Raw genomic sequence first — 68,555 nt, forward strand, 5'->3', positions numbered from 1 at the left:
CCTTTTCTTTTAATCTCTAGATTTCTAAAATGTACTGTTTTTTTTTTCTTTTTAATCATCCCATTTCACAGAGGCCGAGACTGAAAGTCAGAGATGTGGCAAACTTGCCTGAGGCTTAGTAGCTAGTAAGTGACAGTACCAGAGTTGAAACCAAGCCTGTCCGTCTTTACTGATATTTGCTTATATTATGTTGCTGCCCCTGCACTGACCCCACTTTTATTTTCACTCTCTCTGTTTAGTCTTCTGCATTTCTTGCCTAATTACTCTAAAAGGTCTGCAGACCCTCATACGCTCATTTTGAAAGCTTGCACTTTAAAATATAGACACTTGGGGACTCAGACATCCTGCAGAAGTGATATCACTCCCCTCCAACAATAAATTACAGAATGAAGGAAAAAAAATATTTCTTTCTTCCTTGGTTGTTTATGTGATTTAAGCTAGCAGTCTGCCAAGGATATTCACAGCTACAAAGATCAACTGCTGTCAGTGCTATCCTGGTGCCTTCTTAATCCTCCTCTCCGCTCTGGGTGTGTACAAAGTTTCCCCCACACTGTGGGAAGACTAATATTTAAGCCTTACCTCTCGCCCCTCATTTAGGGCTTACGTTGCTTAGCAATGCACAATGCATGGATGTTTTTATAGTATACAGATTTTTCTCACAGCAGAAAGATGTTTCCTAATTTTTTCTGAGCTTTTGGAATTTAATATCACTGTGTGGTTGTATTTTAGATTGGAGAATTAATTTATGTTGTGGAAGGAAAAGGTACGATCCCATTGCCTTCCAACTTCCACCCAACGGATTCCTCAACTCCACTTGGCTACAGCAGTTCTCCAGAGGAAGGTAGAGTATACGTGTGTTTTATTTCATTTAAAATGTCAAGGGATGGGACTGTTCCTCATATAGTCATCCAAGCATACTCCTAGCAAGTTTTTCCAGAAATAATTAGGTTTTAAAAGGATCCCTTTTAACTTTATTATGTCAACATCCATGGAATAGAGCACCAGTTTAACAATGAATGTCAGTGGTGATTTTTTTTAAATCCTTATTTTTTCATTCTTTGGATAAATATTGAAATTTGGCATTCGAAGTATTTACTCACCAAATTTTCAGTTTCCTGAATAGTTTGGAAATCACTGTACTCCCAAATTGTATATATTGTAATATATTACCTGAACTTGCACCCTGAATTTGTACCCTCCATTCTAAAGTGTAAGGTTGTTAGTGGAAGAAAAAGACAGTTTTTGCCAGTCTCTGACAGATGTCTTTACATTTATTTCTACTTCCCTTAGCTTCTAATCACTGATAGCACAATGATCGCTTCATGTTTGAACATGCTGGTATTTCTATGAAAGAACCCTTTGAGTTCTTTTGAGCATTCTTTTTAGAGATACCAGCAAAATATCTTTGATTCCTGAAGACTTACTCTTGAATTACTGAATTAGGACTACTCAAAATGAGTTACCTGTGTTACTCTACTCTTCATTAACTAATGAAGGTCACACCTGCAGTTTTATATTTCCAGCCTTCCAAGTCCATCCTGAATAGCATGGTCAAGAGCATAAGTGATCATTGAAGCCTTACATGTTTTTGCTTCCCCTAGTGTTAAGTAAGGACAATCCTGTTCTGTATTTGAAATGTGAGCTCCGTCAGGTCTTGGATGTGGACCTTAAGTTGCCACTGACTAATGAAGCCAAGGAGAAGGCCTTGGCTTTTGCAGCACAGCAGCAGATGTCGGATATAGAGTATGAGCGACGGTTGATCACAGGCACTCTGGAGAGCAGTAGTGTTCGCGTGGCCATCGCCCTCCTGGGGCTGACGAAGATTGAGGTGAGAATGGAGGACAGGTGATGCACTTTTTTCTCCTTTTAAAAATATACAGAGTTGTTAATCATAACATTTTGACATAGAGAAATGATGAATGCTGGTTTTCCCCAGAAGGATGGCTCGGTAGCTTTTTTTTTTTTTTTTTACCACATTAAATAAATCTGAAACAAAGCGTTCTATTAATGTTAGCATGAGTGCTAATTTTAATAGTAATAACTAGATTACTGGTGACTTCGCATACTAGTAATTTTAGGCATTGCGGTGTAATCGCTTCATTCCCAGTTGTCCTCTGTTCTGACTACACATTAGAATGCCCTGAAGAACTTAAAGTAAGGGAAGGCAGGGTGGGGAGAAACATGTTCTGCAAGTTGTCCAGGATATTCTGTGCATCCAGAGAGGGTCATCCCTGCGGTCAGACTACCAGGCTGAGAATCCAGACTCTGACACTGTCTACCTGTGTAACTGTGGGCTGATTCCTTAAAAATCATCAATCTTCAATTTTTGTACTTTTAATCTGAAGATAGTGGTAATTGACGGAAGCTAAGTGAGATAATCACGTAAAATGCTTACCACATTACCTATTATATAAAGTGCTCTATGTATGGCATTGTTGTTCTTGTTATTATTACTGTTACTGTGGAATCTGTTATTATATCTTGAACTCTATTTATAAATGGAGTTCGGTACAGTCGAACCTCCACAGAGGCAACAAAGCGATTCTTTAAAATGTAAACCCGGTCACATTGTTCTGCTGCACCTATTCCTCTGTTGGCTCTCCAACTCATTCAGAATAATACCCAACATCCTTAGCATGGTCCTCAAGACCCTCCCGGACAGTCCCGCCTCTTCCCTGATCTCACCTCTACTGGAGCCCATTCATTCATGTCACTCCCTCAGCATAGGCCTCCTTGCTGATGTTCAAATGTCCAAGGCATGCTCCCCATGCCCCCTGCACTTCTGAGGTTTATTTTCCCTAGACATTACAGGCTACTTCCCTCAATTACTTCAGGCCTGCTAGAATTATGCTTGTATTATGAGATTATGCTTGTATTTTTTAAAAAATTATTTTGTATTTTTTAAAAAGTATTGCTTACATCGACCAGGCACTTTCCAAATACCACACTTCCTTCAGTTTTCTCTATAGATAGCATTTATCACCTGACAGTAATATATTTATTTGTTTACTCATTGTCTATCTCCAGCAAGGGAATTTGTGCAAAGACATTTGTTTAGTTAACTCTCATATCATCAGTGCCTCAAAAAGTGTGCTGTGCCAAAGGTAGTCACTAAATCTTCCATCAGTGAAGGAATAAATGGTAAATGTTTTCATCCTTGCTTGAGAATTACCTTCATTTGCATATATTACAACAAAATACTTGGCATTGTAGGATTTCTTTTTTTATTTGTCAGAATGCTAGAATCAGTACGGCATAAGCACAGATCTCCAACATTTACTGATGGTATTTTAGGGTTGACCTGAACTTTTAAGTTCTGATTAGCTCAAAAATATCAAGGCCTGAGGTTCTCACACCCTCTGGACTGACCCATTTACGGACTCCATTCACGAAGCTGTTGGCTCTATTTAGCTCATACCAACATGCTTACTTCTGTGAAAGAGCAGTGAATTTGGGAAGGTTTTGTTCAACTTGCAGTACAGTATTACAACAGAAATGCTTGATATGTGGCCATTTCAAATTTTAACCCTATCACAGTGTGTTCTCTCACTCTCTCTTTCCTTTTAAATTTATTTTCAGCATTCTTACCTCTTAACAAAACATTTTATTTAAATGAGAAATGCTGGAGGGAGATGGATTTTGTCGGTGGATCCCCTTTCTATTATTTATGCATGTATATAGTTTCTATTTTTCTCCCTCTTCTTTTAGTCATCTCTGTAATCCAGACGTTTTGTGTTTATTATTGTATTTATCAAATTATGTTTTGTATAGTATATATTTTTATATTTACCTGTTTCTCTAGGATTGTGGATTCCTAGAAATCTAAAAATCGTTATGTTGTGTTTTTATTTACCCCTAATTGTCGTGTGCATGAGACGTGCTCTGCCATTGTTGAATTGAATTGAATATGTGCTTGAACAAACAAATAACGTTTTAAACCTGAGGTTTTCATATCTATCCAGGTTGCCTCATAGACTGATTTTTCACAGTCCGAGCCATCTTGTGTACTTACCCTTGTCTACTTACCACATTTGCAGGATAGGCATCTGTGTGTGTGTACGTCTCCCAATTGGTTGCTGGAAATAACAACAACATAATGATAATTTATGAAAAACCCTTGCCTTTTTTAAAATTAAAATTGAAATGTTTTAAATAGCCTCTAAATTTAAAAATTAAAAGTTTTTTTTTTACCTGAAGATTACTATTTTCTTTGAATTCTGTGAATATCACACATCTTTGATTTCAGCCAAAACTTACCAGATGCACAAAATAAGTAGAGAAGGGTTGAATGTGCCAGTTTAAGAAAACCAGCTGCAGCAAATCGGAACTCACAGATGCATCTTATTCTGTTCATCCACATCTAATCATAAAGGGTTCTTTTCAAGTGCAATTATCAGTGCACTCTTGAACCATAATAATGCTAATAATTTTTACAGCGGAACAGTAAACAAGATTAATTTTAAAAAGACTCTCTCCTTATATAGTGTTTCACACCTTTTTTCCAACATGCTTTTATGTGCACTTTGCAAATTATTTCAGTGACCCCATGGAGAAACATAAAGGAGGTAGAGTTCCTCTTGTAATACAAAAAAAGAAATGACTGAGGCATAAACAAAAAACAACAAAAAAAAAAGACTTATGTTGCCCTCACCGACAGGATGGCAATTACAGCCCAGATCATGGTAGAGACGTTGTATTTTAAAGCTGAGAAAAGGAATCAAGACACTCAGAGACACATAGTCCAACCTCTTACAGACCTGCAAACCAAGCATCTGAAGTAGTAAGATGGTAACCTAAGGTCACACCACTGATTTGTGACGGAATAGAAATGAACCCATGTTTTTACCCCCAGTCCATTACTCTTTTCCTTCCCCTGTATAGTGTCCAAATGATATATTCACTTCATTAGTCAATGAAATTGGCTAATGAAATAAAAGTCTAGAATGCGCTGTTATAGCATAAAATAACCGCATAACAAAATCTAAAATCAATCTTGGTATAAATCTGTTTAGAACTAAATCTAATTGAATAAATGTAATTCCTTTTCTACCAAAGAAAAGTGGCATATCTAATTTTTTTTTGTATAGAACCATGTGGAATTTGAATTTTTGAAATATTTATAGAGTAATAGCAAATTGATATATCTACTTTATATACTGTGAGAGACAGGATCTTTTGTCAGGACCATGAATTTCTGCCACTTCACCACTTAGCATTCGTTTATTGAATTCATATTCTATTGGTCATTACTAAATCAACTCTAATGATATATTCAGAGACACTGGAAAGAAAACTTACAGGGTAGTTTCCTTGTATTTTCTCAAGTTCATGTTTTAAAAGCCATGCCATATACCCTGGGATAAATGGTAGAAAAAAATCATTGAAATTTAGAATTTAATAATATGTTTAAAAAAGGAAATCTGGGTGCCTAGGTGGCTCAGTCAGTTGAGTGTCTGACTCTTGATTTCAGTTCAGGTCATGATCTCATGCTTCATGGGATTGAGCCCCATGTCAGGCTCTGTGGAGCCTGCTTGGAATTCTTTCTCTCTCTCTCTCTCTCTTTCTCTCTCTCTCTCTCTCTCTCTCTCTGCCCCTTCCCCGCTTGTGTGCTCTCTCTCTTTCTGTTTCTCTCCCTCTGTCTCAAAATAAATAAGCATTTAAAAAAAAAGGAAATCTAAAAGATCTGCTTGGTGAGAATTCAGAAAGGTAAAGGCAATGGTTTTTGTATTTGTATAATTTAAGTGCACTATAATCATGAAGTAATCCTATTGATACTGTCAACGATAAACAAAGCTAGATACCAGTTACAGCAGTAAGGAGAGACTTTATTCATTAACTGTTGAAACAGGGAGAAGGATCCAGCATGAACTGAACTTAAATCTGCACAGAAGAAACTGAGAGTTTTAAAGGGAGGGTGAGAAACTAACGAAGGAAGCTGGGAACTTAATAATAATGAGCAGAGTCAGGGAAGTGGACATTTATAAGTGGGAGGGTGTTGGTCACTGTGATCTGGATTTGTTCATTGATGCTTATCTGCAGGAGAAATGAACTTCTAGGATCTTTATAACTGGAGACAGTGGTACAAATTAGAATGAGGTACCTACCTGGCTGTGATTACTGTTTCCTTGATTCTGAGGACCTTGAAAAGACAGTTCTAGGTGGTAGAAAACTTATCTCAAAAAGGAGAGAGAAAAATGGAGACAGTGCAATGGGTGGAGGAGGAAGAAAGGATTTATAATAGCAAGCTTTTTAAAGTAACTGTTCTAAGAGGGGGTTCGGGGTGTATCTACCTATCACCAGGTTTTGACTGGAACAAACAGTATATTCTGGTGGCAGCATTGAACTCCTTCAGGTAGGCAGTGTTTTTTTTTAATTTTATTTTTTTAATGTTTATTTATTTTTGAGACAGAGAGAGACAGAGCATGAACAGGGGAGGGTCAGAGAGAGAGGGAGACACAGAATCTGAAGCGGGCTCCAGGCTCTGAGCTGTCAGCACAGAGCCCAATGCGGGGCTCGAACTCATGGACCGTGAGATCATGACCTGAGCCGAAGTCGGACGCTTAACCAACTGAGCCACCCAGGTGCCCGAGGTAGGCAGTTTAAGGGGAAGTGGGATCATCCAAGGGTTATGTATGGCCTTGAATTGTTAGAAACTATGTCAGTGCTTGTTCAAGTCTACGTGTGTGTGTGTGTGCACGCACATGTGGGAGGGAAGGGGATAGGCAGAAAAAAATCATTTGTACTGAAAATCTGCAGTTATTGTAGGCCAAGGTTGAGGCCTACTGAGTAAAGGGCTTGGAGGACTCTGACTAGAGTTTGGCCAAGAAGAGAGTCTATGTTAATATACCATGACTCAATGACTTAAAGATATAGAAGGCAGATGATATACATTTAGATTAAAGAGCTAATTGCTGATGTGAATAGATAATTTGTTCACAGTGACTCGAAAAATGAACCAAACACCAACAATGATAAATGTAAATGAATTAATTTGGTTTTTAATTGACGTGATTTTAGTTTCCAAAATAAAGTAATTGAAAAATGTCACTTTGTAGAAAAAAAAAATTCCTGTGGAGTTTATAGATAACAAACCCGGTGAATGAAGAAGATTGCTGATGGCACTAACATTTATTTTTGTTGAGTAATGATACTCTGACCAGGATCATGATAATGATGATGACAGTGATGCTACTAATAGCGAACATTTACTAAGTACTCAAAATATGTTCCAAGGACCTGGATTTTGTTTTCATTTTAAATATTCACACCAGGGATAGGCAGTGTGTACTTTTATTGCCCATATTTTACAAATGAAGGCTTTGTGGCTTTGGTTATAGCCTGACCAAACTTATTTAGAGTTGGGTTATAAATGCAGGTTACTCTGCCTTTAAGCGTGCTTGGTCTAACCATTGGGTTGTGCTATGTTAGCAGTAGAGCATCCAAATAAAAATAAATGATCACCTACCTCTGTGCTTTGCATTGCTTGGTTCACACCTAGAGAGCCAGCTTTCTCTTCAGTGTTCCATTTTAGGAAGGACAGTATTGAACTAGATTGTGTTTTGAGGATCATATGCATGATGGTGAGTTGTTGTCACCCCCATTATATAAGTAGTGGCTGAAGGGACTAAAAATATCAAACCTGTGTAAAATGTATGTTTGGAATGGGAGAGGGAGAAAGAAAAAAAGGTGGGTTTGGGTGTCTATGGAGGGGCAGGACCTAATATACATATATGTATAGGTACATGCACATATACTTACAAAATTGTCATTAGCAAAAGAGAGGGGATCATGTTTTTTTTTCTTTCTTTTTTTTTTCTTGAGAGAGAGAGAGAGAGAGAATGAGCAGGGGAGGGGCAGAAGGAATGGGAGAGGGAGAACCCCAAGCAGGCCCCACACCCAGCAGGGAGCCCAACAGGGGTCAGGATCTCACAACCATGAGCCAGAATCAAGAGTCAGACCCTCAACCAACTGAGTCACCCAGGCACCCCTAACTGTAGTTCTCATAAGAACTAGAACTGATGGGTTAGATTTTAAGCAGCACAGGGATCAACTCAAGGAAGAAAGTACTTTTTCAATGCCATTCACCAGTGGAATTGGTTTTTCCCTGTAGCAACGAATTCAATACGGAAAGGATTACAGCAAGGGGCATTGAGCATGTCTTAATAAAGGATAATTCCATTGATTGTATAAAACATGTTAGTGTTCTCTTCCACCATTTAAATAATACTGTGTCTAAAGAAATGAACTAATTAATCCGTTGGTGGATTTTTTTCACAAATAAGGGGTCTAAGTATAAAATGCTTTTTTGTGTGTGTTTTGGAGGTAAAGGCTAAGAGAATTACATTCCAATGATTGTTTATTTGCAGACTTGTGCTCTCTTTACTACCTCAAAGTTGAAGAAGCCTAAGTCCATTTCATACACAGCAGAACTGAGCCTTCCAGAATATTTTGATATCCCCAAGAAAATCTACATTCCTCAGATTCCGGAAACTCAAACTAAATTGACTCAGCCTCAAGGAATTCAACCTGCAAATAAAACAGGTAATCAGTACCATGGGGACTGCAATATTTTGTTCTGTCCCAGGAGCTGTGAAAGACTAAAATTTAGAGATTATCTCTACTAATAGGATGTTCATAATATAATTGAAGAGATGGTTCATTGTATATATATGTTATTGAATATTTTGCATTATAACCAACATACTCTAATACAGTAATCTAAGTTATGTACTGAATTTAAGTGCTAAATTGCTGATACTGAAATTTGTAGACCTGTTGTTACTCTTTGTTAAGGAGTGGTTGTCCGATACAGATAGTAAGTACACTTGGAGAAAGGTGAGCTCTTGCTTTGACAGTGTACTAGGTTGTAGCAGTTGTGCTGGAGTCAAGGCTCAGGTTAGCTTTTAAGAATAGGAGAGATATTGGTGGCAAAGGCATATCAGAGGAGAACAGGTGTTATTTATGAGTAATTTATCTTTGATCTGGACTAGGACCTTTAGTAGTTGAATACTTACTCTTGGTCTCCTGATCCCCTTTTATTCTGTTATTCTAATTATGAAGGACCAACCCAGATTTAATAGACTATTAATAAATTTACATTATTAAATACAAGCAATAAGATGTAAACAGTGTGACTAAGCAACTTAAACTATCCAAAATTAGGTTTCTTTTCACTTCTTTCCAAGCTGGTAGATAATAATAGGATTATAATTTCTTTACTAGGGCTATTCCTACAATGTATCATAACTCCAGTGTCATGGATTCTACTTTATATTGTTGCTAACTTACTTAGGTTTTGTTAAATTTTCCTTTTTTCTTTTCCTGTGGCTTTTTTTTAAAGTTTACTTATTTATTTAGAGAGAGAGAGTGCACGCAGATGGGGCAGGGGCAGAGAGAGAGAGAGAGAGAGAGAGAGAGAGAGAGAGAGAGAGAGAATCCCAAGTAGGCTCCTCACTGTCAGTGCAGAGCCCAATGCGGGGCTCGAACCCACGAACCATGAGATCATGACCTGAGCCAAAGTCAGACACTTAAACAACTGAGCCACCCAGGCACCCCTCCTGTGGCTTTGTGTTAACTATAAAATGTTTCTAAATCCAAAAGGTGGTTACACATCATAACGTCACAAGATCATCTGTTCATTTTGCCTTCCTAGGAGATCTAAGATCCCAGATTCAAATGCTAAGTGGCCAAGCAGATAACAAGGATTTATTAATTAGGTCTTGTCTCAGACAAGAGGGATGATGGAGCCTACCATAGACTGGAGAGTATGTGCCCTGTCTAAACATTCAAAATAATAAAAAATAAACCGAAAAGCTTGAGTTTATGCAATAACTGTGAGGGCATGTTTGACTTATTAGCTGTCAAGCTGGTGACAGCTCTTAAGTGAAATTTTTGTCTTTTTAATCTTTTCAATGTACTATTAAATATTTTTAAGTGCTCATTTATTTTTAGAGAGAGAGAGAGAGAGAGAGAGAGAGAGGTAGAGAGCGAGAATCCCAAGCACGCTCTGTGTTGTCAGTGCAGAGCCTGATGTGGATCTCGAACTCACTAACCTTGAGATCATGACCTGAACTGAAATCAAGAATCAGACGCTTAACCAAATGAGCCACCCAGGTGCCCCTGTGCTATTAAATTTTTAAGTGGAGAATTTATTAGGATAATTTTTTACCCCTTTGAGATAACTGGATAAAACTGTGTATTATAAGCCCAGCTAGGATTCCCAGCCCAAACAATTCACTTATTCAGCCATTCACTCAACACTGTTGAGCATCAATTCCTTTGGGAAAAATGATGAAATTTGGCATATTAAAATGCTCTTTAATTATAAATAAGTATGAAGTTATCTATATTTAAAAATCTTTCACTTAGATAATTTTCAAAGGCTAATATTTTTCTCTCATATAATTGTTAACTGCGTATTTGAGTAAGAAGATATTGTGAGAATTAAGAAAAATAGAACTGTAAATTTTTTAAAAGATCATGCAGAAAAGTTTAAAAATGTGATTTGCATATTGTGGTTCCTGTCTAACTTGATTTTCTAGGCAGTTTGCTTTGTAGAGCTTGTAGCGCAGGTTTCTGTTTCAGCATCCTTCAGCATACATTTAAATAAATTAAGTTTACAAAAACAGAATATTCTAACTCAGGTTAGTAGCAGATTGAATAAAATACATAGCCTGAACAGTGTACATTCTATTGTTAAGCAGTGGACTTGATTAATGAAAAGGAAAAAACAGATGTTTTTTAAGTTTAATAAATAACATTCTATTAGAATTTGGGACAAAGAATAGTAGAGTTAAGCATATAAAAAGCTAATCTTTGGGATATAAGCCACTTTGAAGAAAACAAACCATAAAATTCCTAGTAATAAATACAGTAATATAGAAACACATCTTGTTTTTAAAAATATTTTATTTTTTTAAGTAATCTCTGCACCCAACATGGGGCTTGAACTCACAACCCTGAGATCAAGAGTCACATGCTCTACAGACTGAACCAGCCAGGCACCCCTAAATCTTGTTTTTTATGGGTGGCATGGAGAAAGAAGGAAATGACAAGCATTTATCTGGAGAAGTAGCAATAGCCCAGTGTCCCTGCTAATTGCAGGAAAGAGGTACAAGTAGGGTCCTTTTTATAATCTCTTAAAGTTCTAAAGTCATCAAAAGGAACGAGGTTTTTTTTTTAATGTTTTATGTTTTTTTTGAGAAAGAGAGAGAAACAGAGTATGTGCAGGGGGAGTGTCAGACAGAGAGGGAGACACAGAATCCAAAGCAGGCTGCAGGCTCCGTGCTGTCAGCACAGAGCCTGATGTAGGGCTTGAACTCACGAACTGCGAGATTGCGACATGAGCTGAAGTTGGCCGCTTAACTGACTGAGCCCACCCAGGCACCCCCTGGAACTAGTTTTGAGGTATTAAAAGTGGCTGTCTTCAACCCATTCATATCAATGTTTCCTATCAGTTTTTACCTTTTTGAAATTCCTAATGAAAAGTCCATATTTCCGATTAATAATAGCTATTACTGAAATTATTTAAAATAATCTACTTAAATCCATATTTATTTTAGCTCCATCATTTAGAAAGGTATTATTTTTCCCATCCTACCATTTAACATTATAATGCTTTCAACGGAATGAAAGAAAGCTGTAGAGAAAGTGCATATGCATATAAGTGGGTGAATCCATCTCTACAGATGTACATATATGACAACATTTTCCCATGGAAGGAACATCATGTGTTGTCCCACTTCATAGGTCTCAGAGATCCTGTGACACTTTTGTGTTGGTAGACTGGAGTAGGTCTAGGTCTAGTATTTGTTGAGCACCAACAATATGCAAAGCACTATGACAGTTCGTTTCATAGTTTTTCTCATTTAATCCTCCCAATAGATATTTCTGTCTAGGCATTGATCCTTCTACTTGCATACCCAAGGACTCTAGCATGGCTCACAACAGTCTTTCCACACAGTTTTTAGTCTTCTCAAACATCCTCTTTTCTCCAGTCCTTATCCATCTCCAACCTTCACTGGGCAAATGACTTTGTCACCTCTGTCTTAGAGCAGAAAGGGCTACATGACCACATACTCTTCCTTAACCCCCTTAGCCCATCCCCCTCAGTCTCTAAATAGTAGGATTCTACTCTATCAACCTTGCTGTGTGTAGCAAGACCTTTGTCTTATCCCAGATAACCTGCTCTTGGGCTCTTCTCCATCCTTTATCACAGCTCCTCCTTCTTTGAGAGCAGTTCCTTCACTTTTGACCCTCAAACCTTCTCACGCTTCAGAAACTAAAGAAATTCATACTTTTCCCATGACAAACATACTTTTCAGTAGAGTGATCTGTATTTTCAGTTTGTATTCTTTTTTTTTTTTTAAAGAAAATGATTGAGTAGTAAAGCTATCCTGCGTTTATTTTTTTTTCCAATATATGAAATTTATTGTCAAATTGGTTTCCATACAACACACAGTGCTCATCCCAAAAGGTGCTCTCCTCAATACCCATCCCCCACCCTCCCCTCCCTCCCACCCCCCATCAACCCTCAGTTTGTTCTCAGTTTTTAACAGTCTCTTATGCTTTGGCTCTCTCCCACTCTAACCTCTTTTTTTTTTTTTTTTCCTTCCCCTCCCCCATGGGTTTCTGTTAAGTTTCTCGATCCACATAAGAGTGAAACCATATGGTATCTGTCTTTCTCTGTATGGCTTATTTCACTTAGCATCACACTCTCCAGTTCCATCCACGTTGCTACAAAAGGCCATATTTCATTCTTTCTCATTGCCACATAGTATTCCATTGTGTATATAAACCACAATTTCTTTATCCATTCATCTGTTGATGGACATTTAGGCTCTTTCCATAATTTGGCTATTGTTGAGAGTGCTGCTATAAACATTGGGGTACAAGTGCCCCATGCATCAGTACTCCTGTATCCCTTGGGTAAATTCCTAGCAGTGCTATTGCTGGGTCATAGGGTAGGTCTATTTTTAATTTTGTGAGGAACCTCCACACTGCTTTCCAGAGCGGCTGCACCAATTTGCATTCCCACCAACAGTGCAAGAGGGTTCCCGTTTCTCCACATCCTCTCCAGCATCTATAGTCTCCGATTTGTTCATTTTGGCCACTCTGACTGGCGTGAGGTGATATCTGAGTGTGGTTTTGATTTGTATTTCCCTGATGAGGAGCAACGTTGAGCATCTTTTCATGTGCCTGTTGGCCATCCAGATGTCTTCTTTAGAGAAGTGTCTATTCATGTTTTCTGCCCATTTTTTCACTGGGTTATTTGTTTTTCGGGTGTGGAGTTTGGTGAGCTCTTTATAGATTTTGGATACTAGCCCTTTGTCCGATATGTCATTTGCAAATATCTTTTCCCATTCCGTTGGTTGCCTTTTAGTTTTGTTGGTTGTTTCCTTTGCTGTGCAGAAGCTTTTTATCTTCATAAGGTCCCAGTAATTCATTTTTGCTTTTAATTCCCTTGCCTTTGGGGATGTGTCGAGTAAGAGATTGCTACGGCTGAGGTCAGAGAGGTCTTTTCCTGCTTTCTCCTCTAGGGTTTTGATGGTTTCCTGTCTCACATTCAGGTCCTTTATCCATACATGCAGTTTGTATTCTTGCATGAGTAGTTCTCAACCTCTCAAATCTGGCTTTTGCTCTACCACTGTAGTAAAATGGGCAGTTGCTTTCTAATTACCAAAGCCAATGGACCATTCTCAGTCTACATTTTACTGTATCTCTATTACATTTAACCTGGATGATTAGGCATGTACTCAGAAGTCTAGACATTTGACATAAGTCTTTAACCTTGTTCCCAGCATTTCTTCTCCATCCCCTTGACAAGATTTCTGCTTAGTCTTTTTGTGGGTTCTTCTGTTTACTCCATCAATATGGGAGTCTTCAAGGTCCTACTTGTTCTATTGGGGCTATTGTTACTTTTAATGTATCCTGTAAGGGATTTGGTACACTCCCATAGTTAAAACTACCATTAACATCACTAAAATTTATCTCTATTCCTATCCTTTTCCTTCTGTTTTCAACTCAGATATTCAGAAGCATATGACATGCCTACCTAGATATATGTATGCAAATATATATACAAATAGAGAGATTTGTCCCTCAGATTCAAAATGAATGTATTATTATTCTCCATTGAGTTTGTTCCTTATCATATAATCTTCATCTTTTCATATGATGGGACATATATCCACCCTGTGTTTTATATTAGAAATCTGGCTATCTGCTTGATGCTTCTCTTTTTTGAGGTCATACTGCAATTTATCTTTTAGTTCTCAGTTTTTGCAATTTATTTCCTTCTCTTCTTTCCTTCTTTACTCCCACTGTTCATGACTCAGGTATTCATCAGTACTTCACAAATGGAAAAAGTAATCACATCTATCTCTTCTCGATGAGATGCAGATTTAATGAGATGACATATGTGAAGAATTCAAGTGCTATATGATATACCTAATAAATGCGGCCATTCATTATATTCTAGTCTTGTCACCCTTAAAGTACTTCACCTCTAGGCACCAGAACTATTAAATCTGACCACAAAATATTACTGAAACATTTAGTGATTTCAGAGGCAGATTTACTATGATTCCAAAGACACATAAATTTTACTACTCTTCCTTTTTTGACCCCACTTGTTAGTCCCTGTACCTAGTTTTATATTTGCAATTTTGCATTCTTTCTCTTCTAGAAGGTCCCTAAATTTTCAAAGCCTCAGGCCTCATAAAGCCTAGACTTTTGCCTGGTTGTAGATCTTGATTTAAAATCTCATCTACCTGTGATTCTGGGTATATTGAAATATATGGGCGGGAGGACCCTAAATGGGTAGAGGTAAACAGGAAATCTCCAGTGGATCCAGGAGCACTTACCTCCCCAGTATAGAGGGTCCTATGTGTATTGTGCCACCCATGAAAAATAGGCTCTAGGCTGGTTTTGCTGATCACTTACACAGAGCTCAAAACTCTCATTTCCACGGTTACCTCTTCAGCTTCTAGTATTTTATTTTGACTCAATTTCTTGTTGTCTCTCAAGGGATATATGGCAGGTATATTAGTGCATATTTTAGGAACACTGTTCTCTGTCTATACCTTCTCCCATTTGATTCCAATTTTCTTAATTCTTTAATACTTACTAATAACTAGTGATCTAATAGGTGACAGGTACTCACTAAATCCTTCCGTGACAGCTATTTAATATGTAATGTGATTATAAACTGTACTAGAAATTTATTATTAATAACTTACATTATATGTAGTTCTATCCATTTTATAAGGATTAAATACATTATTGTAATAGCCAAATTATCCTTCAGTATGAAAATAAGACTGAAAAATTGTTGCACTAAAAATTGTTGCTATTTTTCTCAAAATAGCTATAGTTAAATTTGTGGTGATATATTTATTACATTGTTTTTGGTAAAAACTTTTTAAATTTGCACAGGACTTTTGAAATAGAATGTCTTTAATTCACTTAGAAATATAATTCAAATGCATATTTCATATAGGATTGCCACATTTGTAAGCCATCAAGTCCAATTACAGTCTATAAAAGAATGTTATTAAATTCCAAAAGGCAATCAGTGATCCACATACTACATTTAAATCTCCTAAGATCAAAATCTCCTAAGAACAAAAACCATATATTCTATCTACAATCTTTAGGTTTAATATCTAATTACAAATGTAGGGGCGCCTGAGTGGCTCAGTCGGTTGGGCGTTCGGCTCAGGTCATGATCTCGCGGTTTGTGAGTTCGAGCCCCACGTCGGGCTCAGGGCTGACAGCTCAGAGCCTAGAGCCTACTTCGGATTCTGTGTCTCCCTCTCTCTGCCCCTCTGCTGCTTGCACTCTGTCTCTCGCATTGTCTCAAAAATAATAAACATTAAAATAAAAATAAATAAAAATAAAATATAAAATAAATATATAAAATATAAATAAAAAAATAAAATATAAATAAATAAATAATCAGATAAATAAATAAATAAATAATAAAATATAAAATAAAAAATAAATAAACATTAAAAAAATTATAAATGTAATAGTTTACGTTATAGCCTACCTTCTGAGAAGACTTGTAATCATAATCATAAAAGGCAATACCTGTTATGTAAATACTTTATATACATTTGAATTTACATCAAGTGAAAAATAAAAGGATATTTACCTATACTCATCTTAAATTTTATTCTTCTATTAATGTATTTCATTTGTAATAACTTTATTGAGATATTCATATATCATGCAGTTCACCAATTTGAAGTGTATAAATCAGTGGTTTCCAATATATGCCTAAATACATGTAACCATTACCCCAGTCAATTTTAAAACATTTATATCACCTCAAAAAGAAACTCATTACCCTTTAGCTATCAACTCTTTATCATCCACCCTACCCCTCAGTCCTAATTAATCATTAATCTTTGTCTCTACATGGATTTGCCTCTTCTGGAGATTTCATATAAAGGACATCATGTAATATATGGCATTTTATGATTAGCTTCTTCTACCTAGCATAATGTTTTCCTAGTTCACCCACGTTCATGACCATGCAGTATTTTTCCATTTCTTTAGATATCCCTTAATATCTTTCAACAACAGTGTTTTGTAGTTTTAAGAGTATAAGTTTTGTACTTTTTTGTTAAATATATTCCTAAGTATTTTATCCTTTTTCATGATATTACAAATGGATTGTTTTCTTAATTTCATTGGCCTTTCATTGGCCAAATAATACTCCATTGTATGACTATAACACATTTGGGTTATCCATTCATCAGTTGATGAATGTTCGGGTTGCTTCTACCTTTTGCCTAGTATGAATAATGCTGCTATAAACATTTTTTGGGCTGAACATATGTTTCTGTTTTTCCTGGGTGTGTTTATATATATATCTGTAAGTGGAACTGTTGGGTCACATGGTAACCATGTTTAAACATTTGAGGAACTGCCAGACTGTTTTCCAAAGTGGCCATACCATTTTATATTTCCCTAGCAGTGTGTGAGGTTTCCATTGTCTCCACATTATCAACAACACTTGTTATCTGACTTTTTAATTTCAGTGATCCTAGTGGGTAGAAATGGTGTCTATTGTGGTTTTGATTTGCATTTCCCTGCAAATCAGGTGCCTCAGGATGTTGAGTTTCTTTCCATGTCCTTATTGGCTACTTACATATCATTTGCATAAATGTCTATTCAGAACTTTTACCCATTTTTAAGCTGTCTTTTTCTTATTGATTTGCAAGTGTTCCATCTATATTCTAGATACAATACTTTATCAGATATAGGTTTTGCAAATAGTTTCTTCCATTCTGTGGGTTGTCTTTCCACTCTTGATAATATTCTCTGAAGCATAGTTGTTAATTGTAATGGAGTGTAATTTATTTTTGTTGTTGATCTTGTTGCTCTTGTTTTTGATGTCATATTTCAGAATCCATTGCCAAATTTGAAGTCATGAAGATTTAGCTCTATTTTCTTCTAAGAATCTTACAGCTTTAGTCCTTACATTTAGGTCTTTCATCCATTTTGGGTTAATATTTGTATATTGTTTGAGGTAAGGGTCTAACTTCATTCTTTTGAATGTGGCTGTCCCAGTGGTCTTGGAACCATTTGTTGAAACAACCATTCTTTCTGCATTGAATTATCTTGATACCCTTGTTGAAAACCAGTTGACCATAAATACATGGTTTATTTCTGGATTCTCTATTATATCCATAGATCTATATGCCTTTCCTTATGCCAGTACCACACTTTTCTGATTACTTTTGCTTTGTAGTAAGTTTTGAAATCAGAAAGTGTGTGTCCTACTACATTGTCCTTTTTTAGCCAAATTGTTTGGCTGTTCTGGTATTCTCACAATTTCATATGGATTTTAGAATCAGTTTGTCAGTTTCTGCAAGCAAGCCAACTGGCCACCTGATAGGTATTGCATTGAATATATAAATCAATTTGGAGAAGATTGTCATTTTAACAATATTAAGTCTTGTGATTCATGACCATGCAGTATTTTTCCATTTCTTTAGATATCCCTTAATATCTTTCAACAACAGTGTTTTGTAGTTTTAAGAGTATAAGTTTTGTACTTTTTTGTTAAATATATTCCTAAGTATTTTATCCTTTTTCATGATATTACAAATGGAATTGTTTTCTTAATTTCATTTTTAGATTATTCATTGCAAATGTATAGAAATATAATTGATGTTGTATATTAAAATTATATCATGTGACCTTGATGAATTGATTTTTTAATTCTAATATGTTTTACTGGTTTCCTTAGGATTTTCTGTCTACAGTATCATGTTATATGCATATAGAGATCATCTTATATCTTCCCTTCTGAAATGGATTGTTTTTATCTCTTTTTCTTACCTAATTTATCCAGTCAATACTTCAACTACAATGTTAAATAGAAGTGATAAGAGGGCACATTCTTGTCTTCTTCCTGAATTTATGGACAAAGAATCCAGTGTTTAATCATTAAGTATCATGATAGTTGTAGGTAGCTCATAGATACCCTCTATGAGGTTGAGGAACCACCCATCTCTTCCTAGTTTGTTGAGTGTTTTTCTCACGGAAGTGTATTGTATTTTTCTAAATTACTTTTTGCATAATTGAGATGAGCATGTAGGTTTTTTATTTATTTTTTTATATTCTTTTGTTCTATTGATAAAGCATATCATTGATTTTTGGATGTTAAACAAATCTTGCATCCCTGTGATAAATCCCATTTGGTAATTGCCATGATCTGAATGTTTTTGGTCCTTCAGAATTCATATGTTGAAAACCTAATGGCCAAGGTGATACTATTAGGAAGTATGGCCTTTAGAAGGTGATTAGGTCATGAGGACACAGCCCTCATAAATGGGATTAATATCCTCATAAAAGATGCCCCAGGGTGCTAGTTCACCCTATCTCTTATGGGAGGATACAAAGAGAAATCTGAAACCCAGAAGAACATCCTCACCCGACTGCTGATACCTCATTCTTGGACTTTGAGTCTGCAGAATTGTGATAAATGTGTTGTTTATGAGCCACGTAGTCTATGCTATTTTGTTATACCATCCCAAACACATTAAGACAGTAATGCTGATAATTCTTCTATATGTTGCTGAATTCTATTTAATTTTGTTTTTATATTCATAAGAAATTTTGGTCTACAGTTTTTATTATAATGTCTGTGCAATAATACTGGCCTTATGGAAAGAGTTAGGAAGTGTTCCTTCCTCTTATTTCTTTTGGAAGCATTTCAGAGGGATTGGTGTTGATTCTTTAAGTGTTTGGTATATTTCTCCAGTAAAGTCATCTGGTCATGGGCTTTTCTTTGTTGGGGGATTTTTAGTTACTGATTCAATATGTTTACTTGTTATATAGATGTATTTTTTAAAAAAAAAATTTAATGTTTATTTTTTGAGAGAGAGAGAGAGAAAGAGAGAGATAGAGTGTGTGAGCAGGGGCAGAGAGAGAAGGGAGACACAGAGTCTGAAGCAGGCTCCAGGCCCTGAGCTGTCAGCATAGAGCCTGATACAGGGCTGGAACTCACAAACCAGGAGATCATGATCTGAGCTGAAGTCAGACGCTTAACCACTTAGCCAACTGAGCCACCCAGGTGCCTTATATAGATCTATTTAGAATGTCTCTTTCTTTTTTCAATCAGTTTCCATGGTTTGTGTCATTTAAATTATGTAAATTTTGCCATACAATTGTTTATACCATTCTCTTACATTCCATTTTGTTTCTATAAGGCAGAAGTAATGCTCCTAGTTTATTCCAGTAATTTGAATATTTTCTTTTTCTCTTGGTCCATTGAGCTAAATGTTTGTCAATTTTGTGGATCTTTTCAAAGAACTAGCTTTTGGTTTCCGAGATTTCTTTCTGTTGTTTTCTCTATTTCATTAATTTCTCTTTCAATCTTTATTTTTTTCATTCTACTTTCAGTTTAGGTACCTCTTCTTTTTTCTCTGTCTTAAAGTGAAAGTTTAGGTTTTTGATTTCAGATCTCTCTTCTTCTTTATTATAGGCATTTATAGTTTAAAATTCCTTATAGGGATTTACAGCTATAAATTACTAGGTTAGTTGAATCCTATAAGTTTTTGTGTTTTTATCTTCATTTTCATTAATCTGAAAGTATTTCCTAATTTCCCCACATGTTTTTCTTGATGCACTGATTGTTTAAGAGTATATTCACAGTAACAATAGTTGTTTTGGGAGGGAGGTTGAAATATTATAAAACACCCAATATAGGTCCCATGGTGTAATGGTCAGCACTCTGGGCTCTGAAACACCCAATATATAAATTAGGTAAATGGAAAGCTTCTCTGTTCAAAATCAGAGAAGATGCTTCAGAACTAAGTCTGTTTGCCCTCTTCCCACCTATTATTGTATCCCCAGCAGTGGTTCATGAAGCACATTCTCAGAAGGCTGGGGTTCTGATGAATACAATTTGAAAGCTCCTGATTTAGCCCAACTTCCACATTTTATAGGTGAGAAAATTGAAACACACAGAGGGTAAGCACTTCAGCTAGAATCAAGTCGATAGTGGCATAATTCACTCTTTGAACAAAGAAGCTAGATTATGGGATACTTTAGTCAACAAATACTTATTATTGAGAACCTACTGTGTATAAGCAGTGTTAAGGTACCCAAGATATAGCAGTGAACACAATAGAAAAGATCCTAGTCTTTTAGAAATTTGATGTAGATAATCGTCCCTAGTGTTTGCCATCATTGGGGTATGCTTTGAGTGACATTTTCATTATAGGTTGTCACTCTTCTATGGCTCATTCTTTCAGTCTATCTTGTGACTCAGGGTATTACTTCTTTGGATAACTAACTAGTTAGATGTACTGACACTGGTCGCGGCATCAAGAAATATGACTAGCCATATGAGAACTTAACCCAACCTTTGACTTTTATTGTTTGAATAAAAAAGGCCCAACCTCTGGTTTTCAGTTTCAAATGATATACAAATTGTTAGTGACTAGATTGACATATTAAATGTGTATTATTGTCTGCTCTATAACTGCTATAATTGTCTGCTTATAACTTTCAGCCATTTCTATTTTAAATCAGTTGTTTCTATACACATGTTATCTGATTGAAAATAATTACATGGCCTTATCTCCTTGGTTGATCAATTTTTATTCTAATATTTGAAGGTTCTGGTATAATAGCCACTTTTTCTTATTTTTCAGAAAAACAAAATGAAGGTACAGCTTTGTTTTATGAATTTATTTTCTATTTTCATGCATGGGGGTCCAGAAGGGATTTTAATGAAGGTGTATTAAATTTAATACATCGAACTTTAGAATAGTGAAATTCAGAAATCGTGAAAGTAGTTAGTTAAGTGTATGTACATAATTTAGAAAATCTTATGTGTTTGCTTGTCGCTGCTATATCTGTGTGTGTGTTTGTGTGTGTGTGAATAGAGTATAAAACTTCATTTTTTAAAAATAAAAGTCAGTGGAAAAATAGTGTCTGAAATAGAATTTTGTTCTTAAGTTTGTGGGCAACTGTAGTACTCATTTGAACGCAACAAATGCTAACTAGTGGCACATTCCATTGTAATATCACACATATATGTAATAAAACATAATGAAGGTATTTGAAGTCAGTCTCTTTTTGGCATTACGTCTATGATTATTTACCATTCCTACATTTACTAAGTTTCTTTATTTTACCTTTAAGCATAGAATCTGAGAGAATTTTCATTTTGTCCTTTATACTTAAAACATTTTGATCTTTCTCTTTGGTGTTTTAATAAGTATTATGGTGTGATCACCTTCTTGTGGAGGGAAATAATCATCTTGTCTTTTCTCCGAGAGGTGCCTCCTCACCAACTCTGGGATGTGGAGGACTGCCCAGTTGCACCTAACTGTCTGACTTCCTATAGAAACATAGCTGGGATCTAACATTAGGAAAAGGCGGGGGGGGAGGGGGGGAATCCGAAGATGGAGTGAGAGAAGAAATGATGGAAGTTTTAGTGGTCAGCAGGTGACCGGGTACTTAAAAGGTAAACCTATTAATAACCCTATGTACACATTTCAAGGTCTAACCATTGATATTTATATTTTATTGATTATCCTGCTTTCTGTAATATGTTTTATCATAATCTGAGTCATTGAAAGGCATCACCTTTGGAGAATGTGTTCATGAACAGTAACTGAACCTTTTGCTCCTCTTCCCTAATCACACTAGTGGGTGCAGGGATCAGTCCTGTTGATCAAAGTATTGTCCTTAGTTCATAACCCTGCTCACAGATTCCTTGGCTGAGTCAGAAAACTGGGTCATGTGCTCTTATAATCTGGCCTTGGCCCAAGCTGCCTCTGGAATGGACAAATGACCGAGCTGCTGAGACTGTTCACTCCTATCTCTTTCCATTTCAGGGTATGTTTTCATTTATTTTCTTTGTCCCACTTGTGGGTGGTTATAACCTGATTAGAACATTGAGTGTCTCCCTTTTGTATAAACTCCCCTTTAGAAATGTCATTTTTAAAAATTTTATTTCTAGCCAACAACCTTGGTTTTTGTCAGAAAAAGAGATTTTACACTGATTGATTGAAGTACACCTGATGCACGATGTTAACATTATTTTTAGGTGTATAACAGTGATTGGACAAGTCTCTGTGTTATGCTATAGGTCTGTGCTTACCACAAGTGGAGCTTCCGCCACCATACAACACAATTACAATATCATTAATGGTTCCCTGCGCTGTACCTTCCATACCCATGACTTATTCATTCCGCGACTGGAAGCCTAGATCTTCCCACTCCTCTCCGCCCATTTTGCCCATCCCCCCACTCTCTTCCCTCAGGCAACCATCAGTTGGTTCTGGGTATTTGTGGGTCTCTTTCTGGTTTTTTTGTTTGTTCGATTACTTGTTTTGTTTTTTATATTCCACATATAAGTGAGATCATCTCATATTTATCTTTCTCTGAAGAAAGAGAGATTTTATTTATTTATTTCTTAAAGTTGTATTTATTTATTTTGAGAGAGAGAGCAAGCGAGTGGGAGAGAGGAAGAAAGAGAATGCCAAGCAGGTTCCACACTGTCAGCGCAGAGCCCATCACGGGGCTCAATACCACAAACCCATGAGATTGTGACCTGAGCCAAAATCAAGAGTCGAATGCTTAACCAACTTGAGCCACCCAGGTGCCCCAAGAAAGAGAGATTTTAGACTTGCAGTTAACATTGTGATTTTTGAGATGGAAATTATGTAGTAATATGTAAATCTTTATCAGAATATTTGAGCTCTAATTGTGTGATTCCAATAAGTCTTAAGATAATAAGAAGAGAAAAAACTAGAAATGCTTACTGGAAATGTTAGGAAAGAATTTCTGTGGAGGAAAAAAAAAAGAATTTCTGTGGAGGATTGATAGCTTGGATTTTTTTTTCTGGGCATAGTGCATGTTTTCTCACATATAAAAATGATTTAAGAAAATAAAAATGATTTAATTATATATGCATATCCATATCTAAACTATGCTGCATTTCATTTAATTATTTGTCCTAAAAATGTATAGTTTAACTGTAACATTTATGCCTCTTCCATTCTTCATTTGTTTTGTTACTTTTTAAAATCTGTTTTTGTGAGAAACTTCATTATATTTTATCAAAAATTTAGGAGACTTTCATTCATTCATCTGGATTTGTTTTAAAGGGGTTCAAATGATGAAGAAATCATACTAAATTCTTGTCCTCAGGAAGCTTATAAACTAGTGGAAATGACAGTAATTGGGCACATGATAACTCTGATACACAGTTCAAGCTGGTCACTGCTTGTCTACTTAGCTTGCTAGTCATTGGAGTGTTTATTCACCTGGCTACAGAAATTATTTCAGGATTTGAGTTGGTTTAGAGAGACTTGGGATCTTTGCTGGAATTTTGGAAAAGGAATATATATTTTTTAAATTTTCTTTAACTTTTTTTTGAGAGGGAGAGATTGAGAGAGAGAGACAAAGCACAAGTAGGGGAGGGGCAGAGAGAAAGGGAGATACAGAATCCAAAGCAGGCTCTAGGCTCTGAGGTGTCAGCACAGAGCCCGATATGGGGCTCGAACCCACGAATGCAAGATGATGACTGGAGCCAAAGTTGGACATTCAAATGACTGAGCCACCCAGGTGCCCTGGAAAAGGGATATTTTTCCCCAGGTCTGCCAAGCTGGGAGGATAGAAGTCTGGTGTAAGTGGGTAGAGTCTCCAAGAATGAGGTCCACGTAGAGAAAGATGGATGACATCTTATGATTTCAGGTGCATCTCTGGATGCTGTCACTGTAAAGGTGGTCATTCCCTTTGGGCATGCCACTTACTGGGTCAACACATTACCTCTGTGGTTCCTGCTAGTTTTAGCTGAGCTTCTGACAAATGAAAGTGATTTGAGAGGTGCAGTGTCCAAAGCCTGCGTTCTTTCCATGTTGCTGATAGTTGCCAACTCTGGCTGTACAGTGGCACCTGGGGACCTTTTACAAAATACACCTTCAAGGGCCAACTCTAGACCTACTGAATCACTCCCAGGTCGGAAGAGGTTTAGGAACCTGTATTTTAAAAGTCTCTTTCAAGGGGCGCCTGTGTGGCTGAGTCGGTTAAGCATCTGACTCATCTGATTCTCGACCCTGCTCAGGTCATGATCTCACGATTTGTGAGGTCGAGCCCCGCATTGGGTTCTGCGCTGACAATGCAAAACCTGCTTGGGATTCTCTGTCTCCCTGTCTCTCTGCCCATCCTCTGTGCTCTTGCTCTCTCTCATAATAAATAAATGTTTAAAAATAAAATAAAAGCCTCCTTCTGGATCACCATCATAGTTAATCCACATATTAGAGTTGGGGAACCATTGCTGTACAGAATAATGCCACCACTTTACGTCTCCATTTTGCAAATGGAGAAAGTCAATCCCAGAAAATTAAAATCCCTTTCAGAGGCCATGTAAGAGGTCACATCAAGTCTTTTGAGTAAGCACTCAAATCTAAAGTCTTTGTTGATTTTTCCTTTTTGCAATGCTGCATTAAAAAGTCACACTGCTCTTTATTCTTAGGTTGGTGATTGTCTTAGTTTGAGTCCCCTAGAAAACGAAGCCCAAAGCAAGAATCATATATTGATGCTTTACTTGGGAGTTGCAAACTCAGGGCAATGAGAGTGAGAAAAAAGAGAAACAAGAAAGGGAAGGATGGAAAGTGAAACAGTGAATGATGCTTGAGCTGCTATCTCAGTGTCTGCTAGCTATCTCCATGAATAGATGCAACAGGTCGCTCACTATCTCCATGAATAGATGCAACAGGTCGCTCAGCAAGTGTCACTTTTGCAAAACAGTGTGAAAAGTGCCTCTGAGCCATCCTCGTGGGAGAGGGAGGAAAGGAATTCTGTGTATATGTTAACCTCCTGTCTCCTGTACCTATTGGCCAGATTTTACTCCATGGGAGTTAATGGGGCTAGGCTTTGAGATGGCCTTCCCTGGCCCCACAGAATGCCAGGTTCCATGTGCTACCATGGCAAGAGGAGCCAGAAATTCTGAGCATGGGACTGATCTACCTGTCCATGACACAGAAGCTGAGGGGTTGGCTCCATTAGTTCTGGAGGAAGTTGCAGGTGGAGGAACCAAGGGAATCTCAGGAAGCACATGAAATATATCCCACACAGCAATGGTGTCTTACTGTTCATATTTTAGTCTTTTTAAGCCTATTTATTTATTTTGAGAGAGAGAGAGAGAGAGACAGAGAATGTGTGTGTGTGCGCAGGGGAGGAGCAGAGAGAGGGGGAGAGAACAAATCTGATGAGGGGCTCAATCTCATGAACCTTGAGATTGTGACCTGAGCCAAAATCAAGAGTCGGGTGCTTAACCTACTGAGCCACGCAGGCAACCCCAACTGTTAATATTTAAAAAAATTTTTTTTAATGTTTATTTTTGACAGAGAGAGAGAGACAGAGCATGAGCGAGGGAAGGGCAGAGTGAGAGAGGGACACAGAATTGGAAGCAGGCTCCAGGCTCTGAGCTGTCAGCACAGATCCATCCCGACGCGAGGCTCGAACTCACAGACCACGAGATCATGACCTGTGCTGAAGTCTGACACTCAACTGACTGAGCCACCCAGGCGCCCCTTTTTAAAATTTTTTTAAATGTTTATTTATCAACTGTTAATATTTTAAAGAATTCTTCTCGTTACACCGTCAGCAGCTTCCATAGACAATATCCAATTTCTTTCCCTTTTCCCTACTGTCTCTGCTCAAATACTTCATCCCAGGTCCTGAGCCAATTCTCTTCTGAGACCTGGGATGTAAGCACCCATTGGTGCTGTCCCCCAGGCTCCCCTGTCATGCCTGCAGTCTCATGAGTAGTACAGTAATATTAATCTGGCAGCCTGGGCCCCTTCTTTGTATGATCCCATCCTTGTGATTGCATCTTCCTCTATCCCTCGTGTTCTAGTACTCAGCTATAGACTTCAACTTTATTTCTTACAATACTAGTGAGTTGTTTTCAGACTCCTCCCTAGGTACCAGTAAACTCTTCCTACCATCCACCCTTGTTCTGGACAGCCCAAGCTCCCTCAAACAAGAACCTTGCCTCTGAACTTGGGATCCTAGGTCTTTCTTGACTTGTAGAACTGGTCACTGATGTCAGCCTGACCTAGTTTTTCTTATGTCTGGTCTACATACTTGATTATAATTTTGCTTCTGTTTTTGAAAATCCCAGGCACAAATGTTTGACTAATTCACCTTTCTCCTCTGGCTGCCCTCCCATACGTGTCCTCCCAGAGCCAGAGTTTCCAGCTTGTTCATTTGTTAATCTGTGTCTTGTCATAACATTTGGGGGTTCTGTCAGCCCCAGGTTCTTTCTTTCTGCTTTGCACCATACAATAACGAAACAAGATTGTGTCTTATATTATCAAAAAAAGTACATTTTGAGTCAAATAATTTGCCATATCCAAGTCAACATAATTGTAATATCCAAGACTGTGTATATATTACTTCTCCTTATAGTTCTATTGTAAGATACTTTTGGTTCTATCAATATCTCACTTTGCCTTTTATTGTTTTATATCTATGGACGTAGAGCCTGCAAGCAAAAACAAATGTGAACTTCAAACAGCGTCTTAATCTTTCTATTAGATCTTCAATAGTGAACATATGTTATGCAATAATACATTTAGGATGACATTTAATCAAAAATTGCATAAGCCTCTCCCCCTAGTTTAAGCCCTAGAGAACGTGTTGTTTATTGGCTTGCTAACAGCTTAATTTGCACTCTTAGTATATCAATCTAGAGAACTTGAAAATCAACTCTGTTTAAAACAGATTTTATTTTTAACACATAACAATTAGACAAAGTTTATGGTATTCAGAATTGGAAATGCAAAACAGTTAATTTGTCGTCAGTAATCCCTTGCTTCCTTCCCCATGGAGGGGTTAATTAGAAATTTTGTTTCAGTTCTCTTGGAAATTTTGTCTTCTTAAAAAATTATATAGAAAAGACAACTTCCTAGTTAAAATATTGGCAAGCTGCTACTCCATAATAAGCTCTCTTCTAATTTTCCATTAAATGATCCATGAATACATACGGAAATTCAAAAATTCAGTAGCAATGGAAAGGAAAGATAACAGCCACCCATTTACATAAATCCTATGAGGAATTCCCAGTAATTACTGAGCTGATGTGGCCTGATTGAAAAACACATTTAATAGCCTCCACAGCTCATACCTAATTAAAAGAAAATTTAAGTATACAGAGCAAACAGTCTAGTCCCATGATGTGTCTTTTCCTCAGAAATGTATTATCTGCACGTCCCAGAAAACTAGGAAGCTGCCTCTTCATTGCATCCCTCCTGGCACATAGTAGGTGTTATAAAACTTTTTTTCTAATGAATGAATCTGTGTGAAGTACTTTCTAAAGTGGTCCTCTATTAACATTTCTTTCTCTGCATCCCTCTTGACAATCCAAACCCTCTGGACTTAAAATAACTGGAGCCTTAGGGGAAAATGTGGAGGAACATCATTCTATCAAGGATTTATAGAATCGAGCAGGTAGATGTGGTGGTGGCAGAGGTGATAAGAAGCCAAGTGATTTGTGGTGCATGTTACTGGTGACATGAGAGTTTATCCATCAGTAGGAAGATAACGCCATTTTCTAAAATGTCAGCTTTTCCCTAGATTATTTGAAAACTGACAAGGGATGTAAGAAAATATCCTCCCTACAGCTCATAGATGGATGCTTGTTGGATACAGGAAATTGACCCATGGGGATGTGTTGAGCTACCTCCATGTTTAGATCTAAGAAGTCCCTGCAAAGTGAAAGGAGAATGAGACCCTGTACAAGTGGCCACCTGGGAAAGATGCCTGTCTTATTGTAGGAGCAAGCGAGAAAAGAAAAGGCAGAAATGTTTTTTTTTTGATTGTAGAAGATAAAAGAGTGACACCTAAATTCACTTAATCCGGTTATAGTGAAACAATAGAAGGGTAAATTCTGAAAAGCAAGGAGAGAAAAAGACACATTATTTTCAAGGGAACAAAAATTATACTGAAGGCGCAATTCCCAACAGTGTCAAGAGAAGCCAGAAGACAATGGAATTACAGTGCTGAAGCAAATTAACTGTCAGCCTAGAATTTTAAATCCCAGTAAACTATCACTCAAGAGTAAGGATGAAATACAAATATTTTCAATCCCACAATGAGACGGAGACAATTTAAAACTCACAGATATTTGCTAAAAGAACAAATGGAGGACCTATTTAGCAATGAAGGAAATTGAATTCAGAAAAAAGAATTAGGACCCAGTAAGAATGGTTATTAAAATCATCAATAAATGTGTGTAAATCTCAATGAGTGTTGGCTATGGAAACATTAATGAATAATTCAGGTGTTTTAAAAGCAAAGTGAACTCAATTACTAGGAAATAACTTTACCAGGGGGATGGGTATTGCCATTAGATGTGTAAGGTTCTTGTATTTGAGGGGAAGAGGTTTGAATTATTTTCAGATGTTTTTAATAAAGTGTAAATATTGAAAACTTGGGACAACCAAGAAAATATAAAGATAGAATATATAATTTCTGAACCAATAGAGGCATAAAAGGAAATAAAACGTTGATGAGTCCAATAGAATACAGTAACAGAGAAGAATTGAAAGAAGGATGTAGTACAGAGAAGCAGCATATGAGATGTTCAACACAAATAGGTCATTAATCATGGTAAATATAAACAGACCAAATGGTGAAAGGTGATATTTTCAGCATAGAAAGTGAAATGGAGCTGTATGCTGTTGACAAAATTACCTGGTAAGATATCTAGGTATATATACTAGGTATATACCAATCAAAAATTAGCTGGCTTAAATATATTAGGATAAATAGACTTTAAGGCTAATGAATATATTAATTTTAGAAAGAATCCTGCAATGTGCAGAAAATCTCCAAACTTATTTCCACCTAACCACATAATCTCAAACTATGTGAAGCAAAATTTGACAAATATGGAAGGAGAAATGAACAAATCCACAGAGTAGGAGAATTTATTATACTTCTTTGAATAAGTGAAAGATCAAGCTGACAGGACATTAGTAAAGCTCTACTAGACTTGACCAACACAATTAATGAGATTAGGTTTTCCTTTACCTGATAAGCCTACCGTGGCTCTGCTGGAAATAATTGTCAAATTTTGCCATTTACCTATTACACCACTTTGATCTCTCTCTGGGCTTCTTTCTATGCTTTAGGGCATCTGTGAGCATGTACAGGTATTGGCTTTCAGCGAAATCTGACAGGGAACTGCATACCGGTCTTTCTTGGTCACAGATACTTACAAACTTCATGGGGAGAAAAGTCCAGTGCTCTCAGCCATTTAGAATTGGTTAGGAGAAAAAGGCCACATGCCGTTCATTCTCTTAGCATCCCTGAAAACCTTTTTCCTTCCTTGATTCCTACTTCCATCTCTCCTTTTTTTTTTAATCCTCCTTCCTTCTTCCTTTCTTCCTTTTTTCTTTTTTCTATCTTTTTTGATACCTCTCTTTCTTTTCACCCTTAAACATTATATGATTTTAGATCTTGTGTGTAATAGCAAAGCAAAAGTGGTTGAACCTTTTTTGAAGTGACAAAATCCATTTTAACCAGTATTTCAAAAATTGAATTTGTCCATAAATAGTGTGGGTCTTTATCATTTTAAAAATTGCTTTTGCTTTATGGAATAGTATAATAACTTTGACAATCTAAGCAGCAAGCCATTTCAGAAAACAGTTTTTCCTGAATGGATGATACTAAACTACTACTGAAGAAAACAGTTTACAAAATAAATGAAGCACACTCTAAAATATGTAATTGCTGAATCCTTTTCTTTTTTTTTATATGAAGTCTATGGCATACTTCATGTTTCTGGTATTAATAATAATAATAATGAGCAGTCATTAGCATACAATGAATCTGTCATTTACCGGAGTATTTGTGAGGTCCATGCTCGGGCACCAATAAGAACATGATAAAGTAACTAAAATGGGTAAAATCCCCAATAGTGTGTGATTTGGTCTTTTTGTTTGTAGAATAGAAAAAAGAATCTGCACTGAAACTTTCTAGTAGTAGATGGAAGTGAGATTAGCAAATGGGCCACAAAATTCTCTGAAAATATAATTACTTGTGCATTCATTCACAACAAATAAGTATTTATTATAAATTAATTTATATAAATGAATTCACATCATAAATATAGTAACTCTCTTGATATCTCATTTTCTGAATTAAGATATGCTTGCTAATATTATACTAAATAATTAACTGTGGAAGATAATGACGATTTGGCTATATCACTTAGTCTCTTCCATATTTCTGATGTGCTTTCATCTAATCATGAAACATTAAGGCAGAAAGAAACCTAATAGAAGTCAGTTAATCAAATTAGATTCCATAGAGCCCTAGCGTTCTTTTAAAATGCTTTTGTCTGTCTATAGGGGAGCTGTGCAAAAGAATGGAAGCTTCTAGCTGCTCATTCTACTTCAACTAGATCAACTCTAGCTTACTTTGCTTTATATTTATGTATTGAAATTCTGTCTTTGGTATTTTTCAGACACAGTGCCCCAAGCCAAAAAATAAGACATTTAAAAGCCACTCATCAAATCTTACTCCTTAATTTAAACAGATGAAGAACTTAAATTCTAAAAAAAAACACCTCTTTAAATTGTTTACCTAAGGTCACACAATATAGGAAAGGAGCTAAAACTAGAAAACAGGATTTTTAACTCTCGCCTTACCAGTTTTATACACGTATCTTCCTTTGCAGTTAAGACGTGGTAGATTGTTTCAGTAAAGCTCATGTGGATCACATCTGGCTGTACATATGTTTTGTGTAGTCTCCTCTCTTGTTGACCCTGGTCTTGGCCATGTGACTTGCTTTGGCCAATGGATTGTTAAGGAATGTGAAAGAAACTGATGTACGATGACCATTCATACATGAGGGCTCTCTTTTGCTGTTAGTAATTTTCATGTACTATTTGAAACATTGGGCTCATCTCATGGGTTAGAGAGCTCATGGACAGAATTCCCAGTTGAGGTCCCAAATTATGAGTGAGCCCAGCTAATACCACATAAAATACATGAGCTTTCCCAAATGAGGTCAGACCACTAAAGCATGAGCAAATAGATGGTTGTGTCCTTAAACCACTAAGTTTTAAGGTAGTTTGTTTTTGCACTGATAGTTAACGAAAAGAACAGTATTGACTTATTGTCCCAACCATGACCTTTCCTAGGATCCAAGCGTAGCATATTTTTATGGATTATTTAAAAAACTGTGCATCACACTGACTTCTTCTAGTAGCTAATGTTATATAAAATTATGTATTCTTTCATTGGAGAGATTCTGTCTTTATTTCCTTCATTTCCTTCAGTAACTGCAGTCTGTTAAATTTAGATATATTTTGTTATCTTTAATTACAGAACCTTGGGAACTGCCACAGTTACTAGGATCATATGTGTAGGAAAGGCCCCAGGTGAGCTACATCTGAGTAGAGTAGGGATGGAAAGGACAGGTCCAGATTGTCCCTAACATATGTGATGCCAGTTCAAAAGTACAGGTGGAAGCCCATGTACCATATGTCTAAAGTTTTTAAGTGGTAAGTCAAACTAACAAATTTTTAAATAGATTATATTCTATTATTCCACCCTGGCAAATATAACTTTACACCAACCTGTAAGACCAAGTTTGAATTTAGAATTCTTGGCCACCTCAGAGTTTTGCCCTAGAATATGATAGCACAGAATAGCTGGGCCCTGGCCAGGTGCTCACTCTGTTCTCTTCCTTCCTTCAACTTCAACAGCATGTACCTTAAGAGGTCTCATGTACAAATTTGTGGATGCATCAGCCCACATAATTAATCTTGGTCTCTATCCTCCCTTCGATAGCCACACATTAGGTTTCAATTCTAGCAGTGTTCCACTGAGAAAACTTTCAAAGAAAAGAGTCCTGTGAAGGTCCTGGAAATAGGATCCAAACACTCTGGATTGTGAATTATGGCATCCCATGAACTAGGAACACGGATGGGGCTGGGTTACATGTAGGCCTGTACCATTGGGCCCACGTATTCCTTGCATGTCCAAAGAGATGGTGCCAGAGGAGACTCAGAGGCCCTAGAAAGCATGAGGCCCTGGATGGGAAGCTCTCTTTCCTGGGTCTAAGGGTGTGAGTTTCGTTGGGGATCCCCAGCATCAGACCCTGAAACAAGGTCTTGAGAGCAAGTAGTTTGAGAGGTGATCTCAGAAACCATAGGTAAGAGTATGAGAGAGTGAGAGACATCAAGGAGAAGCCAATTCAGGGACTGTTAATGAATAGTCACTACTATTAACATTTTGGGCTCAGTTGCCCTGGGGATCTCTAGGAGTTCGTGTAGAATTCACTTTAGAGTTATTCCTACCAAAAGTCAAAGACGCTGGGTTATTTTTCCACCGATTTGTTACATATTTGTTGAGGACTACAAACACATTTGTGGTCTGATCCATGTGAAGGCTGAGTACCCTCATATGTTCAGAGAAAGCCCTCGGAGAGAATGTCACAGTTTTCCATAAAGCCATTTGCGTACAGGGAGGATTTAAATGCCCAGGGGACCTGGCAGGGCGTAGACAGTATCTGCTGCAGTGCAGAACTGGAAAACACTTTGAGAAAACATATCCCAAAAAGAGAATGATAGTTTGATGATATAATGTAGCCATAAAATTTCCAAATTTTTAAAAATCCAAATCCTCTCCACCTCTGCTATTTTACATCTTAAGGGAATGTGGATACTGGCTTAATTCAGAAGTGACTTCCTGTTGATAGTTTATGATATTTCTACTTACGTTTGTGGCATGAATCAATTAAATTACAATTGTTTTATCACTGTACCTTCAGAAATAAAGTGATCATGGGTGCCTGGGTGGCTCAGTCAGTTAAGCATCTGACTTCGGCTCAGGTCATGATCTTGGGGTTCGTGAATTTGAGCCCCACATTGCGCTTGCTGCTGTCACCACAGAGCCCGCTTAGGATCCTCCATCCCCACCTCTCTACCCCTCCCCCCCAAAATAAATAAACATTTAAAAAAAGTGATCATTTCCATGAATTCCACTGTTAGGATGGATTCCTTTTCCAACTGGTAAAGGAGAGAGGCTGGCACTGTGCATTCCTTAAGGTCTTTACTCATGAACATTTCATGAGTTGGAAAATGCTCACTTAAGAACGTCCTTGGCTTTCACTTTCACACTCAGTATCATTAAGAAGTCGATATTTTTAGGGAAAAGGGAGTAGCATATAACATAAAGCTTTTGGTAGGAGCTTTACACTGGGACTTGTGCATTGAATCATGTTTACTATTAAATAGCCAGTTATTCTCTGTCTTCAATGAGAATAATAATTACTCTTGAGTTGCTTAAATTTCCTATTCTAAGCAGTATAATTTTATTTAAATTACCTAATCTAAATATTTTCCTTTCAGTCTGTTCGTGAAAGAGAACGATGAGGTTTCTTTATTTCTGTTAATAAAGCACATGTTTTGATCACATGATTATCTCACCTGGTTTGTTCTAATGATGTTGTCACAACTCAAATAATTCTCTCAGAATGAAAACAGTCCATGAATCACTGATGATAAAATGTGACTGGAGTCCTTTTTGAGAAGAAAATTTTTATTCTAAAATTAAATTTGATAGAATAAAAATAACAACATTCTGACAGCCTTTGTTTTCTCTTTAGACCAGCTGATAATCTTGAACTTTGCTTAGATGTAATATAGATTTCAAATGTGATCCATCGTCAGTGTATTTTAGTATACAATGTATAACACTAACATTATATGTATTATGTATGACACATAGAAACATACAGCATGCAGCATGCTACAGTGCATGTAATTAATATGTTTTTATAGTATATAACACCTAATGTATACCACACATATACAAATCCCCAATTCGATTTTAAAATGATTTAAAGCAATTAATGTTCTTACAGGAGTGACTGATTTTCTTTGCATAAATTTCAGTGTATTTGAAAACAGGTTTGCCATTTTTAACATTTGAGGTGCTAAACGTGAATGAATTAAAATTATAGCTAATTGATGTCATAATACTTATCTGGTCATTGGTTGATAAGCTTGATTTGTTTTCTTGGTTTCAGAAAACTTTCTAATACAGAACTAGGCTTTAATCATTTTTTTATCATTTCTTTTTTATCTATTACTTAAATACTTTGCCATTAGTGGGGAAATTTATGTTATATTCTTATACTACATCCTATTTTAGTGTCATGAGATTTCTATTTATTTTATAAATAAATTTTTGCATATTTTATTTATTCATCTTCATTTCATGGAGGATGGTGAGCTGCAGAGAAAAAAACTAGTGTTGATTAGAAGGAAAAGACAAGCATAGAAGCCTACCCACCATTAAACTGCTGTTAACTGTTGACTTAAGGTTAATGGTATAACAAGGTGATGTGAGAAGTATTATTTGGGCATGCCTCCTTCTGCTTCCCTTGTTTTTTTAACTATGGAAAAATTATCTCAACCTGCTGGTCAAGCTACAAATTATTTTGATTAGTATGGAACAGAGTATCCCTAAGTCATAGAAATGTGGCAGACAGGGACACCTGGGAGGCTCACTTGGTTGGGCATCCAACTCTTTATTTCAGCTCAGGTCATCATCCCAGGGTCCTGGGATCAAGCGCCGCATTGGGCTCCATGCTGAGCATGGATCCTGCTTAGGGTTCTTTCTCTCTCCCTCCCTCCTTCTCTCTCTCTCTCTCCCTCTCCCTCTCCCTCTCCCTCTCCCTCTCCCTCTCCCTCTCCCTCTCCCCCTCCCTCTCCCCCTCCCTCTCCCCCTCTCCTGCTTGCACACACTCTCTCTCAAAATAAACTTAAAATAATAAATAAATGAATAAATAAATAAATAAATAAATAAATAAATAAATAAGAAATGTGGCAGACAATAATGCTCACCAAATATTCCACATATCTGTCTTATTTCTCAGTCTCCATTCAGTTAGATAGAGCCATGGGTTTGATTCTGACCAATTAATTAATTGGCCCTTGGAACAATACAGGTGCTAGGAACAACTCCCCCTTGCACAGTCGAAAATCCCTACTTTTGAGTCCCCCAAAACTTCACTACTAATAGCCCCCTTGGGCCCCTTTGTTGGCCAGAAGCCTTACCAATAGCATAACAGTTGATTAACACACATCTTGCATGTTATATGTATTGTATACTGTATTCTTGCAATAAAGTAAGCTAGACGAAAGAAAATCCTAAGGAAGAGAAAATACATTTACAGTACTTTCTTGTATTTATTGAAAAAATTCTGTGTGTAAGTGGACCTGCACAGTTCAAGCCTGTATTATTCAAGGGTCATCTGTAATGTGTATTATTTTTTTAATGTATGTTTGTTTGTTTGTTGGTTTGTTTATTATGAGAGAGAGAAAAAGAGAGAGACAGAGAGAATCCCAAGCAGGCTTCACATTGTCAGTCCACAGCCCGACACAGGGCTTAAACCCACAAACTGTGAGATCATGATCTGAGCCGAAATCAAGGGTTGGGTGCTTAACTGAGCTACCCAGGCACCCCAATGTTATGTGTATTACTTTTGAGTTGAGCACTGAAAAGCTCGTGAACAAACATCCAGCCACTTTTCTTCCCCTGACCTGTACTTGCAAGTACAGTTGCAAGCTCATGGAATCTTTCACAGAATGGGTCTCTGAGTAGATCTTCCTGTGACCTATGTAAGATATATTCTGTCACTGATAAATAAACTTGCTTATTATGCCCTTGAGATTTAGGAGTAGAGTGTTACTTCAGGATAAGCTAGTTTCTTCTAGATGATACAATATCATTAAATACAATAGTATTACATATTGCTTTACCCCAAAATGAATTTTGGGATTTATGTGATTAAAGATGATTAAGCTATTTTTTAAATGTTTTTGATAGTTGCAGGTGGATCTGTTCTAGTTCCTTTACGATTTGTTCCTCTCAGTGCTGGACGCTACCCTTGTAAAATTTTGTTGACATCACGGTATGATGTGCGTGTCTATTGCATTGAAGGTATAGTAAATGCAGAAGAACCAGAGGCCAGGTTTGAATTTGAAACACCAGCATTTGAAGCCCTTACCCAGAATATTCCAGTGGTAAGTGCAAACATTTTTTGTACTTTTTTTCATCCCCACTGCTACTGTCTCAATTAAAGTCCTCCAAACCTTCATCTTGAACTAGTAGAATTTCTAATTGCATTATCTGCTGCCATTTGTTTTTCCACGTTGATGACAGGAATTTATATTCCTGAATATAAATGTTACCATGTTACTTCCCTCACTAATCACTTCCATTGGATCTCATTCCTTAAAAAATTAACTCTAACTTCCTTAACTTATCATCACATTCCTACTCAAAAGGAATTCCTGGTTCCACCAGGCAGAGTAATGATCTGCCTCCAATCTCTCTACTTCAAATTTCGTTGTGATCTTCACAATTGAGATGGGTTCATGGGCACTAAGAACAATGACTGTAGCTTGGCTATCAAAGTGATACTACAGCATAGAAGAAGGTTATATATTTGTAAGGAATGTTGAATTTTCTAGACTAGAAATTGGTTTTTGTTTGTTTAATTATTAAAGATATAACAAAAGTCTACTCAAAGCACAGAAATTTGTTCTGATGGGATATATAAGCTTGGTGATCTGAGCAGTCTGCCAGAGAGATTGCCCATAATTAGGAGAAGAATGTGTGATTCTAAGACCATTTTATAATTTTAACAATAATTAGTAAGTTAAACAAATATTTCCTTAAATATTAAATAACCCATGGATCAGCCTATTTGACATTGAAAGCATAGTCATGCTCATGCCTTATGTTCACATTGTTGATAGTTGTTCATAACAACTATGACTTTCAAGTGGTAATTTTTCTGAAATGTAATTTAAAATATAATATATAATTTTATTAAAAATACCAAGAACTAATATGTAACTCAACTTCATCATCATCATCCCTCTGACATTTTTCTACTTTTTTTTCACGCTTTAGAATAACAAAACAAAGAATGAATGGAAATGTCAAGTTACTATAGAAGGAGAATGGTTTTATGGACCTTCTGTTTTATATGTTGGAGCAGGTGAAACTGTGCAGTATCCTCTCACATTCAGACCTATTTTGGAATGTGAGATTATGGTATGAACTCACTGATTTTTTTTCCCTAGTATTAATAATGTCTATAAATTGATGTATGATATTAACATGTCTAATTTATGATAAATCTTCTTGCAGAAAAGTTATATCTTCTATGATTTTGATCATCAGTATTCACTCTGCTTGAAACCTTAATAAATGTTTTAACTTGAGGGATAAAATTTCTGAAATTCACAACGCCCCTGGCTGCCAATACTTAATGTCTAGATTATTTTTACACAAAATGTTTAACAAAGTAAAATCATTGTTCCTTTGTTTTTATTCATTGATGTAGGTGGTACTTCAGAGAATACTTTCTTAAGACATATTCCTTTGACAAGGACATAAAAACGTATGGAATTGCTATGTACAAGAAGGCCTATATAAACTCTGTCATTTAGAGAAAGTCCAGAGAAATACAGAGCTTTCACAGGAAATTCATCTTTATTCATTCAGTAGAAGTATTTAGACATAAACCGGAAAAGTCAATGACTGACACATCCTTGACAGCTCATTTCATTAATCAGATTCAAAGTTAATCAGATAGCAGAGATTGTTGGGCATCCGACTGTGACTTCTATAGTGCTGAAATTTGGCTGATTTGTCACAGGGCAGACTTATTGTGCAAAATGAAGCAGATGGTATGGAGTATGTCTTTGACATAAAAGGGATTGGAAAAAGACCCCTGGCCTTGGAACACATCATTATAAACTGTCAAGTAGGAGAAATGACAAATAAACCCATAATGGTGCCCAATCATACAAAGACCATCCAAACATTTAAGGTAAGATTTTTTTCTTTAAGTCTGAAAGTGTTTTCAAAAGGACTATATTGAATTATATGAAATTTTAAAACCACTTAATTTTACTTAACTAGGTGAAGCAGTGTCACATAAGAACATGCTTAGAATTCTACTTCTCGTTAGGCCAACAACTATTAAATTTCTTTTCAATTGTAAAGTTGAAATAACATCAAACAAGTTTTATATTTAGGTATTAGTATATAATCATAAAGCATATTAAAATCTACCTATTTGAATCGTGTACTTTGATCTGAAGAAATTGTATATGATAACAAAAGGCATTTTCAAAATATTTTGGATAGCTCATCCCATTTTAATGTGAAATCTGTAAACACAAATTTTCAAAAGTGTATCCTATCATTTATCAGCGTAAATAATATTGGGAATGTGAAGAAATGCATAATTGTTTACATTATTTTATATGAAGCCTTTCACCTGGCTGTCCTCACTTGATTTAAGTCAATCCTAAAATAAATTTTTTCACCCCCCGCTCCCACATTTATCTACAAATTATTGTGTGCCCAAGAGAATCTTTGAAAGAAGATTCACATATCTATCCATCATGAGTGCCTGAGTTTCAGAGGGTATTAGAGAGGTCTGGAAATTCTCTGGGTTTGCCTCCTGATTTTTTTTGTAATCCTGAAAATAATATGTGCTTTGATTTTCTTCTTTCCTTACTCGATGGCAAATGGAGTGAATATTAAGAATGAAAATGTCATCTTGACACTCCCCTGCTGAGACTTGTCCTGTCATCTCTTACCTTCAGGATAGAATCCATACTCCCTGAAGTGGCTTTTGCTGTCCTTTAAAAGCTCATCTGCTCATTTTCATCTCCTGCCACTCTTGGCCCCAGAAGCACTCAGCTCTTTGTAAACAGAATTTCCTTTTGCTCCTGTCTGGAGCTCTCTATACAACTCCCTATCTTCCATTTCTCTTTCTCCTCTTAATTCTTTAGGGCAAGTCTTAAATGCCACTTTTCCAAGAATGATAATAAAAGGCATTTTCAAAAAAAATTGGGGAGTGCCTAGGTAGCTTAGTTGGTTAAGCGTCTGACTCTTGGTCTCGGCTCAGGTCATGATTTCGCGGTTTGTGAGTTCAAGCCCCGCATCAGCCTCTGTGCTGAGGGTGCAGAGCCTGCTTGGGATTCTGCCTCTCCTTCTCTCTACCCATCCCCCATTTGTCCTCCCTCCCTCCCTCTCTCTCTCTCAAAATCAATAAATAAACATAAAAAAATTTTTTTTCAACGTTTATTTTATTTTTTGGGACAGAGAGAGACAGAGCATGAACGGGGGAGGGACAGAGAGAGAGGGACACACAGAATCTGAAACAGGCTCCAGGCTCTGAGCCATCAGCCCAGAGCCTGATGCGGGGCTCGAACTCATGGACCGTGAGATCGTGACCTGGCTGAAGTCGGACGCTTAACCGACTGCGCCACCCAGGCGCCCCTAAACATAAAAAATTTTTAATAAAAATAAAATAAAAATAAAATTTTTTTGAACAGCTTTTAAATTTTATGGATTATAAAACTGGGGAATAGATGCCTTTCATGTGCTTTGACAACATTTTTTTACCTGTTCCACCATCATACATACTATATAATATTGCTATTACCTTTTCATTATTTTCCACCAGATTATAAACTGAGAAAAGGGGCATGTCTCTCTTATCTACATATTTATACCTTTCATAAATTATACTATCGAGCACCTAATAGCTTTTCAAGGAAGATTTTCCATATTTTTATATTTAAAGTCTTTTTTAAGTTTTTATTTATTTATTTATTTTGAGAGAGAGAGAGAGAGTGAGAGAACACAAGTGGGGGAGGGGCAGAGAGAGAGGGAGAGAGAGAATCCCAAACAGGCTCTGCACTGTCAGTGCAGAACCCGATGCAAGGCTCAAACTCACGAACTGTGGAATCATGACCTGAGCCAAAATCCAGAGTTGGATGCTTAACTGACTGAGCCACTCAGGCTCCCCCCGTATTTTTATAATTAAAAAGCTCCAAAAATTATAAAATAACAGAAATGTATTTAAGATTTAAGAAAGATTTGTTCCTAGAGATGTTATCAATAGATACAATATCACCTTTCTTTATTTGAAATTTACCATTGTCTTTAATCAACACAGGATAATGAGCACTATGAATTTGCCCTTTCATTTCATTCATAATATTTGGTTTATTGCTTGCCTTTCAATAGAAATTCTGTTGGGGAACAACTGAGGTAGTACTAAGGAGAAAGGCTGGGGAGAGAAGCTTTGCTTTATACTTTGAGCTTTAATCATACACTTGCTTTAGGACCACTGAAATGCTTCTGATTCTCCATCTTCATTCCTTCATCTGTGAAATGAATTTGACCTCTATGCACTCAAGATTGATTCACATTCCTTTCCCCTGCTCTTTCTCTCTTTCAATATCTTTCTCTTTGTGTGATTATTTTCTTTAATCTATAAATAGTCTCATATTTTTCCATTATAAAAGAAAACTAGGGGCGCCTGGGTGGCTCAGTTGGTTAAGCATCTGACTTCAGCTCAGATCATGATCTCGTGGTTTGTGAGTTCAAGCCCCGCATCGGGCTCTGTGCTGACAGCTCAGAGTCTGGAGCCTGCTTCGGATTCTGTGTCTTCTTCTCTTTCTGTCCCTCCCCTGTTCTCTCTCTCTCTCTCTCTCTCTCAAAAATACATAATAAACATTACATTTTTTTAAAAAATAAAAGAAAACTTGTCTCTACACTATTTCTTCTTTAATTATTATCACCTTTTTTAAATTAATTTGGTTTTTTTTTTAGTTTTTAGTTTTAGTTTTTAGTTTTTAGGGCTTTTTTTAGTTTTTAGTTTTTTTTAGTTTTAGTTTTAGTTTTTTAGGTTTTTTTTTTTAGTTTTTAGTTTCTCTTAAATTCCTGTTAGTTAACATATAGTGTAATGTTGGTTTCAGGAGTAGAATTCAGTGATTCATCACTTACATGCAACACCCAGTGCTCATCCCAACAGTTGCCCTCCTTAATGCCCATCACCCATCCAGCCCATCCCCCTGCTCACCTCCCCTCCAGCAACCCTCAGTGTGTTCTATGTATCAACTATTATCACCTTTATTGTCCATGATTGCTAAACTTCTTAATTTATGGCAATCCATTTATAGCTCTTCTTTTGGGCTAAAACCTCTGCCACAGAGATCACACTTGACTTCTGGTCAAGGAAAATCAGTTATTTTACTGAGGTATCTGCCTCACAATTCCTGTAGTGTTTTGCAATGTCAGTCTGTCTTCTTAACACTCTTCACTGTTTATTTTATACCATTCTGTATTCCTCATTTCCCTGCCATTTCTTGATTTTGATTATTACTTATCTGGTTCTTTTATTCCTCTAACCTTCTGATGTCTCTTCAGGTTTACATCTTCCAAAGTATCCTTATGTCTTTACGACGTCTCACTTGGCAGTTTCTTGGCTTCAAACTGCCACCTAGGTACAAATGCCAGCTTCACACTTTTCCTCAAGACGTGTGTTGTCTCAGCCCCTCATTCTCAACTGCTATACACCTGCACTTTGACAATCTGCTAACAACTCAAGCTCAATATATTCTTTTCATATATTTTCTTTGTTCTGTTTTTCATTACTGCTAGTAGTCACTTTTATGCCTTTTTAAAAAATCCTTTTAACTTATATTTCATCTTACTGCCCTAAGAGTAGTTTTCAGTAGGAGGTTGTGACTTCCTTAATATGAAAGAGAAAATTAAAAATCAGAGAACATAATTGAGATACAGGTACAATGCTGTGGAAAATAGTTCTACAGTAAGGAAAACAACAGGTGTGGGACTTCCAGAATGGTAGAGCAAGGAGTTTCATAAATCAGTTTCTCCTTAAAAACAATAAAACACTGGCACAAGTTGTCAGAATGAAAATTTTCAGGCCTTGAAATTGAACAAAAACTTAAAATAATCTGAGGAATATTTGCTCAAGAAAAACTTGTAATCTTGGTAAGAGCAGAGTGATTTGTGGTATTTTTATTTGGCCTCTTTCTATCCCCCTCTCCTCAGCTCCTCAATCTTGCAACCATAGTAGCTATGAAAACTTGCAGCCTTGCAAACAAAGGAAGAGGCAGACAGAGTATGGATCTCCTTATAATTCCCATCCTCAGGACATTGTCACAATTTGCCATTCCTTGCAGCTCCCTCTTTAGCAATTCCCCACTAGCAGAGTGTTGCCATTACCTGACTTGTCTCAAATCTTGCTCTGTTGGAAAAGCCCTATCTTCAGGATATTTGCCAAAAAAATAGTCAGCAGTTATTATGTGACACTATAGTTGCCTGAGGCTGCAAAAACAGCTGTGCCCAGCAAGAGTTTGGCCAAAAACTTGAAAGGAAGATCTGAAGAGTGAGAGGTCCTTAGGGGATTTTAAAAGCTCTGAAGTATTGCTGGGGAACAAGCAGGCCACATGCATGGGTAGCATTGTGCAGTTGACCAGAGAAGTCCTGAGAGGGTGCCAGGTCTTTTGTCTCCACAGACATAGAGGCACTATGGGAGCTGGAAGTGAAGGCTGAGGCAGAGTTGTCAGATCCCTGAGTGCTGAAAATGTGCCATAATACATATGCAACGCTCCTCAACAAAGGGTAGACAATTTACCATTCGCAGGCGTGTAAGGAAACCTGGGACAAACTATTGCTGGCCACTAAGCTAACTCAGCGGGACTTAAGTGAACACACGCTCTAGTGAATGCAGAATATACAGGATTGGTCCAGAAAAGTCACTAAACCAGCAAAGAACAAACAAGAAAAAACAGCAACAAAAACAAACCATTGGGAGTTAATGATCTGATTCCAAAACTGGCTCTATTGGCTTATCTAAAAGGCACATTTTTCCACAGCAAAAATTATGAGACAAAGAAACAGGAAAGTATGGCCCCTACACGGGAAAATAAGCAGTCACTAAAAACTGTCTCAGTACGGGCCCACATGTAGGACTACTAGACAAAGACTTTAAACAAGCCTTTGTAAATATGTTCAATGAGCTAAAAGAAATATTTTCTGAGGAGTTAATGAAAAGTTCCAAAAAACAGATAATAGCAATAATATAGAGATTATTTTAAAACTCTGGACTTGAAAGTACAATAGAAAAGAGGAATCATTCACTCTAGGGACTCAGCATATTTTCTAATTTCATTGGGATTTCTTTTTTGGCACATTGATTATTTAGGACTCTTTTTTAAAAATTATTTTTATTTTATTTTATTTTATTATTATTATTTTTGAGAGAAGAAGAGAGCATGAGCAGAGGGAGAGAGAGAGAATCCTAAGCAGGCTCCACACTCAGCACAGAGCCTGACAGGGGCTCGACCCCACGATCCTGGGATCATGACCAGGATGGTCATGAGTCAAGAGTCAGCTGCTCACCCAACTGAGCCACCCAAGCACCCCTATTTAAGGGTTTCCCAAATTTCTTTCCATTTTTTATTTCAAATTTAATTCAATTGTTCTCAAAAGAAAACGTACTAGATATAATTCCAGCCCTTTTAAATTTATTGAGGCTCCTTTTATATCCCAAGGCATGCTCTATCCTGGAGAATATTCCGTGGGTACTTGAGACATACTAAAGGGCATCCATGAAAATCCCACAACTAGCATCATACTTAATAGTAAAACAATGAATGATTTTCCCCTGTGGTCAAGAACAAGTCAAGGATTTCTACTCTTGCCATTTCTGTTTAACATTATACTGAAGATATTAGCCAATGTAGTTAGTTTAAGAACAAGAGACAAAAGGCATTTACATTGTAAAGGAAGAAATCAGAGAATCTCTATAGATTTCATGATCTTATAAATAGAAAATTCTAAGGAATCCATGAAATATATTATCAAACCTAATAAATGAATTCAGAATATTTGTAGGATACAAGGTCAATATACAAAAATCAATCATTTGTAGCAATGAACAATTCAAAATGAAATTAATAATCAAATGATTGATTTTTGTCAAACTTGTTCCTAAGCATTTTATTTTTTTTGATGCAATTGCAAATGATTATTTGCATCAAAAAAAATAAATAAAATGCTTAGGAACAAGTTTAACAAAAGAAGAGTAAGACTTGTCCATTGAAAACTGCAAAATATCATTGAAGGAAATTAAATTCCAAAGACATAGAAAGACATTCCATGCTCATGGATCAGAAGGCTTAATATTGTTATGGCTTTGATATCCAAATTGATACATAGATTCAACACAATATCTATCAGAATCGCAACTGACTTTTTTTTTTGCAGAATTTGACAAGGTAATCGTAAAGCTTATATAGAAATGCAAGGGACACAGAACAGCCAAAGCAATCTTGTGAAATAAAAAGAAAAGTGGATAATTCATACCTCCTGATTTTAAAACTTAATGCAAACTCCTAACTACAAAACTATGATATTAAAGAAAATTTGGTACTGGCATAAGGTAGACATATAGATGAATGGAATACAATAGAAGGTCTAGAAATAAACCCTTATAATAATGGTCAATCAGTCTTTAACAAGGATGCCAAGAGAATCATTGAGACAGAATAGCCTTTTTTAAAAAATGGTACTGAGACAACTATCTTGTCAAACACAAAAGGATGAACTTGGACCCCTAACTCATATCATATGCAGAAGTAAACTCCAAATGGATTGTAGACCCAAATTTAATAACTAAAACTATAAAAACAGAATAAAACATAAGAGTAAGTCATCAGGAATTTGGGTTAGGCAATTATTTTTTAGATATGACACTAAAAGCAGATGTGGCAAAGCAATAAATATAAATAAACAAATTGAACTTCCAAGTTAAAATGTGCGTCAAAGGATACCTTGAAAGAAGTGAAAAAACCCACAGAATGAGAGAAAATGTCCATATGCCATATATTGGACTCTACAACAAAATGAGAAGTAACATTTCTTTTAAAATGTGCCAGGAGTTTAAATAGAGAGTTCCCAGTGAGCAATGAAGCACGTGAAAAGATGCTCAGTATAGTAGCCATTAGAGACATGCAAATCAAAATCACAATCAGGTACCACTTCACACTTATGAGGACGGCTATAATCAGGATGGCAGATAGTAAAAACTTTGCGAGATGTAGAACAGTAGGAGCCATGATGCCTTGTTGGTGAAAAAGAAAAGGGTGCAGTCATTTTAGAAAAGTTTTGGAAAAAATGAACAAATCAGGAGACTATAGATGCTGGAGAGGATGTGGAGAAACGGGAACCCTCTTGCACTGTTTGTGGGAATGCAAACTGGTGCAGCCACTCTGGAAAACAGTGTGGAGGTTCCTCAGAAAATTAAAAATAGACCTACCCTATGACCCAGCAATAGTGCTGCTAGGAATTTACCCAAGGGATATAGGAGTGTTGATGTATAGGGGCACTTGTACCCCAATGTTTACAGCAGCACTCTCAACAATAGCCAAATTATGGAAAGAGCCTAAATGTCCATCAACTGATGAATGGATCAAGAAATTGTAGTTTATATACACAATGGAATACTACGTGGCAATGAGAAAAAATGAAATATGGCCTTTTGTAGCAACGTGGATGGAACTGGAGAGTGTGATGCTAAGTGAAATAAGCCATACAGAGAAAGACAGATACCGTATGGTTTCACTCTTATGTGGATCCTGAGAAACTTAACAGAAACCCATGGGGGAGGGGAAGAAAAAGAAAAAAAAGAGGTTAGAGTGGGAGAGAGCCAAAGCATAAGAGACTCTAAAACTGAGAACAAACTGAGGGTTGATGGAGGGTAGGAGGGAGAGGAGGGTGGGTGATGGGTATTGAGGAGGGCACCTTTTGGGATGAGCACTGGGTGTTGTATGGAAACCAATTTGACAATAAATTTCATATATTGAAAAAAAATTAAAAAATTAAAAAATAAATAAATAATAATAAATAAATAAATAAATAAATAAATAAAAGAAAAAAAAGAAAAGTTTTGGAAAGCCATAATTCCAAAGATTAAACACTGAGTTACCATACGCTCCAGCAGTTCCACTCCTAGTCAGATGTATGTCCATTACAAATGAAAACATCTGCGTCCACTTAACAGCTTGTACATGTTTTCATCACAGCATTGTTCATAATAGACAAAAGTGGAGGCAGCCTAAATTTCCATCAACTTATGCATGGGTACACAAAATGTGGCATATCACACAATTTAGTATCATTTGTCAGTGAAAGGAAATGATATACTGATACCTACCACAGTATAGATGAACCTTGAAAACATGCTAAGTGAAAAAAGCTTATCACAAAAGACCACATATTATTTCCTTGCTATGAATTGTTCAGAACAGGAAAATCTATAGACACAAAGTAGATTAGTGTTTGCCTAGGAAATGGGGGGTAGTGAGATGTACCACTCAGTGATCTGAAAGTTGGATTAAACAGAGTTATGGTCAGAATGCTGTTTAGTCTTTGTTTGCTGTATTAATATTGATGTAAAATTCATTGAAATGGTTCATCTTTTGTCCATCAGAATGCATAAGAAAATTATGCATGGCCTATAAAAGATATTCAGGTTGTCTAAACATCAGTGGTAACATCAGTAGCAACAGAAAATAAGCATTGTCTTTTTTTTTTCTAAGAATCATTTTCTTTGTTCTCCTTTTTCATAGGCCTCTCCTTAGATTTTTTCTTTTACTTTATGTAGTATTTTTCTGGTTTGCTTTTTATTTAAAGGTGAACAGTTTTGGAGCACCTGGGTGTCTCAGTCGATTAAGTGTCTGACTCTTGATTTTGGCTCAGAGCTCCTCATTGGGCTCCCCACTAACAGTGTGGAGCCTGCTTCAGATTCTCTGCCTCCCTCTCTCTCTGCCCTAGCTCACTCCTTCTCTCTCTCTCTCTCAAAATAAATAAATAAACTTAAAAATAAAATACTTAATAAAGGTGAACAGTTTTAATGGAAGTATTTACATTTTCAGTTTTTTCTATGCTTTAGTTATATGAATTTCATGTAAATATTGACTTTATGTAATTCTTTGAGCTCTCTTTTCTAGGTATCTTCAGATCTTCCAATGGTGTGGGGAAACCCAGTCATCACCATAGACCCTGATAGCACAATTCCATATATTCTACACGTTTTGCCTTGGAAACGTGGTATATTCAAAGGTAACAAAACCATTAGTAAAACATTATTAACCACTAGATTAGGACAGATATATGATGAGAACAATGAAAAAATATACATTACATTTCCCGTTTCTAATAAGTGACCCAGATGGAAGTTTAGTTTTCCATTTCAGTCATTAGCTTTCTGAATAATCAGAGCTTTGGGACATGCATTTTACATCTAGCGCTATACTCTCTTGGCCATTTATTTGAATTTATTTATTGGGCAAATTTCTAGAAGTAGATATATTTAGTTAAGGGTATTTAATTTTAAAATTGTGATAAAGGGCACCTGGGTGGCTTAGTCGGTTGAGCATCCAACTCTTGATTTCAGCTCAGGTCATGATCTCACAGTCATGAGATCCAGCCCCACATCCAACTCCATGCTGAGCATGGAGCATGCTTGGGATTCTCTCCCTCCCTCCCTCCCTCCCTCTCTCTTCCCCTTCCCCACTCACATGTACTCTCGCCCTGTCTCCCTCAAAATAAATAAATAAACATTTAAAAATAAATAAATAAATAAATAAATATGGGACGCCTGGGTGGTTCAGTCGGTTGAGCGTCGGACTTCGGCTCAGGTCTCAATGTCCCAGTCTGTGAGTTCAAGCCCCACATCCGGCTCTATGCTGACAGCTCAGAGCCTGGAGCCTGCTTTGGATTCTGTGTCTCCCTCTCTCTCTCTGCCCCTCCCCCGCTCATGCTGTATCTCGCTCTGTCAAAAAGAAATAAACATTAAAAATTAATTAATTAATTAATTAATTAAAATGTGATAAATACTTTTAAATATGTCTACTACTTTATGAACCAGTCAACATCTTACGAGAATGTCTGTTTATAGGAATAGGTCTTATAAAAACAAGCATAGGCACTTAATTGATATATGAAAAAATAGGTTAAAGTCTTTGGTGTGTGAAGTTTTCTCCCTTTGTCTCTAATAAAGCATTCATTTATGCAAATTATCCCAATGATCCCTGAACAGAATTGGTTGCATGGGAATGTTGGTGAAGGGTGTTCCTATAAGCTTTGGAAGGGAGGGTGCCTGAGAAGCATAGAATAAAAAAAAAAAAAAAAAGAAGGGTAGAAGAGTAATAGGGAAGACCTGAAAGACTGTAATTCATTTTTTTAATGTTTATTTATTTTTGAGAGAGAGAGAGAAAGAGAGGGAAGGGAAGGGGCTGAGAGAAAGAGGGAAACACAGAATATGAAGCAGGCTCCAGGCTCCACGCTGTCAGCACAGAGTCCTGATGCAGGGTTCAGACTCATGAACCGCAAAATCATGATCTCAGCCGAAGTCACATGCTTAACTGACTGAGCCACCTAGGTGCCCCAGGACTGTAATTCATTAAGGGAATAAGTTGTTCTATTTGGGAGGGATTTAAATGTCCCACAGCTGTTGGATCCTGCCAAGGAAATCATTATAGCATAGGTAAATGGATATACTTTAGAAGTATAGTAAGTATATACCTGGTAGCAAACCTGTGCTCCTTGGAAGAACTAGTGTCTCATCCCTGCTCCCCTCAGCAAAGACTGTTTTAGGAAAGGGTCTACACCTAGTATGCTGATGCTATTAATAAGGAGAAGGGAAACTTCAGAATGGCAAACATACTGATCCAGTCAATACCACTGTCATAGGATGTGCTGTAAAGCAAGAGTCAGCATGCACACACCTGCCCCCCACCCCCTGTCTGCTTCTAGTTGCCTTCACTTCCCATGTCACCACAGTCATAGTTATTATCATCTTCTGAAATCTTCCCATCACTTTTCACACGTTTGGCTTTACAAAGCCAATTAATAATTCTCTGTATGATAGCTTTTAGGCTATTGTGAATCTCTTCCTAAATTTACAATAAAGTATCATATTTTGTCATTTTTTTATGTAATTCACAAGATTTGAATCGATTTTAAGAAATCTAAATTTCCGTTCTTATTTTGATCATCAAATGACGGCTCTCTTACTGGTGGATTTCACTTAGTTTTAGAAAGTTAACTAGTCTTTGTAAAGGGCAACGAATCATTCAGATTTGCCATTATTAGTTTTGATAAACATATTAAATCTCATTTCCTGTTCTACAAAAGGCAGAGAGTTCTGCAGTGTATGAGAAAGTACACATGAGGAACCTCACACTCAGCATTGTTGTATTAGAAATGTTTATCACTCCCTTAAACAGAACAAAGCCCCTCTTCTATGAATCAGACTCTTAAAGTTATGGAAATGGAGCTCCAAATCACTAAGTAATCATATTTAATATGTCTTTCCTTTGGATAGTCATTTTTTGTTCATCTTGGCAGCCTTTCTGAGACCATAAAATTTCCATACATATTTTAACTGAACAGATCAGGACTCATTTAACATGCTGGTTTGAAGGAATTTGGGGAACTTAAAGGCAACTCAGGGTACATCGTTCAGTGAGGATGAATTAGTAAATGTTGCTGCCTACACAAGATATTTTGCCAGCTTCATAATTTTGAAAAATATTTGGAAGACACTATCATGATTGCTCTTTGCAGGGCGGTCCCTTAGGGTTGAATCAATGTTGACATTATGATTGGAAGAAGCAAAGCCTGTAAAGAAGGGCTAGCGCATTTTTGTTGATATTATTGTTAGAAAAGTTCTCCGGCATTTGAAACAGTGGAAATTGCTTCTGAACAACTGTTAATCTGATGCAATATTAAAAAAAAAAAAAAAAAAACTAGACTATAAAATTTTCATACATATATGAAAATATTCCTATTTGTGCTGATTAAAGAAATGTATCCATGTGCATGTATGTATCAGTGGTCTTTAAAAAAAAAAAAAAAAACAGGGGCTCCTGGGTGGCTCAATCGGTTAGGCGTCCGACTTCGGCTCAGGTCATGATCTCACGGTTCGTGAGTTCAAGCCCCGTGTCGGGCTCTGTGCTGACAGCTCAGAACCTGGAGCCTGTTTCAGATTCTGTGTCTCCCTCTCTCTCTGACCCTCCCCCATTCATGCTCTGTCTCTCTCTGTCTCAAAAATAAATAAACGTTAAAAAAAAATTAAAAAAAAATTAAAAAAAAAAACAAACCCTGTGCTCATTTTCAGTTCTGGTCTTAATTATATAACAATTATTTACAAAAGGCCTATAATTTGGGAAGCCTTGATAACTCTAGTAGTTGTAAACAAAGCAGACATTCAACCAATTATGCACTGTTTGTTAAAATATTATAACAGATGCTTTTCCTCATATGTTGACAAATACTCAATTGTTTGAGCTCCACTGTAGTAAAACCCTTGCCACTAGAGCTGCCAGAACTCCTCCCTCAGGCTCCCCAGGACTTCCCAACAAGCCAATGGCAATTAAAGGGTTAACACATGACTCATCAGGGTGCCCCAGGACTTTGATCCCATGTCCTTTCTGATTGGTCAGATTAGAATATAGGTTTGTTAATTATTTTTAGTATTAGACATGGATACATAGATTAGTATCGTGGCTCCTGCCTCCTAGGAATTCGTATCTGGTGGTGGAAATATGTATCTGTAGATCATCTCAGTACAAGGTACACTCTCATATACCAAAAGTTTAAACATGGCATTGGGGAGCATGGTAGCAGGAAATATCAACCCTAACAGTGGGGGTGTGAGAGATCTTTTTAGGGGATAATGGGTTTGATTTGGATCTCAAAGGATAAGCTGGGACTTATTAGCCAGTATGGTGGGTAGGGCATTACAGCAGAGGAAACAACCTTATTGAAAACATAGAGAAGGTACTTCATGTCAATAATGAGTAGAAGGGTGTGTCTGCAGTGTGTGCTTATGGTAAGAAATGCAGGCTGACTACAGTTAGAAATACAGGCAGACTTTGATGGGCAGAGTTTTGTTTTATTTCTTATTGCAGTGGGAGCCGTTGAGGATTTCTGAAGGGCATGAGTCAACAGAGTGTTAAAAAGAAAAATCTAGAGGTAAAATATAAAACAGATGGGAGGGACAAGAGAGGGCAGTTAGGTCTGAGAGATCCTTTAGGAGCCTTTAGTGATATTCTAGTTGATTAGTTCTCAGTATTTGTGCTTCTTGAGAAAAGAGTTTAATGGCAAGTAGTTTAGATGAGAGTTGATTACAGGAAGCACTCTGAAAGAATGGAAAGGTAAGATGCTGAAGGGACAAAGTCAATAAAAAGTAAGCTAGATAAGAGACTACTGCTGAGACCTGGGGAAGCTCCCTGGGAACCTTGGGAGAGAATTGTCACACCAAAGGGCAAGCAAATTGTGGTAATCATCCCTTTAATCCATCATTGGCTAAAGTTTGCTCTTAGGGCAAATTCCCATGGCAGTGACTCAATCCCCACTGGAAAAGTCATAGGAAACCAGTGCTGTATATGAGAACTGTCTGCAGAGGAGATTTTTGTTGGGCACTGAGAGTATACCACTAAAGTGGGGATCATGTCTTATTGATTGGTAGGTAGAAATTTTGAAAAATGGATGGATTTGGAATTTTCACAGTAGCCTACAGTGAGCTACAGTCATGTTTTCAAGTGTGTGATGTGGAGAATTGAACTTGAATGCCTCTCTGGCAATGGAACAAAAAGTGCAGATTTATCATTTTAAGTGAAAGTTAAGGGCTGACTGACTAAACCAATGATAGTGGATTAAAAAACAGAGGGGCACTTTTCAGAGAAATAAAAATGGGAAATGATGCTATAACATCTTTGGCTTCCAGAGATTCAAACTCTGAGATGAGAGATTGGCAGGACATTTCTTAGGGTATATATTATGATCAACCCTTGGGAAAGGAAAGGTAAGAAGGCATATTGACCAGGGGGAGAAAGAGGTTGGGCTTCTTGACAGGCCCAGTGAAGGCTTTTAGTCAACTCACTTGGGGCCTTTTAAGCTAGGATGGCCCTTTGGAGTCGTCCCAAGTTAGGGGAAGGAGACTGGGCCTTTATGCTGCTGTGTTGATTGGTCATTAAAAGTAGACTACATGTGGAAGGAGATTTGACCTTGGATGAGGCATTTTTTTTTTCAAGTCAAGGCAATGCCCAAAGAGGACTGGCCTGATTTTCATACTCCAGTTTCATTCCCTGTAGCTACAGAAGTTCGTCCTTCATTCCTGTCAAGGAATGTGGTTGATGCAATACAGTGTCCACCACAGCTGCATGTGATGAACATTGGATATGGAGAAATGAGGGAGAAAGTAGAGTCGAATGTGCTTCTGAGAGTAAGCAACACTAAGGAAGGTGATATAATTTACTGTGAGATATGTCAACTATACTTCCTTTTAAAAATAGTTTTCTTAGGGGCACCTGGGTGGCTCAGTCAGTTAAGCGTCCGGCCCTTGGTTTCAGCTCAGGCCATGATCTCATGGTTTCATGAGTTCGAGCCCTGCACTGGGCTGAGAGCTAACAGTGCAGAGCCTGCTTGGGATTCTCTCTCTCTCCCTGCCCCTCCCTGGCCCTCTCGCTCTCTCTCTCTCTCTCTCTCTCAAAATAAATGAATAAACTTAAGAGAAAAAAAACAGAAATGTTACAGAATGTTTATTGTTATTACTGAGATATTAAATTAATTTGATAAAATCTCAGTTATTTTCAATTATAAGATTTTATTTTTTGGAAGTTATGAATATAGAACCACAATTTAACAGGTCACTAAGAACATTGATTCTTACTATTCAGAAGTATAATTAAAACTAATGAAATCTTCTGGTAAATTTGGGGGGAAAACTGGTTTTCCCTGCATCCAGCACTGCATTGGGCTCTGTGCTAACATTGTGGAGCCAGTTTGGGATTCTCTGTCTCTGTCACTGTCTCTCTCTCACTCTGTCTCTGCCCTTCCCTCACTCGTGCGCATACTCTCTCTCTCAAAAATAAATATACATTAAAAATATTTTTTTTTAAATTTTTTTTTTAATGTTTATTTTTGAGAGAGAGAGAGAGAGAGAGAGAGAAAGAGACAGAGCTCAAGAGGGGAAGGGCCAGAGAGAAAGACATACACAGAATCTGAAGCTGGCTCCAGGCTCTGAGCTGTCAGCACAGAGCCCGATGCGGGGCTCGAACTCACAAACTGCAAGATCATGACCTGAGCCAAAGTCGGATGCTCAACCAACTGAGCCACCCAGGCGCCCCTAAAAATATTTTTAAAAAGGATGAATATCCAAAATATATAAAGAACTTATAATAGCCAACACCCAAAAAGTAAATAATCCGATTAAAACTAGGCAGAAGACATGAACAGCCATTTCTCCAAAGAAGACACCCAGATGGCCAACAGACACATGAAAAGATGCTCACCCTCATTCATTATCAGGGAAATGCAAAGCAAAACTACAGTGAGATATCACCTCACACCTGTCAGAATGGCTAAAATCAAAAACACAAGGAACAACAAGTTTGGAGAGGATGTGGAGAAAAGGAATACTTGTGTGCTGTCGGTGGGAATGCAAACTGGTGCAGCCACTGTGGAAAACAGAAAGGAGGTTCCTCAAAAAGTTAAAAATAGATCTACCCTGTGATCCAGTACTGGCACTACTGGGTTTTTACCCACAAAATAGAAAAACATTAATTCAAAGGGACACATGCGCTCTTATGTTTATAGCAGCATTGTTGACAATAGGCAATTATGGAAAGCAGCTTAAGTGTCCATCAATAGATGAATGGATAAAGAAGTGGTATAAAGAAAGAATGAAATCTAACTATTTACAATGATATGGATGGAGGTAGAGAGTATAATGCTAAGTGAAATAGGTCAGAGAAAGATACCATATGATTTAAGTATGTGGAATTTAAGAAACAAAACAAGTGAAGGGTACCTGGGTGGCTCAGTCGGTTGAGTGTCTGAACCTTGGATTCAGCTCACGTCATGATCTCATGGTTGATGAGTTGGAGCCCTGCATCAAACTCCAAGCTGACAGTGCAGAGCCTGCTGGAGATTCTCTCTCTTTCCCTCTTCTCTGCCTCTTCCCTGTTCATTCTCTCTCTCTCTCTTTCTCTCTCTCTCTCTCAAAAATAAATAAATAAACTTTAAAAAAGGAACCACGCAAAGGGGGAAAGAAAGCAAACCGAGAAATGGTTTCTTTTTAAAAATTTTTTTATTTATTTTTCAGAGAGAGAGAGCATGAGCAGGGGAGGGACAGAGAGAGAGGGGTACAGAGAATTCAAATCAGGCTCTGTGCTGTCAGCAGGGCTCGAACTCACAAACCACAAGATCATGACCTAAGCCAAAGTCAGATGCCTAACTGACTGAGCTACCTGGGTGCCCCAAGAAACAGACTCTTAACTACAGAGAATAAACCGATAGTTATCAGAAAGGAGGTGGGTGGGGAAATAGGTGAAATAGGTGAAGGGAATTAAGAGTACATTTATCTTGATGAGCACTGAGTAATCTATAGAATTGTTGAATCACTATATTGTACACCTGAAACTAATATAACAGTGTCTGTTAACTGTACTGGAATTAAAATTAAAACTTAATATGAAAAACTGACAAAAAATTTAAAAAAATCATTAAAAATTAAATTTAAAAATTAAAAAGCAGTGATCAGTAGGATTGATTTATTAGAGAAGGAAACCCCAGTTTTGTTTATTTGAAAATTATCTTTTTATGTCAACAAATTTCAGTAAAATGGAAAAATAGTCAGTCAACCTAGATATGAAAACACATGACCTTAGGAGCACCTGGGTGGCTCAGTCAATTAAATGTCTGACTCTTGATTTTGGCTCAGGTCATGATCTCACAATTTATGGGTTTGAGCCCCATGTTGGGCTCCGAACTCACAGGATGGAGCCTGCTTGGGATTCTCTCTCTCTCCCTCTGTCTGCCCCTTTCCTTCTCTTGCACTCTCTTTCTCTGTCTCAAAATAAAGAAATAAACTTAAAAAGGAAAAAAAAAGAAAACACGTGATCTTAAAGGAAAATAGAGACAGACAAAACCAAGCAAACAAAAAATACTGTGTATGAAGGCATGGTAGAAATCCTGTGTTAATGACTGAATGCATTAAAACATGATGGCTTAATTCTCTTCTTCATAACTAGATAGTGACCTAGAATGCAAAAAGCATATATTACTGTCCATTATTACAGGATTAGTATGTAACAAAATATAGAGATGTAGTAATAACCTGTTGCATGTTCATAGTATGGAAATACACAACTAAATTTCCATTTGTCTCAGATAGAAGTTTGATCTTTTATACAAGACTGATGTTTAGGTGAAAATGATTAAGCTTAAAAGCAAATGACTGGGCTTTAGTGGTTAGCATATACTTTAGTAAGAATAATCCTTAAATTTATTTTGATTGCAATAACAATGTGTTTCATGAATATGATTTAGAGATAGCTATAATCATACATGTTGGCAATATAGAGCAAGTCCTAACATTGCACTAAGAAAATGAACTTGAACGTGTAAAAATTAAGTTTGTATAAGTTTATATAACCTACATATCACTTTTTCTAATAATTTTCTCCAGTTCTTTAATAATCTACATAGAGCACATGTGTCTCTGGAATAACTGTTCTTAGGTTCTTATGAGGCTGCCACATGGATCAGCTCACTGCCCTCCAGCTTGTGAATATCAGCATTATAATATAACTTTAAAAAGCAAATTTTAATGACAAGCAAGAGACGTTTTCAACTTGTAGGGATACCTCTTGATTCCCTTTCTCTGATGAGAGATGAAGGGCTAAGAAGCTAAATAATTAATTTGGGGCCTGGAAATCCACAAATATAATGTGAAATCTGGATCCCAGCCATGTAAATGTGGCCTTTTTAGCTCAGGGTTTTGTTCCCTGATTCTCAATTATGACCCCAAGATCCAAGACTCCAGGCTACCACAGACTAGCCCATATTCCACAACAAATGTCATTTCCAGTGATGACCCAAAACAGGGGATCCCTGTTCCTAGCTTGTGTGTGCATTTAACTTAAAATTTTTAGTTGAGAGAGGATTCTCTGAACATCTCTTCCAATGTAGTGTAGAAAAGACAATCTCTAAATTTTTTAAAACAACTTTTATCTAATTGTTAATTAGTATAATTATTTTATTAATCTGGGTCTAAGACTTGATAATTAACCCTTATGAACTCTTACTTTTTCATCTCCAAGGAAAAAGTCTTTATAAATTCTTAACAATCATTAATGACATTTACTTGTGACTAAAAGAAGGGGTGGGATAAACTTGAGTAGTTGAGTATCTTACCTTTGTCCACAGAATTGACAGACCTACAAAAGAGAAAGGCAATAACAAGGATCACTTAATGAATTATAAGTCATTTAATTGTATGAGCAAAAATTAAGCTGAAATAATTTAATGTATTAATCATGGCATGTTGGCCTAAAATAATCTCTAAATAGCAAGAATATTTTTGAAAGTTTATTTATTTTGAGAGAGAGAGAGAAAGCACAAGTGGGGGAGGAGCACAGAGAGAGGGAGAGAGAGAGAGTCCCAAGTAGGCTCCACCCTGTCAGTGCAGAGCCTGATGCGAGGCTTGAAACCATGAACCGTGAGATCATGGCCTGAGCTGAAGTCAGATGCTTAACCAAGCGAGCCACCCAGGTGCCCCAACAAGAATATTTTTATACCTAAAGCTAATGCAATGTTATATATCTATTATATCTTCAGTAAAAACATTTTAAAGATTAAAGAATATTTTCATATAGCATTTACTCACACTACCAAATGTTTAGATGGTATAGAACACTCTATGAGCACATTTCAGTGCACTCACCAAGGTGTGTTGTTTATTCCACATTACAAAACTAAATATTGAGAATCCACATTTAAAGTGGTTTCCAGTCATATTAGTAAATTTAGTCTCTACCCTGAACATGCATGATAGTATAGTCTGAAATTCTTTTTTATTATCCATGACCCTTGATAATATGGTAGCTCCAGAAAGAAGGTAGCAATGATCCATTTTGATGTAGCGGACAATTCCCGTGTATTTTTTCAATAGGAGCTTCAAGTGCTCTTTTACTTGCTGAAAAGTGATTGTATTCATTCAGTTCAACACAATTGCAAATTACAGCTAAGATTCATTTCTGCAAATTTGCAGTTCGGAATTTCTTACACTAGAATGAAATCTGTTATGACATTGGCACAAGAAAGCCTCGTCCAAACAATTGGAAACAAGCTTTTAGTCAGCTTTGCTAAAGACTTTACAAAATTTTTGCCATAAACTTCTGTTTAGTGTCAAAATAAAACATTTAATGTGTGCACAATAAAGTTCCTATGTTAGACCTATGTTTGAACAAGATAGAAGTCATCTTTATATTTAGCATTCTGCTACTATCTGAAATTATACTCTGTCCAGAAAGATGTATATTACCAGTTACCATCTTTAACATACAAATTAAGTTCAAAATCTGATTTCTAATACTGTATGTGATAAGAAGCACTGCTTGTCACATGTGTCTTCAGAGTGTGATGCTGAGCAAAAGTAGTGTTACTTAAATTGTCATTTTTCATTTAAAGCTTAGGCAGTATATTCATGCTAACCACCACCTTGCGGTGGCAAAATTGCATATCTTTTGCTATTTTACTGTTTCCTATTTTGTTCCTACTTACTACTGTATTCCTATTTTTCTATTTCTTATTTTACTGTGTTGCAAAGGAATACATTCAGAAGTCAAACATGACTTCAGCCTCCGATTATATCATTCTCTGGTTGTGTGACCTTGACCTCACTGAATGTCACTTCTCATACATGTAAAATATTGACAGTGTTTAATCTTTCAGGGTGGTTATGGGCATTAAGTGAGAATATATGAAAAGTGCTCATTGAGTAGGTGCTCAGTTAATGTTTAGCACACTTATTTAATATACTAACTCCCATTTTTAAAATTTCCTAATATGATAGGGATTTACAGGAGGATTTATAGCTCCTATTATCCCCAGTCTTCTTAGTCTGTCTCAATGAAAATAACAGAAACTTGACTGAAACTGAATTTGGATTTTACTGGCTTGTTGCCATCAGCAATACGGCCTGCCACATAGTCGTATAGGCTTGAAGAACAATTAGATTCCACTGGTCTTCAAAACAAATGTCGGTTGTATGAAGCATTTTCTTGCTTTCTCAGGTGAAGGAAATGTTTTGCAAAAGCAGATCCTTGAGGCTTTGTGGAGAGAATGAGTTGGGTTTGCCTGGATCCTCTCCTGCTCTCTTGGGCTCTCCTCTTTGCTTTGACCATCTCCACTTCCCCATGCAGCCTGTGGTCTGATGTTTCATGACAGCTTTAGCCATCTGTGTGGTATTACCCTTCAGGGCTTGGGAGCCCTCAACTGTGTCTTCCTGCTCCCGTCCCCCAGATCAAATTCTAGTCTCAAGCCCCACTCGGGTTATTGGTTACAGATAAATTCATTCATAGTGCTAGATCAGTGAGTGATGTATGCTCTGTTTTCTGTCTTTATGCTAGATAATTTGTCCTTTGACCTCTAGACCAACATCTGGCATCCAGTACCAGGTATCTGGTCACTATTGAATGTAAGAAGCAATACATTTCAAACATAAAATTGTTTCTAATATACTTTAGAAATTACTTGGTAGTGCAACAGAAGTGCAGTTAAAATATGAGAACAAAAATTTATAAACTTGGAGAAAAACCTAAATTCGATAACTGCATCTACTCTATTAAGCAAAAGGAAGACACTCTTGCATCTCCAGTGTTTGTCACGAGGCCTCCATTTATTTGGCCCAACACTCACTTGTAATTCTTGATTATTTATTAGAAATAGTTTTTCCTGGGAGTTCAAAGTAGGCTGTCGATGCTCTATTGCATATAAATTCAGGTTGTTCTTTATATTTGAATTTTGAACTGCTAAGATATATGTAGCATTGTTACCAAAAAGAAATCTTTCTCTTATTCTATGTGTGAGTATGTGTGTGTGTGTCTGGGTGTCTGTGTGTGTCTGTGTCCTACTTTACCAGTCAAAAGAATTTGTGTATTTTATGAGGACTTGTTTACAATAGAAGGAAAATATGATTTCCTAAGTCATTGGTGTTTCTCATGTAAGATTTTTGCATGAGAATCTCAGTTATATGGGGTGCCTGGGTGGCTCAGTCGGTTAAGCCTCCGACTTCGGCTCAGGTCATAATCTCACAGCTTGTGAGTTCAAACCCCGCGACAGGCTCTGTGGTGACAGCTCAGAGCCTGGAACATGCTTCAGATTCTGAGTCTCCCCCTCTTTCTGCCCCTTCCCTACTCATACTCTGTCTCTCTCTCTCTCTCTCAAAAATAAATAATAGGGGCATCTGGGTGGCTCAGTCAGTTGAGCGTCTGACAGCGGCACAGGTCATGATCTCAGAGTTTGTGAGTTCGAGCCCCACGTCAGGCTCTGTGCTGACAGCTCAGGGCCTAGAGCCTGTTTCGGATTCTTTGTCTCCATCTCTCTGCCCCTCCCCCACTTGTATTCTCTCTCTCTCTCTCTCAAAAATAAACATAAAAAAATAAAAATAAATTATAAAACATTTTAAATACTAGAAAAAAAGAATCTCAGTTATAGGGCATTATATAAATAATTTATTCATACATTTTCATGAAAATTTTTAAATTCTAATCACCCTTCAAAGATGCTTTTCTACTATGTGAGGAATCAAGGAAAACCAGTGGAGGTTAGTAGGGTTTGAAGATCATTCAGAAATTCTGAAACTAAAACTCTTTTTTTGTGGGGGGGGGCATTTCATTCTTTTTTTCTTAACTTGGAGCATCAAAAAATTTTAAAAATACTTGTGAACATTTGCCTTTTACCCTCTGCATTTTTGTGAAAAGCAATCTCCCCCATTTTATTGCTCGGATGAGGCCTAAGGATGCTTTTTAATATGAAAATTCATTATTTTATATAGAAATTACTTCTAGAAATAAATTTAAAGTAAAATTAACAAAATAAATAAAGGCTTTACATGGAAGTTTAAGAAGCCACCCCCACGAAGCAGTGAATTCGAACAAATGAGGAAATAGTTGCATTTGATATCAGTGAAATAGACATGAATATATGGAACAGAGAGATGTAGATGGATAGAGGTGACAAGATAGATAGATAGATAGATAGATAGATTGATTCAAGTGTTCTGGATACCTGAATATGATGGCTTCATTAATTTTCCTGCATTATTTATGTCACTCATGATATTGCCTACTGCGAAAAGATACCCATAGTTGGCTGTGAACTTCCTTTACGCATCCCACTTACACAGTACATTCAGTTAGGGGTGACACTTCTCAAATCCTATTGTCAACTTGCTGAGCAGTGTTAAGTATAATATCTGAAATACAAAGTGTGCTATTTATTTACTTAGAGAGAGAGAGCATGAGCAGGTGAGAGAGGCAGAGAGACAGAATCTTAAGCAGACTCCATGCTCAGCACAGAGCCCGATGCAGGACTCAATCCCACAATCTGGGGTCATGACCTGAGCGGAATAAAGACTTGGACACTCAACCAACTGACCTACCCAGGCACCCCCAAAGCGTGCTTTTTACACAGTTTTATTGTGGTTTAATTGATATACAATAAGCTATGCATATTTAAAGTATATAGTTTGATTCTTAACACATGCATAGAGCCATGAATCCGTTGTTACAAATCAGATAATGAATATAGGTCACCCCAGAAAGTTTCTTTGTGTCTCTTTTTAATGCTTTTACCCTCCTCACCCCTCACACCACAAGCTACCCTTGCCCTAGGCAATCATTTCTCTGTTTTCTGTCACTATATATGCATTTCACAGCGTTGTATATAAACTACATCACACAGTTTAACCTTTTTAAGGGATTGTTTTCTTTTATGCAACATAACTATTTTAAGATCCATCCACAGAGTGCATGTATCAATACTTTATTCCTTTTATTACTAAGTAGTAGTCCATGGAATGGATAAGCCACAATATGCTGCTGTACTTACCTTTGACGGACATTTGGGTTTTTCCATTTTTTTGGTAGTTATCAATAAAGCTGATATGAACATTTATACATAAATCTGTGTGTGGGCATATACTTTCATTCATCTTGAGTAAATCACTTATATGTGGAATGCCTGGATAATATGGTAGTTGAATTTACAATGTTTAAAGAAGTAACTGCCAACAGTATCTCAACGAGATTGTCTCTCTTTCCATTCTCACTTGCACTGCATAAAAGTTCCAGTTTCTCTATACCCTTGACCATAGTTTGTAGGACTGGCCATTGCAATTTGATCGATTTTCATCTGTGTGTAGTTCAGTTGCAGTGTGGATTTACTCTACATTTCTGTAATGAATAATAATGTTGAGCATGTTTTCTTGTGCTTCTTTGTCATCTATAGGTCTTCTAACGATATGCTTTTTCAAATCTTTTGCCCATCATTTCCTGTATGTTGGGTGGTTTCTTTTCTTATTGCTCAATTTTTAGGCTTTTTCAAATTTATTCTGGATGCATGGGTTTTTTTTTTTTCAGATATGTGGTTTAAAATTTTTTCTTCCAATTTGTGATTTTGTTTTAATTTTCTTAATGGTGTCTATCGAATTACAGAAGTTTTTTTCCTACCTATATTGACGGATAATTGAAAATAAAAATTGTATACATTTAAGATGTTCACTGTGACGATATGATATATGTATACATCCTGAACTGGTAACAGAAGTTTTCACTTATAATGAAATGAAATTTATCACCTTTTTCTTGCATGAATCAGGAAGAAACATGTGTCCTTAATGGCAGTCTGGATTGTTGCTGCTTTAAAGTTTTGCCCCAGTAATGAAAGCATAGGTTCTTCCTAAGCAAAAAAGTAATCAGCCATCCTTTACAACAGAAATCTGAATCCTGTAGATTTTATTAATCCTTTTTGTCGTATATGTTACACATTTCAAAAATTTGTTTTTTAAACAGCAAACAGCATAAAGCCACAGAAAAAGAAAATGGAGCCTAGAGGGCTACAGTTGGGCACTAGACTACTATGCATTTTATCATAAAAATAAGGCGCTTAAATGGAGTAGAAAACAAGAGCTGTATTGTACATAGAATAAAAGCAGATATGGCCACAACACTGGTCTCTTTATCTCTGTTCTTCATTAGCCACCAAATTTTGTTTTTCCACCTTGCCTTTTGGTCCCCCAGAGAGAAAATACAACAAAAGAAAATGAGTTAGGAAGGTGGTTAAAATGAAGTAAGAAAAAGATAGAAGAAGGAAGGATTAGCAGAGATTTCCTCAGGCTTTCATCTTTAGTCTTGCTACTCAGATTTCGTAGGATAGTATAGTAGAGAAACAAAACAATGAAAATTCATTCAATCGTGTGTGGTATAATGTGCGTAGAGCAGATATGTATGAAAACACTTCTTGACAGAATTCATGTCCCTCCAAGAAATTCACAAGTTGATAAAAGCCCAGCCATACAGAAAATTTCCTTAAACACAGTATTCCTCATTAGCAATAGGGAGTGGTGAAGCATGAAGCCAATGGAAGGAAGAGGGTGGGTGTAGGGAGACCAAGTGCAAAGAGGCCAAAGACCTTGCCAGGTTTAACTGTTGTCATGGAAACTTGTTTTTGGAAGTTTTCTAAGGGGTGAAATAGTTTAGATAATCAGTGGGCAGTATCTGAAACCTATTACTCTAGGCCAAAAATAAATGTTTTGTAAGTATGTGAGTTACTTTGCTATTTTTCCACGCAAAAGCCCACTTATTCTGTGGTGTATTTGGTGATATTTAGGCATGACTTAATATGCCATTTTCCGTATTCTACGTTTGGTAAATACATTTATGTATTATTTATGCCTTTGTCACTTACTATGTGACCTGGAGTGAGTTACCCAACCTTCTCTACAGCCCAGCTTGCTGAACTTGAAAATGAGTCCAGTGAGGAATTAATTTATACGTTTATTAAAGGAGTTCAATAGGTAATGAATGGGAGGCATTTAGCATATACCTAACACAGAGTAAGCGTTCAATAAATGATTTCACATTGTTTTCAAAAGGCTAACCACTGGTACTAAATTGCATTGCTCAGGCTTTAAACTTGAGTCTGATATTGACGTTTACAAGATAGTATGAAATTAGGGAAAAACAATTCCTAATGAAAACCAAACTATACACTAGGAAATGTTGGTTTGACTGTTTAAAATACATTTTGAAAAAATCAAACCCGTAGAGTGTTTAGCAGAGGTGAAAAAAATCCATTTGTCAGAATAAAAGCTTGATCTATTGAAAATATAATAGCTATAATTATGATCCCTATTAGATTTTTTTTGGTAACACTCATTTCAGATAAACTGAAAACCTCCATTAAGTCAATAATGCTGTATCTTAGAGAGTTGCTTTGTACACTATTATGTCCTGTATACCTATAGTTTTTCCAAAGCAGTCCTTTAGTTTTCCTGTCATGCTTTTAAACTGAACCACCAACAATCAACCTTTTATTTACCTTTCTTCCCTTTGGGTTGGTTGGCCTTGGCCCAAACGGAGGAATATAGGGAGCAAAGTAATCACACGTGCCTAGTGTGGAAAAATATTATCACCTTTTGAAACACATATTTTCATAATCATTATTGATGGCATTTGGTTTGAAGGTTCATTGCTGATACTTACTGAGTCTAATGTTACTCTTTGTAATAAGTTTATAAGAATTTGACTGCTTGTCTCTTCTACCTTAGCTAATTCATAACCAAAAGTAAAAATGCAATTTAAAAATGTAACTGTTTAGGAAAAAAATTAAAATTAAATTCCCAAGAACAAAGATTTTTTATTGGGAAAATAACTGTGCATAAATTAGTGGCATAATTCTAAGAAACATTGTTTCAAAGTGTTCTTTCAATTAAGAGATAAGCTACTAAATAGACCTATAATTCCATAGTTCTCTTCACTTACTTCTAAGTTTTAAGATAAATACTTAATTTCTCTTGTTGGTATCTAACATATGGTCTTGTTACACTCCTGTAGGGCTTTTGAATTGTTTTACAAATGATTGTTCCATTTCTCTTTGTTAAGGGACAATAAAAGTGTAATAACGTTTGGATGGGTGTATTGGAGAAAGAAGAAATGTGCTGAGTATACAAGTAGGCTGAAATGAGAAAGAATGGAGAATGTGTGCTTTTAAATCTTGAGACTAGTTCATCGTACTTGAAATATTGATTAGGTTTCCTTATTATTCCTTGCGCACGTTGTTTAACATTATGTAAGTTTATCCAAATCATGGTTTTATCTGACTGAATTGTTTTACTTAGGTCCATTTAAAATTTTTCAATACAAGTGTATAGAAATTTAACTGCTTTTGTTTGTTGACTTTGTATCCTGCATATTTCGTGAACGCATTTATTATTAGGTCTATCCTTTTTGTGTCCATGATCATTAAGGTTTTCTCCATATGAGATTGTGTCATCTGCAAACAGATAATTTTACTTCTTCCTTTCCAATATGGATACCTTTGCTACGTTTCCTTGCACACTTGCTCTGACTAGAAATTCCAGTATTATGTTGAGTAGAAGCCTAAACCAGAGACATCCTTATCTTGTTTCTAATCTTAAAGGAAAAAATTTCAGTCTTTTACCACTGGGAGTATAATATTAGCTGTTTGTTTTCACATATGGCTATTATCATTTTGAGAAAGTTCTATTCCTAATTTATTTTTGCCATGAACGTTTTGATGTGGAATTTTGTCACTTTTATCCATCAATCAAGATTATCATGTGGTTTTTTTTTTTTCATTCTGTCAATGTGCTACAGTACACTCACTGATTTTTGTATGTTGAACCACCATTCATTCATTCCTTCATTCTTTGTTGAAATAAAAACCATTTAACTATGGTATAGAATCTTTTTGGTATGCTGCTGAATTCGATTTGCTAGTATTTAGTTGACAAGTTTTGTATCAGTGTTCATCAGGGATATTGGATTTTAATTTTCTTTTCTTGCCCTATCTTTGTCTGCTTTTGTATCAGGACAGTGCTAGCCTCCTAGAATGAGGCTATGTTTTCCCTCCTCTATCAATTTTTAAGTTTTTGAGAAAAAGAAGATAGTAATTCTTCTTTAAGTATTTGGTAGAATTCAACAATGAAGCCATCTCGTCCTGGGCTTGTCTTTGTGGGAAGAGTTTTCCTTACAAATTCAATGTCCTTATTAGATTTATGTCTATTCTGTTTTTCTTTTATTCATGAGCATTTTTAGTAGATTGTGTGTTTCTCGGATATTGTCCATTTCATCTAAGTTACCCAATTTGGGGGGCATATGATGGTTCATTGTAGTCTCTTATAAAGCTTTTTATTTTGGAGAAAACAATGTAATGTCCCCACTTTTTTCCTGAGTTTATTAATTGGAGTCTTCATTTCTTTTTTCTTAATCACTTGAAAATTCTGCCAGTGATGTTGACCTTTTCAAAGAGAGAAACTTTCTGGTTTTTGCTTTTCTCTTCTCTGTTTTATTTACCTCTACTCTGATCTTTATCATTTCCTTTCTTCTGCTAGTTTTGGGTTGAATTTGCTTTTCTTTTTCCAGTTCTGTATTGTGTGCAGTTAGGTTGTTGATTTTAGGTTGTTCTTTTTAACATATGCTTTTGCTGCTATGAGTTGCCCTCTTAGTGTTGCTTTCACTGCATCACACCAGTTTCGTATGCTGTGTTCTCATTGTCGATCATCTATATAGTTTCAGACTTCTATTTTTTTCTAAGTTTTTTTGAAATATTGGTTAAAAGTATGTTGTTTAGTGTCCAAATTTGTGACATTCCTTTTTTCCTTATGTTACTGACTATAATTTCATGCCATTGTGATGAGGCAACATGCTTTCTATGATTTAAATCTTTTTCAGTTATTAGGATATGCCTTGTGGCCTCACATGTGATCCATTCTGGACAGTGTCCAAAGTTGATTTAAGAAGTTGGATACTCCATTGTTGATGGGTGGATGTTCTATATGAGCCAGTTAGGTCTAGTGGTTCTAAGTGATGGTCACATCCTATGTGTCTTTATTGGTATTCTGTCTAGTTGTTCTGTCCATTAAGAGTTATTGGGGCCCCTGTGTGGCTCAGTTGGATTGGTATCTGACTCTTGACTTCAGCTCAGGTCGTGATCCCAAGGTTGTGGGATGGAGCCCCACATCAGATTCCATGCTGAGTGTGGAGCCTGCTTTGGATTCTTTCTCTCTCTCTCTCTCTCCTCTTCCCCTCTCCCCTACTCAGGTATTCTCTTTGTCACTCTCCTAAAATATATAAGTAAGCCAATAAACACACAAATAAAAAAAAAAAAAAAAAAAAACGAGAAAAGTAAACATACTCATAACATGATATAGCAATCATACATCTTTGTATTTCCCCAAATGAATTGAAAGTTTATGGCCATCCAAATATCTGCTGATAAATGTTAATAACAGCTTTATTCATAGTTGCCAAATTATGGGGAAAACTACAATGTCATATAATAGATAAATGGTTAAAGAGTGGTATATCTATACATTGGGTTATTTATCAGTGATAAAAACAGTAACCTATCAGACCACAAAGAATATGGAGGAAACGTAAATGTATATTGCTAAGTAAAAGAGGTAAATCTAAGAAGGCTACATGTTGTATGATTCTAACTATATGACATTCTAGAAGAGGTAAAAGATCAGTGGTTGACAGTTCTTTATAGGTTGGGTGGAAGGGATGAATGAGTATTGTACACGGGATTTTTAGGGCAGTGAAACTATTCTACATGATACTGTAATGGTAGATACATGAAATTACATATTTGCCAAAGCCATAGAATGTATAACACAAAAAATTAGCCAGAATGCACTCTATGGACTTTACTTAATAATAGTATATCATTACTGGCTCAACATTTAAGTAATAAATCACAATAATTCAAGATGTTTATAGTAGGCAATGTAAGGGGGGATATATGGGAACTCTGTACTTTCTACTCATTTTACTGTAAACATAAAAGTGTTCAAAAATTGAATGTTTTAATTGAGTTTTAAAAAGTATGGACTTAGAACCAGAATGCACATCTACATATTCTGCCTATATTATACTGAGCTGACTGACTTTGGGGAAGCTACTGAACTATCTTGTATCAGTTTACCTTCTCTAAAATGGAAATAATATATCATACTCAATGGTGAAAAACAGCTTTTCCCCTAAGATCAGAAGTGAGACAGGGATATCTACTCTCACCACTTTTCTTCAACATAGTACTAGACTCCTAGCCACAGCAGTTAGACAACATAAAGATATAATTGGCATCCAGGGATACCTTGGTGGCTCATTGGGTTAGGGTCCAACTTCAGCTCAGCTCACGATCTCACAGTTCGTGAGTTTGAGCCCTGCATCGGGCACTGTGCTGATAGCTTAGACCCTAGAGCCTGCTTTGGATTCTGTGTTTCCCTTTCTCTCTACCCCTTCTCCATTCATATTCTTTCCATCTCGCTCTCAAAAATAAATAAACATTAATAAATAATTTCAAAAAATAAAAAAAGAAAGAAATGGCATCCAATTTGGTAAAGAAGAAGTAAAACTCTCGCAATTTGCAGATGACATGATGCTCTATGTAGAAAACCCAAACGAGCGGCTCTACCAAAAGAGTAATAGAACTGATGAATGAATTCTGTAAATGTTAATTTTTGCAGGATTCAAATCTATGTATGGTATCTATTGCATTCCTATATGCTAATAATGAAGCAGCAGAAAGAGAAATTAACAAAACAGTCCTATTTACAATGGTACCAAAAACAATAATGACATATCCAATAAAGGGTTAGTATCCAAGATATATAAAGAACTTCTACAACTCAATAGCCAGAAACTAATCCAATTTGAAAATGGGCAGTAGATGTGAACAGACATTTCTCCAAAGAAGACATCCAGATGGCAAACAGACACATGAAAAGTTGTTCCACATCATTCAGCAACAGGGAATTACAAACCAAAACTACAAGGAGATACCACTTCACATGTCTCACAGCCCCTCTCAGCCATGATGTCTGCCCCTGCTAGGGACCTGCCAGAAGACACACCTGTGTCAGTGAGGCAGGCCCTTCAACCTTGGTCTAACTGCAGATCTTGAAATGGCCCTGTAACTCTCAGCCATGGTCCGGGAACCCTCGTCTTGGGAGATGTGCTTGTGCATGCCCCAGAATTAGG

The 68,555-nt window shown here is 36.6% G+C and overlaps 1 protein-coding gene across 1 annotated transcript; it reads left to right on the forward strand.

Annotated features, from left to right (window-relative positions):
- Positions 1-1,613: 1,613 nt before the first annotated feature.
- LOC125917904 (cilia- and flagella-associated protein 47-like) lies at positions 1,614-52,705 on the forward strand (the record flags this gene model as incomplete). Its single annotated transcript, XM_049623986.1, has 7 exons — positions 1,614-1,828; positions 8,367-8,541; positions 36,394-36,590; positions 37,486-37,629; positions 38,237-38,410; positions 47,424-47,535; positions 52,575-52,705. Coding segments are annotated over exons 1-7 (1,032 nt in total), but the record flags the coding sequence as incomplete, so codon positions are not given.
- Between the last annotated feature and the right edge of the window lie 15,850 nt (positions 52,706-68,555).

This window comes from Panthera uncia, unplaced genomic scaffold (assembly GCF_023721935.1).
Source record: "Panthera uncia isolate 11264 unplaced genomic scaffold, Puncia_PCG_1.0 HiC_scaffold_287, whole genome shotgun sequence".
NCBI classification, from domain to species: domain Eukaryota; kingdom Metazoa; phylum Chordata; class Mammalia; order Carnivora; family Felidae; genus Panthera; species Panthera uncia.